Here is a 60,758-nt window from a genome sequence, read left to right as displayed (position 1 = left end):
CATTTCCCGGCCCACCGAGGGCACCTGTCGGAGCATGAGACGCACGTGGCAGACGTGAACTGGCTGATGCTGCTCATGACCCTGGGCCCAGCCACTGACATCCCCTCCGCGCCGCTGGAGCCCAGCCCCAAGCACAGGCTGGTGGGATCCCATCAGCATGCAGACCCGGGACGGCCAGCAGTGGGTGAAGTTTAGCATGAAGAAAGTGACGTTTCTGGAGCTCTGTGAGCTGCTTGCCCTGACCTGCCAGCATCAGGGTGGCTCCAGGGGTCCAGAAGCAGGTTGCTAGAACCATCTGGAAGCTGGCTACAGCTCTGAATCATGTCCCTGCAGCACTTGCCAGTTTCGAGAGAATGGGGTTTCCAGACTGCGCTGGGACCACTGATGGGATTCACGGGCCCATAGTTTGCCCTCAAGAAGTATGTAAATCACCAAGGCTACTACTCCATCATTACACAGGCCCTTGTGGGCCAAAGAGGCCGGTTTATGGATGCCCCCATGGTCTGCACAGGAAAGGTTCATGCTGCCAGGGTTTTCCACCCATCGAGCGTCTACCTTCATGGACAGGCCGGGGCACTATTCCCACCAAGTGACATTGTCATAAATGGAGAAACTCCCACCACGGTTATTCTAGGGGACCCCACGTACCCTCTTTTGCCGTGGCTTATGGAACCGTCTCCCGATCTCCGAGGCCCTGGCAAAGGAAGGTTTGATGACATACTCAGCAGGTGCAGAATGGTGGAGAACGTGCGCTTGGCTGACTGAAATCCTGCTGGTGCTGTCTATAGACCCATTTGGACTCCAGGGTCACCAAGCTGCGTGAATCTCAAGGTGAGCCCCTGGCCCCTGAGCGGACCTAGGATAGTGATGCACTCTGGAGCTGGTACACTCAGCCAGACAGTGCGCAGCTGAAGCAGGATGAAAATGTGCCACAGAAATCAGGGGTGCTGTGTGAACCCCCATTATAGCCTTGCCCAGGTCCCTGGAAGAGGGAGAACAGTAAGTTTATGAATGTATTTGCACAGCAATGCTAGCAGGAGAGGAAGCATTATCCCTGGATGCTATGAATGCAGGGGGGATTGATGGTCATGAATTTTTAATTATGGCTGAAATGACAGCTCGGCAACTGGGCAGGGCTGTGGATTGTGGGACAGGAACTGTGGATTTCCAGTATTCATGAATTGCGCTGAAAGATGTAGTGAGAAATTGAGCCAGGACAGTTTCCCAGCTGTGCCCTCTCATAGCTTTATCTTTAACCCTTGAAAAGTACACATATCATATGATGTGATGGCAAGACACTTGCAACGAAATTAAAGCCTCTCTCTGTTAACATGCCTGTGTGACAACAAACCAATGTCAAAGGACTGACTGGTGGCCAGCTGCCACAAAAACACCAAAACCAGTAATAAAATAAACCATGTAACAAACATTGAACGATGCAAAAATCGTGCAAACCCAATACACCCCCTACGTCTGCGTGTCCCCTGGGCCCCGTTCTCCTTTCCTTTCCCACCACGAGTAGCATGCACTTGGGAGTGGAGGGCTGCAGGGGGCATGTTTGCTCTGTCCCACTAGCATTGCATAGGCCACCCACCTAGATTATTGTCCAATGCGTTCCTGGCCTGCAGGACGCAGTCAGGGTGAAGCAGTTGCCCGAACTATCATGGCTATTCACACAGGCAGCCTCTCCAACAAATCTTTCTTCTGCACTCTTATCTGCCTCGAGCGCCAGTCCTCCTCCAGGAAACGCGCTGCACGGCTCTCCTCCTGCGCTGCAGCCTGCACGTACCTTTCCACTTCCCACGTCAGACAGATCTGTGTGTGGACAGAAGAGAGGTTTGGCTCGAGCCTGGGTCTGAGCCCGGGCTTACACTTCACTGTAGACATACCCTGGGTGTATCCTAGTCACTGCCAACCCTGTGCGAATGCTGAGAGGTGAAACACATCACATCTTGTATGGATCCCACAGCAGCTGTGGGTGTATGGATTATCTGATAGGATAGCTCCATTTATGCCTTAAGACAGAGTATATGCTACCTGGTTGAGATTCAATGGCTGTGAAGCATGGTTTACATTCTGCCTGTGTAAATCTGGAGTGACTCCGCTGACTTCAAGGAAGACATTTCTGATTTAAGCGATTGCAACTGAGAGCAGGGTGTCCCCCCCTCCGTTGGAAAATCTGGATTGTTGCAAAACCTCAACCTGACCATTGCACTAACAACGGGTTTTGTAAGTTGTTGCTTTGGGCTTTTCCCCCTTCAACGTGCTCTTTAAACAGATAGTTGAAGGGGCTGTGTGTTGAAATAAACACATTTGAGAGGTGCTCACAAATGCACTCAATAGCCTGCCATGTCTGTAGGCATTTCCCACAGTAATAAATGCACTTGTGTTCATTTCAGGCTTCAGACGTACACAGCTAGCAGAAACTCTGTGTGGCTCAGATCCCGGAAATGGATCCCTACCCCTGCCTGGAGCCCCACGAAGTTACTCTCGGGGATATAATTGCTCAGGTGCACAAGTATTTGCAGGATCGGGACCCAAGCTATCAACTGCTTTGCCTTCATTCAGGGTGTCTGTCACTTTAATTGCTGGGCAATTTTGCTGGCTTGTATCTGAGGGATAATTTTACAAGCGGGGATCTGGTTTTGGACAGACCAGAGAGACAGATTTATCTGCCCACGGAAAACAAAAAGCATCCCCTGGACAGTTAAGAGAATCGGGGAAATTAGTCATGGAAAAGGACCATCAGGCTCTCTCCAATCCTCATGCTGGGCCCTATGGTATATTTCCTAGAGCATGTCCAGTCCGGTTTTAGATACCCTATCCCTTCCTCGGGCAAGCTGCTCCCACAACCCAGTGGATCGCACCATCAGAAGCTTCCCCTGATGTCCAGCTTAGGTTTCCCAACTTCATTTCATCCCATTTCTCTTACTTAGATCCCCAAGAGCTGCCCTAACTAACTCCTCTTTCTCCAGCATCCATCCTTCCAGCAGCTCTCTGCTCACTGTGTTCTCCAGCTTTTAACCACACTGGACAGGTCTTTCTCTTTTAACCATTTCTTGTGAGGCACTGTTCTCCCAGCTCCCCTCTGTATTTTTTGAGGTCAAAATTGTTTTTCAACAGGAAATTGGGGATTTGACTGCTCTTTTTTTTTTGGTAAAAGTGTCTGCTTTCAGTGGGAAATTGTATTTCTTGGTTAAAAAAAAAAACTGAACAAAACATTGCAGCTGAAAACCTCCGTGTTTTGACTTGAAAATGCTGCCACCTGCCTCATGGGAGTTGTAGTTCAGTTATGTCATCTCCCCTTTCTGTTCTATAGGCCAAACTCCCTGGCCAAACTACATTTCCCATGATGCACCATGACACTAGGCTTCCATGATGCACTCCCCTCTCCAAGAGGTGCGATCGAGAGATGGTGCACCATGGGAGATGTAGTCCAATCAAGGAGCCCAGCCCATGGAGGAGAATGGAAGCATGAGGCATGCAAACTACAGCTCCCATGAGGTACCATGGCAGCATTTCCAAATAGCAATATTTTCTTCTTTGGCAAAAATATTTTGGGTTTTGAATTTATGCTGAAAAATTAAAAAAAGTTTCCATGGAAAACTTTTAAAGAACAATTCCACTGAAATGTCCCCCGAGCCCTCCCCGCCCTTGCGTTTTTCAACCAGCTCTCCTCATTTTATTTTCCTCCTGCATTATTTCCTCCTGCATTTCAAATCTTTGTCACACCCTTTCGCTGCCCTCAGGGATATTTGCAATGCCTCCCAAGCACTGGTCCCTCTCAGCTGTGCGTGATCCTAAACCCTGCACACACAGCGAAACACCGCGCGCACAAACATTTGCACAGAAGCAATTTTTTGCGCACACGGCCTATCAAAAATTAAAGGGAACATTGTTCCCAAGCTAGTATCCTCTTTAGTTCTTGATATTATTTGTATTACTACTTACTGTAGGGCCTAGGCCCCAGTCATGGACACAGAATCTACTGCCCCAGGTGCAGTACAAACACAGAGCAAAAAGACAGCTACTGCCCCAAACCATTTAGGATTTGTAATGAGATTTTAAATCCACCAGTCCCAGCAATCAATTTCTTTTTAAGTAAATAGCTAACAATTTTGGTGGGCCCCACAATAAATCATGTTTATTGACCCTGCAAGCAACGCTGGTTAAATTTAAATTTCCCAGAGAAGATATTGTCAACATGCCAGTGCAAGCATGATTAATAAAGAATTAAAGGAGAGTAATGTAATTAATGCAAATCAGCGTGGGTGTACGGAAAATAGATCCTGTCAGGCGATTTTTGTGTGTGTGTGTGTGTGTGATGAGATTATAAGTCCGGTTGATACAGGTAATAGTGTTGATATAATAGACTTAGACTTCTGTAAGGCATTTGACTTGGTACTGCACGACATTTTGATTAAAATACTAGAATGATATAAAATGTAGACACTTTAAATGGATTAAAAACTGGCTAACTGAGAGGTCTCAAAATGTAACTGTAAACAGGGAATCATCATTGAGTGGGTGTGTTTCTAAGGGGGGTCCTGCAGGGATCGGTTCTTGGCCCTGTGCGATTTAACATTTTTATTAGTGACCTGGAAGAAAACATAAAATCATCCCTGATAAAGTTTGCAGAGGACACAAAAATGGGGGACGGGTAAATAAGGAAGAGGACAGGTCACTGACCCAAATCTGGATCGCTTGGTAAACTGGGCACAAGCCAACTATATACTGTAAATGTAAATATGAACATCTAGGAACACAGAGTGCAGGTCGTACTTACAGGATGGGGGAAGCAGTGATTTAGAAATAGATTTGGGAGTCATGGTGCATAATCAGCTGAACACAAGCTCCCAGCGTGACCCTGTGGCCAAAAGGGCTAATGTGATCCTGGGATGCACAAACAGGGGAATCTCAAGGAGGAGCAGGGAGGTTACTTTACTTCTGTATTTGGCCCTGGTGCAACCACTGCTGGAATCCTGTGTCCAGCTCTGGTGCCCACAGTTCAAGAAGGAGGTTGATAAATTGGAGAAGGGGCAGAGAAGAGCCACGAGAATGATGAAAGGGTTAGAAAACCTTCCCTAGACTCAAGGAGCTCCACCTGCTTAGCTTAACAAAGAGGAGGTTAAGAGGTGATTTGACCGCAGTCTATAAGTGTCTATATGGGAAACAAATATTTAGTAAAGGGCTCTTCAGCCTAGCAGAGAAAACTCTAGCACGACCCGATGGCTGGAAGTTGAAGCTAGACAAATTCAGACTGGAAATAAGGCGCACATTCTGAATGGTGAGAGTAATTCACCACTGGAACAATTTACCAAGGGTTGTGGTGGATTCTCCATCACTGACAATTTTTAACTCAGGACTGGCTGTTTCTCTAAAAGATCTGCTCTGGGAAGTCTTTGTGGGGGAAGTTCTCTGGCCTGTGTACAGCAGAGCACACCAGCTGATGATCAGAATGGCCCCTTGTGGCCTGGGAATCTCTGAAAAGCAAGGACAAGCCTTTTAAAATTAAATTTAAAATTACTTTAAAAACGTTAAGTATGCTGAACATAGGTCGGGTAGTTTCATACTGAGTTGGGAGCCTTGCAGTAAATAATAATAATGTATGACCAGAGCATGAGTCAGTTAATGATAAATACCTAATTCTTATTTCATATCTTTTATCAGCAGATCTCAAAACACTTTACAAAGGAAGTCAGTATTTAAGCATAGGGAATGGTCCAGTGAATTGGGCACTAGCCTAGGGCTCAAGAGATCTGGACAATACCCCCATCTCTGCCACTGACCTACTGGATGACTTGGACCTGTCACGTCTCTGCTCTCTGCCTCAGTTTCCCCTCCTCAGGCCTCTGTGTGTTTAGATTCTGAGCAACTGCAATGGGATGAGAGCTTTTTTATTGTCGTCCCTCTGCTGAGGCCTTGCTGGCTGGCTTCTCATGGGAAAGGGAATCAGTGAAACCAAGATGTGGGGTTTTTTTGTTTTAAACACTATCTGAACCAGTCCTGGAACAGAGGTGGTCACAAAGGATACACAGCCAAATTCTCTTGAAGGGATTTCAGCCCCTCCACCGGTGCCCAGTTTCCAGGGAGCAGCTTCAGGCAAAGGGGCAACTGCCTTGCTGCTTGCCACTGGTGCCTCCAAAAGGAGTTGAAATCACAAACTCACACCAATGCAGCGTTCCTTCCAAGATGGCTCACGGGCTGAGAAAGCGAAGGTGTGAGATGACATGTAATGGTGCCACCTGGTGACTCCCACCACAACATTGCTCTCATCAGACTGTTTAAACCTGCTTCATCCGGAAGCCCAATGAACGCGTGGGAGAAAGGGCATCTTTGTTACAGTTACCCCTCCTACCCGTGTATTTAAGGCGTGCTACCTCACAACCCCTACCCCTGCAAACCTCCATCTAGCGCAAAGCAGGGAGAGTCCATGTGAGATTCCTACACATAAAAAAAAAAAAAAAAACACAAGCAGGAGGGTAAATTATATATAATAATAACGAACTCCCACCACCACCTTTGGGGAATAAACCATGACAGTGTTTTACAATCCTTCACAGGCTCCATTTAACCCCCTAGTCCACCCTTCCCTCTTGTCTCATGAGGTCTGTCTGCAAATCAGCACTCTGCTTGTATGTTACATCCCCTTTTCACCGTCTCTGTATTGTCCATTGAGTCTGGACGTTCGCTGGTGTGAGGCCTGGATGTGAGGGCACGTCTACCTAGCGACACAGCTGCCGTGCTTTAACGGAGACGCCAGGAGAGAGCTCTCCCATCGGGGCAGTTAACCACCTACCCAGGAGGTGGTAGCTATGTTGGTAGGAGAAGTTCTCCCGCCCACACAGCACTGTCTGCACGGGGAGGGAGGGGGTTAGGTCGGTGTAACTACCTCAGTCTGGGGTGTGGGTTTTTCACACCCCTGAGTGATGTAGTTACAGCGATATAGGTCTGTAGTGTAGATGAGACCTACTTCCGTGTTTGCACAGTGCCTAGCTCAGTGGAGGGTTGATCTTCGCTGGCCCTAAGTGCTCCCTTAATAAACGTAATTACTAACGAGTGCTCGCGTAGGAAAAGTTACCTGGAAGTTGAAATGAAGCAGGACCATACTCAATAAATCGAGAAAACAGCAATGATTGTTTCCTCCAGAGCCCCCTGCTGAGCGTCGGTGGCAAATTAGCCGACCTGCCGGGCCTGATCCTGTGGCTACATTCACGCAAATACGACTCTAACCTGATAGAACACGAATCACGAATTCGGCTGTAACGCGGTTAAGCAGCGCTCCCCGGGGCGGACTGCACGCTCTGGTGGATCAAAACAAGTTTGATATAATGCGGCAAGGTTTTTTTGGCTCCCGAGGACAACGTTATATCGGGGTAGAGGTGTATCTTCTTGGCTTCAGTGGTAAAGCCGAAGGGCCTGCTCCAAAACTGCCTGAAATCAACGGGAGTCTTTCTAAGGCCTTTGGGTTAAATCCCGAGTGTGCAGGGCCGGCAGGATGGGGCCCCTTAATCAAACACAATGAAATCAAACACAATGTCTGCCACTGAGTCACCAGGGTGACAGGAGCCCTAGCACCGGGTCAGACAGACAGACAGACATCACCGCCTTCCAGTGCAAACCGAACAGAACGAATCAAAGAGATTGTTTGCAGGACCAAGCAGGGGGCAAAGCAACAGTCCGAGGCCAGTGGCGAGGATATTATAAACATCATGGGACATGGAGAAGCTGAGGAGGGACAGACTGACAGATTTCAGGGGAGTGGTTTCAGGCAGCTGGGTTCAGTGCCGTAAGTGAATGCAAGAGTCTAAGACAGAGAGTGAAAAAGCTCATCAGAATTATGGCTGGAGAAGCTTGCCAATAAAGAAATCTTTCTTCTTTAAGCTGGGAACAAGCAAACATTATGCACTTTAATATGGCAAAATGTAAGGGTATGCATCTAGGAAGAACGAACGCCAGCCATATGCCCATTGGTGGACTCCCTCCTGCAAAGCATTGACACTGAAAAAGATTTGGGGGCCCTGGGGGCTGATCAGTGGAACAGGAGCTTCCAGTGTGATGCTGTGGCCAAAAGGGCTCATGCGATCCTGGAGTAAAGAGGGGAATCCCGAGGAGGAGCAGGGAGGTTATTTGACCTCTGGATTTGGCCCTGGTGCAACCACTGCTGGAATCCTGAGTCCAGTGCTGGTGCCCACAGTTCAAGAAGGAGGCTGATAAACTGGAGAGGGGTCAGAGAAGAGCCATGAGAATGATCAAAGGATTGGAAAACCTGCCTTAGAGTGAGAGACCCAAGGAGCTCCATCTATTTAGCTTAACAAGGAGAAGCTTAAAGGGTGACTCGATTGCAGTCTATAAGTACCAACCAGGGGAACAAATATTTAGAAATGGGTTCCTCAGTCTAGCAGAGTCATGGATAACACAACCCAGTGGCTGGAAGCTGAAGCTAGACAAATTCAGCCTGAAAAGAAGGTGTAGATTGGTTACACTGAGGGTAATTAACCATTGGAACAATTGACCGAGAGTTGTGGCAGGTTCTCCATCGCTGACAATCTTTAGATCAAGTATCGCTAGTTTTCTAAGGGATCTGCTCTAGGAGCGATTGGGGGGCAGGTCTCTGGCTGGGATTATCCAGGAGGTCAGACTAGATGATCACCATGGACCCTGCTGTCCTGGGAATCTACTGTTCACTTCTCCTCCCCTCTGCTTGAAACCTAGGCCAGGTGGCATCCTGGCACGTACAGACGCATGGGGGATTCCAGACAGCCGTTGCCCTCTGTGCGGGGTTTGACCATCAATAGGCTGGTGCTCTTTTCAGCAGGGATTGGGGGCAGGGAGGGGAAATGAAACAGGTCAATGGTCCAACCCTTTATACATCAGTGTAGCTCCACTGGGATCAACAGAGTTACAGCAGTGCACACCAGCCGAGGATCTGCCCCGAGGAGTTGAGGGGGGTCTAGGCTGTGCGGGGAGACTACGGGGGGCCCACTGCACCTGCATTGCCCCCCGTGGATGAATAGACAGTGGATGGACCAGGCCCACTCTGCCCCCCAAACCCATCCTGTGCAGCAGTTCAGCCAGCCCCCCAGCCACTGTTCCAGTCCCACTGGCGTGAAATGGGGAGACGGCCTGGCAGCCTCCCTTGTCAATTACCTGGAGTTGTGACTGGCAGGGACCACTGCTCCCAGCATGCATTGCAGCTCTCAGGGGCATCAAAGGGGAGCATTGCATGCTGGGGCTTGTAGTGTCTGCAAGTCACACCTCAGCAGTAAAGCACCAAGAGGCGTCATCCAGGGGGAAAATGCAGCAGGCCGCGGTTTGGCCATTCCTGGGCCTTCGGGTGCTTGGTCAAAATCTGCCCAAGGGCCCCAGAGCAGGATCTGGCGTTAATCACCAGCTCTGGGACCCCGTGAGCCCCTTAAGATGATCAGGGACAATGCTCAGAAACCTCCACCGGCTGCTGCAGGCCCCCACCCCCTTCTGGGAGCCACCGACATGCCTCCCCCCTCCCCACCCTATCTCCCCTCCATGGGGCAGCACCACGATTTGCCAGAGAGCAGCTTTCCTGCAAACCACATGGGCTGACCGAGGCTGCAGCGCAAAGGCCCCTGCCCCGAGGAGCTAGCAGTCAGACCCGAGCTAGGAGGGTGCCCCGAGGAGCAGAGCCCACAAAGAGGGCGGCACTGGAGAAGCGGGAGGCGGCTGCAGGGCCCTGGGGCTCGAGAGGTTTACAATCAGCCTGGAGAACAGGCTGCAGGTGACGGTGCCATGGTGGCCCATGCAGCACAGTGGGAATGTGGGAGAAGGAGCGAAGCCGGATGCTGTATCAGGAGGGTCAGGGATTCACTACTAGAGAGCAACCCAGGGAATCGTTATTGCTCATCATTAACGGGCCCACAGCGCTGAAGCCAAGAGACAATGCAGGGGTTGGCTGGACAGGGGCCGTCTGTCTGTCCTCCTCCTGCTGGCATCGAACGTGTCCATCCATCCCTCCTCCAAGGGGCAGCCAGGTGAATGGAGACGCCCTGCAATGGTGCAGGCATTTCTTCTCACACCAACCCCAGTGGGGTCCTCCACCCCCAGAGTCCCCCCCCAGGGCTCAGCGCTCCCCCCCTCTCGTCTAGGATCTCTATGGAGCCAGGGGGAAGCAGCAGGGGGCTTGGGGCCAACAGGACACAGGCGGCCCCCAGCTCTGTGAGCGCATCACATGGAAACAGCCCCGTCTCCTGAGCTCAGCCCCTGGGCAGAGCCGTGGGGAACCCGGACAGGACAGGAGAAATGGTTTGAAGAGCTTGTCTCTTCTCTACTCACCTGCTGGCTGTCCAGCCCCCTTCCTCCCCCCCTCCCCATTGCTACATCAGCCATGGGGGCATGGGGGGGAGGTTCGCCTCCTCTATCCTGATTCCTACTGATGTCCAAGTAGCCATGGCGGCCAAGCATCCCTCCCATCTGTACCTGGCCTGATGCCTGCGCCCTGCCCTGCCTGACCCAGACCAAGCCACGCTGCCCTCCCTACATGGGACCTCCCAGCACGGTCAGTGCAGGCCATTCTCACCCTGGACAGAGCCATCTGCCCAGAGAAAGCTCCAGCAGGTCCAGACGCCGCAGCCTGCCCACCCAGCAACACCAGGTGCCACGAGCCCATCGCCCCAGCACCGGCTTCTCAGTGATGGAGCCCAGTGCAAGATCTCTGTCCCAACACTCCCATCTGCCCTCCCCCAGCCATGGGATTGGCCCGAGAGACGCCCCCTTCCACAACCTTCTGCCACAGTCCGGGCCCCACAGACAGTGACACCGTCACCCAGTAGGGGGCGCTAGTGAGCGCAGGAGACAGAACCATCCTGGGAGCCGGCCCCAGACGGTGGAACTCACTGCCACTAGAAAGAAAGGACCATGGACCACACCATACAGGGAACGGAATGCCAAACTCCCCTTGGTGACTTGGTTTCCCCTCAATTAGTTCTTCTCACAAAGACACACTGAATACCCCCATCTTCGCCATCTTTCTCCTCCTCGCTGGGAAGGGAAGAAAGACTGACTGTTATATCAATACGTAAGTGCACAAGAAGCCCGCAGCACTGTGGGGCTGGGTTGTGGGTACGGCCCTGGAGAGATGGAGAAGTCCTTCCCTTGGGGTCAGGATTCCCAAACCTCGCACCATCCCAAAGCCGCTACTGCCCAACGTTTGGGTTTCTTAACTCCTCCCACAAACCCCCGCATGCCTAGCCACACACCCTCCCCCCTGGGCCCAGCTTTACCCTCCAGCTATTCACCAGCTGCCCCCAGGGCCCCTCTCCCTTAGCCAAATTCAAACTCTCTTAACCTTGCCTCCTGGCTCTTCTCTGAACCCCGCTCCATCGCTCTCTGGCAGGTTCTGAGCACAATACGCCAGATGGGGTCTCCGAGAGGGGCCCACAGCTGCAGCCAGGATCTGACAGCCCTCCCCCCCGCCCAAGCTGTGCAAAGGGGGGGGACCATGCCTGCAGGGCCATGGGTTTATTTTCCTAATACTGCCCCAGCCCATTGCAATCTCAGGTGCCCCTGGCCGGGTGCTCTCCCCTTGGGGGGTACAAAAGGGGTGGAGCCGACGTGTGTGCATCCCCCTACAAGGCCCACGGTGGTAGGAGGTGTCACCGTCCCCACTCCTCCCCAGCCATCGCCCTTTTAAGGGCGCAGAAATTCTTCACATAAACAAGAGCTTGATCCTGGGAGCTGAGGCTCAGCAGCGGGGATTCCAGGGGGCCCCTCACCCCAGGGTGCTGGGGGGGCTCGCACTGGATACCTCCGACCCGCCTGCAGGGAGGGACAGGGGCTCAGGGGTGGGACCCAAGGGCGGCAGCTGGGGAGCCGCTAAAAGTTGCCCCGGTTGTTCAGCGAGGAGTTTGGGGTCTGGGGCAAGGGGGAGGGGAAGGGCGGAGCGGGGGGAGCCTTGAAACAGCTCAGGGAGCGTCTAGCAAGAGCAGCTCCGGGCCCGGGGCGAAGAGGCGACACCAGAGACCGCGAGGGAAGCGCACGGAGCGGGCCGGGGAGCTGCCAGGGCCCGGCCCGGGGAGGCGGCAGGGCGAGAGCAGCCGCCCCCACGAAGGCCCCGCAAACTGCGCCCTGCGTCGCTTTTTGCGCGGGGCAGGAATCGGCGCAGCGACCACCGACCCCGGCTTTTGCAAACCGCGCCCCCCCCGTGCAGGGCCCCCGGGGAGCGGCGGCGCCCGCAGCCCGGTCCCTGGAGACGTCCCGCGTTTGCAAACCCCGGCGCAGCCCGGGGCTCTGCGCGGCCTCTTCCGGCGGGGGGTGGGGGGTGCAATGGAGGCCGCTCCCTGGCGGGTCGGGCCCGAGGCAAGGGGCCGGGTGCAAATTTCCTTTCCCTTCCCAAGCGCGCAAGGCGCAGGACAAGCCGCCTGCTGCAGAGCGAGCCCCTTGGCTCAAGCGAGCTCAGGGCAGCGCGGGGAGGCGAGCCCCTCGCCCTGCCTTTAGGAGCCCAGGCTCTAGGGACTCGGTAGCGGGAGGGCGGGGGTTTCCCCCTCCCCTGCCAGGCTGGGGGGCAGATTTGCCACGTGCTCATCTTGCCAAACGGCCCTTCTCTGGGGGAGCCCCCTGGGAGCTGCCCCTGGCCCTAGGGCACCGCAGGGCCATGCTGGGGCAGGGTCACACCCTCCCCCCAGCGGTTACAGCAGCCTCGTAACTGACTCTGGCCTGTAACATCGCAGCCACCGTTCTCAATGAAACACACCCCCGAGCCCTATTTGTCGCTCACTGAACCACTAGGCAACAGCATCTTGTGGCAGGGAGTTCCCTGGGCTAATGACACCCTGTGCCATTTCCTGGTCTCTCTTCTGAACCGCCTGGCTTGTTAGCGTGACCTCGTGTAACCACTGGGCTCTACGGTCACGGTAGCGAGCCCCAGCAGCCGGGCCTTTCCTCTTCTCCGTTCTGCAGATGGATCTGCAGGAGCAGACCAGACCCACTTTCTTCCATGGCCAAACTGTTCTCCGACTTAGCAATTTTCTCACAGACTCCAGCTGGAGGGGACCTCGAGAAGTCACCAAGTCCAGCCCCCAGCGCTGAGGCAGGACCAAGTAACCCTAGACCAGCCCTGACAGGTGTTTGTCCAGCCTGGTCTGAAAACCCTCCAGCGTCGGGGCTTCCACCACTTCCCTGGGAAGCCGATTCTGCAGCCTGCTGCCCTGTGCGTTTGTCCTAATATCCAACCTAAATTGCCCTGGTTAGATTAAGCCCATTACTGCTTCTCCTGTCCTCAGGGGATGTGGAGAACAACTGATCGCTCACTGGCCTCTTTAGAACAGCCCTTCACAGATTTGAAGGCTTATTAGGCCCCCCTTCAGTCTACTTTCCTTAACTCTGAGTTTAACCTTCCCCCGCCGGGCACATCAAGAAAGAAACGGACAAATTAAAAGATCGCCTTAAAAAAACCACTATTTTTTGTACCTTGCAGAACGAAAGGATTAATTGTGATGATTGAATGTTTGTGTTAAGAACATAGGAACGGCCAGACTGGGTCAGACCCAAGGTCCATCCAGCCCAGTGTCCTGTCTGCTGACAGTGGCCAGGGCCAGGTTGCCCCAGAGGGAATGAACAGGACAGGGAATCATCAGTGATCCATCCCCTGTCGCCCCTGGCGCTTCCAGCCCTGTGGTTCTAGCCACTACAATGATGCACCCAGGGTTCAAAAGTATTTCCGTTTGCATAATCCAGCTCTGTTATTTCTGAGGCCACAGCACCGAGAGGCAGCTGCCGAGCTCCGGGCCCCACGGTGCACGAGGTGCGGTGCAGACGCATCACAAGAGACAGACCCTGCCCTGCAGAAGTCTGCCTGGCGATTTACTTTTTGCATTGCGCTCTGGGGAGCTGGTTAGGAAATGTGGGTGGAAAAATCTTGAGCCAAAATATTTCAGCCGGGAAGTGAAATGTTTAGACAGCCAAATGTTGGTGCAGTGCCTCATGGGAGTTGTAGTTTGGGCTGGGCTCCTTGGTTGGACTGCATCTCCCCTGCTGGGAATGCTGCAGGGTGGCCGAGAGGGCTCCCCACGGAGAGGACCAGAGCCCTACGACTGGAGGCAGCTACAGCAGATCTCCTTTAGCTAGCTGAAGGACCAGGCGTATGTGGAATTGCCTCGCGGCTTTGTCCGCAGCACCTGGAGTCCCTCTCTCTTCAGCTAGGCGAGGTGCAGGCTACCATGGCTCTGCTAGGAAGCAGCATCTGAGGCCAGACGCTGGTGACTGGGAACCAGGACTCCTGGGTTCTAGTCCCTGCTCTGCCACCCATCTGCCTACTCCGTGTCTTGCGGCGGGGGCCTTCCCTTAGTCTACGGTGTTGTCAGTTTCACCAGCCACATATTCTCACACACACAGACACAAAGCCATTAGGATATTTGAGGGCTCACCGGTGGGGCCTGCCAGTTCTCTTCTTCTACCGCAGCTCCTTTTAGGGGCTCCTCTCTTCACCAGCACAGCCCGTCCTGCCTTGATCTTGCGCTCTGGGCTGGAATGATTTTCTTAGGTGTAGCTGTTGCCTACCTTATACTCAAGCTAGCAAAGAAAACGCAACACTGCCAAGGCAGGACAAACGCAAGGCATGGCGCATTACACAAAGGGTTTACATGAAGTAATAATAAGTAATTGCCTGGAGCTGGCAGATCCCAGGTGATCTGAAACTGGGCAAAGGCCCAGAGAATAGGCTGTGGGAAATACACTGGGCAGGGCTGGAGGGCACCTGCTTGGGCTTTTCCCTGCAGCTGAGTGCAGCCGGGTTATTAGCACTCCAGGACCCCAGGGGAGGTCTCTGTTCTCAGCACTAATTGGAAGAGGAGCATCTCTGGGGGCTGCTAATTCACTTAGGCCTGAGTGCCAAGCGGCTGTACTGGGGATTGAGGAGATTTTGCCAGCTCCCAGATGCAGCTGTTAGCAATTAACCGTGCGGGGGGGGGCTGCCTGCTCCGGAAAGCTGCGTACAGCTACGGACGCCAGGATGCTGTAGCCCGGATCGTGGGGGGCTGTGGGCCTTGGGGAGTGCTGAGCAGAGAAGGGAAATGCCAAGCCCTGTTTAACTCTGTCCCTGCTGCTTGCAGGTAGCCCCTTCTCCAGCCTCCTGCCACAGGTTCCTTGCCAAGCCCAGGGAGCCGGTTTAGCCATTGCACCTGATCCCATCACTCACCACTGGACAGCTGGTGCCCCCTGGTGTCTGCACTGCGCTTCCAAGCAGGGGGTGCAGTAATTCTAAGGGAACAGGAGCCCCTGGGCATCTGCTCAGGATCCCTGCCCTGCCTCTAGCTCCACCCTGGGTGGGACCTCCCAGCCCACCCCGCTGCCCTTCCACAGCCAGCCTGGAGAGCTGCTGCTTGCCGGGGTACCCTCAGGGAGACAAATCCACAGGTCTGGGCTCCCCAGCCAGAGCCCACCCCTCCACAGGACACACCTGGCTGCAATGCATGCTGGGACCTGTAGTCCCCTTAGTCCTCACCTCTTGATCTGCTCCAAAGGAGGCCGGACCCTAGGGTTCCCCCCCTGTTGCCCAGGGAGCACCCTGATCAGGCGGAGCCACTGGCCGCACCTTTGGGGCCGCAGGTTTGGTTAACCCCTCTGTTGCTGCACTGGAAGGCCCTGGGACCCTCAGAGTTGCACTGGTTTAATTCCACTGGGCGAGACCCCGGCCTGCTCCCGGGACGGGCGCAGCTGTATGAGGATAGCAGTGCTCCCACGTGCCAGGCTCACTCCCCTCGCTGGAAAGTCTCTGGTTGATTTCGCGCTGGACTCAGGCCGTCTGCGTCACAGAGCTCCACGAACTCCACGAGACCCGAAGAGACGGGGGCCGAAGGCGGGTCGGGGCTGGGCCCTTGTTTGGGTCTATGAAGGGCTGGCAGGTTTGGGACTGGATCCAGCCCTGCGTCAGCCAATGGTTTTTAACAGTAGATGCTCAAGTGTCGTCCGCCCTGTGGCTGAGCAGGGAACGGGCGACTTTATGACATCCCGAGAGCGGGAGAGTGGAGCCATCGAAAGGGGATCTTTTTGCCAGACTGTTTCCAACGGGTGGGGTTTGCTTGCGACGGTGAACCCTAGTTAACTCCAATGCCTGACACGCACTTGGGACACAGGTGATCTTTGGTAAAGATTCCACACCCCGCTGTCCGGCACGTCACGCCGCTCCAAGCTGCCCTGCAAAATCAGACATGATGCTCCTGGCGTTTCTGAGGGGAAAACCGAGCCGATCCCCTTGCCCCTGCTCTTTTCTTTAACCCTTTCAGGGCCCCTTCACGCGGCATGAAGCAGCAAAATCAGGAGCAAACACAATTTAACCAGTGCACTCCCTAGCAGGCGACTGTAACCATTGACTACGGCAGCAGCTCAGCGAGAAGAGGGCTGGGTCCCTTTGGGCCTGGGAGTCCAGGGCTGGAGGGGGCGGCCCCATGCTCCAAACATCCGGGATGAAATTCCTAGCGTCACAGCCCTGCAGCCCCAACCCAGCCTTCCTCCATTGCAAGCAGATACGCTGAGCTCCGTGCACTCTCCGGGGAGGGGACCTGTCAGGGGCGAGACCCTGACGCCCTTGTCTGTTCTGCCTGGCCACAGTCAACCCAGGGCATTTGCCAAAGTCCCCCCTGCTGTTGATTAGCATTGCTGCACTATGCCCGTTGTCCTCCACCCCAGAGGTGGCTGCATCCCAGGGTGCCCTGGGACGCGCTTTGGGATAGGAGGCAATGGGCACACGGAAAATCTTCCTATTCTGGGCTATGACCTGTGGCTGACCCTGAAGGGTGACAACGGACTCTTGCAGGGAGGCTCAGACCGAGGACCAGGCTGGCCAGTGGGGCTGGCTCGGTTCCAGGGGTGGCTCATTTCTGCTCCCTCTGCGGGGCCTGCACCAGCCAATGACCAGACCCTCCTGTAGGAAACCCTTGAAATCAAGTTTATTCACAGAGCGGCACTTTCCCGGGACTTGAACTCCTTCTCCGTGAGTCTCCTTCTGGGATACTGCAGCTTTTACTCCAGTCACAGCTCCGGCCCCTCCCAGCCCATTCCCCGGACCCCAGCCAGCAAGGGCTACTCACAGTGGGATCCCCGGGGGGCTGAGTTACCTCCATGATCAGTGTGAACTTAGGGTCATTATTTCACGGGCAGGTCGGGATTGAGGGGCACCGGCAGCACTGGACGGGAGGAGGGGACCAGAGCTAGGATAGCAGGGGGTGCGGATCAGGATTGGGGAGCACCAGCGGGGCTGTGGCAGTGGGGGGTGATCACAGGTGCCCGCGAAGGTGCTGATTGGTCAGTGCTGCCCCCCACGCCCTGAGCTTGCTGAGAAGGGGAGATGCCCTGGGATGCTGCATGTCCGTCAGTCCGGGGGGGTAGCAGGGAGCCCAGCCCTGAACCCCGGCCCTGCCGGTGACGGTGACTGTGTGGCGATGGGTTCGTTCCCGCCTGGGACGGCGACAAATCCAGAGGCAGCCCAGGCCTGTGGCGCGAGTGCCCGGCGGGTAGGGGCATGGCGCGTCACCGGGGCCCTGCCCAGCCCGGCGGGTTGGTGGAGGGGAGCCCGTAGGAGAACTGGCTGTGGTGTCCCCAGGCCAGGAAGTCAGCTCCATGTGCAATGCAGCAAGTCCAGATCTACGGGGGGCGAGAGAGAAAGCGACTGAGCTGCTGATTGGGACAGAGCGCTGGGTTGGGGGGGACAGAGCAGCCTGGGGGTGTTGAAGCAAGGGGGGGAGAGGACCTCGTGACCCCCACTCGCTCTCTGCCCCAGATTCCAGCCTGCGCGGTGGGATCAGAGCCCCTGACCTGAGACACGCTCCAGAGAGAGACCAGGGCCTGGTACCAAGCCCACCACCGACTGGGGCCTGGGGGTCGGATAACGCGGCAGCTGGTTCTGATCCGCCCCAGGCTAGGGTCTGCCCGTCTCTGACCAGCCCCTATCCCGCCTCTGCAGGCAGCAGGTGCTGCTGAAAACCCAGTGGGTGCGGGCAGGGGCTGCCCAATCTCGCTCTGATCACTGGGGCTGCGCTGTGAGGGGTCCCCCTCATTGTTCCCCTATCTGACCAGTAGTGGGGTCCCCTTTGGAGTCAGTCACTGGGGAGGGACACGAGGTGCAGGACTTGGCAGAGAACTCCCAGGGCCTGATCCCCCCAAGAGCTCACGATCATCCCCCGCCCAAGTACTCCCTCCCAGCCCAGGACGGGGTCCCCCAGCCCCAGAGCACAGGCCCCGCCCCCTGCTGCCCAGGGGCAGGCAAAGCGCTCCCAGCCGCCCTACCAGGTAGGCGGTGAAGGCCACGTAGCCGGCCAGCACGAAGGCCAGGGGGATGTAGTAGGCCATGCTGCCCAGCGTAGGGATGTAGATCACCACGAAGTAGAGGTTAATGGCGCAGATCAGCCCGGCGATGAGGATCATCAGCGCCTTCCCGACGCTGCGGAGACCAGAGCCCCGGTGAGCCCGGCCCGGCCCCCTCCCGACAGCTGCCTGGGTGGGGGTCCAACCTCTCTGACTCTGCACGGGCCGGCCCCGCTCCGCCCTGCCTCCGGCCCCGTGCAGGGGGGCGCAATGGCGCGGGAGGGTCTGACACGCGGCTGAGCCTGCCCGTGCGGGGCCGTGCGCCAGGGCACAGCTCCCACGCCCTGTGCTGCCAGCCCGGCCCTTGCAGGCCCAGGCCCAGGGGGCCGCGGCGAGCCCTTGGCAAGCACGGCCTGCCCACCTGCACCCACCTGCGACCCTCCCCCGCAACCCAGCCACGCAACTGGCTGAAGGATGCCCCTCCCCCAGGGCCCGAGGAACCCCGAACGCCTCCAAAGTTCTGGGGTCCTGCTGCTTGTTCATTTCAGCATTTGGGGGGATCTGGACGCTGGGCGCCCCGGGGAGGCTGCCTGCGCCCCAGCCATCAGCCCGGCGGGGAGGTGGGACCCCAGATACTCACACGCCGTTGGTGAACTCCTGCATGAGCGGCCGCATGCTGGTGAAGGTGAGAACCGGGAGAACGGCGAAGGGCAGCTGCAAGGCAGCGGGTCAGGGTGAGAGGGGAGGGGACTCTGCTCCCAGGTACCTGCCCCCGCCCCACCCCCCACTACCACGTCTGGCCCCCCCTTGCCTCCCCACCCGCCGAATCCGCTGTGCCCAAGGTCCAGGCCCGGCTCTCACCAGGATGCTCTGCAGCACATTGAGCAGGTCGTTCATCCCCGTCAGGTGGCTGACGTCCTTGAAGGCCGCGACGAAGACGGTGGGGAGGATGGCGAAGGAGCGGGTGAAGAGCACGCGGGCGAAGCGGGACCAGCGCAGCTGCAGGAACCCCTGGGGAGGGGACAAACGGGGACGCCCCGTCAGTGAGCGAGAACGACACCGGGCGCCTGACGCCGCAGGGTCACTGGCGGGGAGGAGGGCCCCGGAGCCTGATCTGCCCCTGCAATGGCCGGACTAGCAACGTCCAGAGATCAAAAACCAGGAGATTGGCTCCAAAACTCATGAGATTTTTCAAAGCAATTCTACTGCGTTTTTCCGAGCAGGGTCTTGACGTTTGGGCTCCCCCGAGCCCTCCCCGGGGCGTGGGCGTGGGACAACCTCCTGCCTGCTCTGGAGACCGTGATTTCTGGCCCTGGCTGCTGGAGCTCTGACTTCCCACCTCTGCCTGTCTCCTGCCCAGCCAATCATCCTGTCCCCTACCAGTTCTCTCCCCCCTCAACCCCGCTCAGTTCAGGCCCCCCTCACTTCAGCCCCCATCACCCCCACCACCTCAGTTCACCCTCCCAGCACTCACTCCTGTGCTAAGAACCCACCATCAATACAGCCCCCCGCCCCCCCTTGTCCCCCAGAGGACACTCCAGAGCCGGACGGCCCGATCCTGCAGGGCGGGGCGTGTCCTCCACTTCCGTTGCAGACTCTAATTCCCGAGAATCTGCAACGGAAGTGGAGGACACACCCCGCCCTGCAGGATCGGGCCGTCCGGCTCTGGAGTGTCCTCTGCTGAGTAGACACCCCCTGCCTTTGGCCCCCCCAGCCCCAGGAGCTCAGCACAAAATAAAGAGCTTCCCTTCCCAAAGCTCCTGCCCCCTGGTGGGGAGGGACGGCGCTGCACAAGGAGCAAAGCTGGGGTTCAAACACACGTTAACTAGGCTCCTCACCACCCGCAGGAGTCACCCCGCCCAGGGAAGGTGGGTTAAAGCACCCGCTCGCCGCCCGCGTCCACACTGGGTTAGTGACCGGGTGAGCCAACCCGTGTTTCAAAGCACGCTCCATAGCCTGGGGATGGGTGGAGAACTTTGAAATTTTCGGTGTTTGTTCCTAATTGGAATGAAATCAAGTTTTGAAATCTCAAAATCTGCCACAAAATGGAATTCCTGTTCTCTACCCAGCTCTAATTAATGTCAGAGGGGAGTGAGTTCCATAAATTAACCTCAGTAATCCTCTGCCCAGGTTAATATCATTAATAGCATGTGGCCATGAGTTCCATGGGTTGTCTATGCTGTCTCCCCATATCCAGTTGTTGTTACTCTCCCCCAGCAGCTGTCACTGCAGATTCTGTTCCTCTTCCTGTAACTCAGGATTAAAAAGAAGAGGGTGTCTAACCCTGCTGAACCCCGCGCTGTCATATTTTTATGCTACTCAGCAGAAAGAGGCTGTTAAAAGTTTCCTCCTCCACTCCCTTCCGTGAGACCTGCTGAGCTAAGCAAAGCTGTAGAATCGGGGCTTGCAAGGGCTCCGCAGAGGGCGCTTCAGTCTCGTGGTAGGACAGCAACGCCCGGGAGAAGGGAACATGCTGCCTCTGGGGTGGGGCGCCGCAGCAGCGAGCAACAACGCAGCCCACCAGGTGTGAAGAGGGAGGGTGACGGGCTGATGTCTCGAAGTGAAAGCGCAGCGGGAGTTTTAGGGAGGCAACCTGAGTTCTGCAGACTGCAATTTGCAGAAAGTTCCTGGGAATGGCAAGAGATCAGGGTCTTCCTTGCGCCCCACCTTTGCACCTTAGCGTTCCCGCCAGTCCACAGACACTTACAGCTGCTTGTCCTGGGGAAGGGGCTGAGGGGAAATGGAGCAAACTCCCAATAACCCCGCAGTGGTTTTTCCCCAGTGGAGCTGTGCCAGGCACCCGGCACCAAGCTGAGGAGTCTGGTATAAATGCCTGGATTAGGGGGAGAGAGAGACAGACCCCACTTCCAGCAAGTGCTTCCAATCTGCTTCCTTTCGGGGACAGTGAGCCGGCAGGCATGGGGGCATTTACTCTAGCTCCACCCAAGCTCCCAGAGCAGCCAGATGTTTCTGGTAAGAGGCTCAGCAGTGAAATAGTTAAACGGTGCGGTTGTTGGTGTCATTAGACTCCAGAGTCAACACCCCACTGGGGAGAAGGGGGCAGTTCACACCTGGCTCGGTGCCGTGATTGGACGCAGGCTCTCTGCAGACTCAGGCAGGCAGCAGGGTCACAGCTGCACGTTTCTCTTTGCAGCAATAAGGGCTGGAAACACCATTACACAAACCGAAGCGTAAATTGTGCAGAAGCCAATGGGCCTCTGGGGAAGCGCTGTTTCCTCCCCAGCCAGTATCAACTCCCGTCTCTCACCTCCATGACAAACTGCCCGGCGTAGGTCCCGGTCATGGTGGAACTCTGCCCCGCTGCCAGAATCCCGATGGCCCAGATATAGAGAGCAACGGCGCCGAAGTAACAGCCCAGAATGACGCCCTGAAGGGGGACAGAGCGGAGCCCGTGTTAGCACGGTCCAAAGAGGAACCCCAAGCCCTCCCCTGTGGGGTTGGGGGGGCGGCACCTGCTCCCAGCCTCTCCCACCCCAGGCTGGCAGGTCAGAGGAGCGGGAGGCTGCTCAGCTGTAACCCCTCGGTCCGGCTCTCAGCTGGAGGGGAGGTGGCAGGCCCTGGGCGTGATGGGCGGGGTGGGGTCTGAGTGTGTGGGTGTGTAAGGGGTGGGGGAAACAGAAGGGACCCTGATGACTCCAGCAGGGACCCGGGAGAGGATTGTGGGCACCTGAAGGCTGAGGCCGGTCCAGGGGGTGCTGCCAGACAAAGAGCCTGCCCTGGGAGACCAGAATGGGCAAACCCTGCCCCTCGCCCATGGGGCTAAGGCTTTTCCTGTGCCACTGAGCCCCACGTGCCCCCTCCCCAGCAGCCCAGCCCCAGCTCCCGGGGCAGGGGGGTGTCTGTGCCCCCGACTCACCCCTTGGTAGATGTCCACGGAGACCGTCTCGTTGTTCCTGGGGAAGATAGGGGCGTACTGGCTGACGCTGCTGTTGGCACAAACGTTGTACTGAAACACACGGGGCACGGGGCCACCGGTCAGGAGGCTGCCTGGCAAATGACCTCGCTGGGGTGGGGGCAAGGGGGAGGCACTGGCAGGGGGGCAGGAGCAGGCCGGCCCTACAGCGAGCTGAGCAATCAGCTGACCACGCCCCCCCGCATCCCTGCCCTTAAGGCTGCCCGGGGCCAAGCGTGTGACAGCCATGCCCCCACGGCGGGACCAGCCCCGCCTGCAAGAGTGCCTGTCAGATCCCGGGGGCGGGTGGCCCCCATCGCTGCAGGGTGGGTGTGCTCCCTGCTGCCCTCTAGTGCACGCCATGAGTCCGACAGGTATCAGCTCCCCCTAGTGGCTGGAAAATGGGGCAGGGGGAGTTGCCCTGTTGGCTCCTGGGGTAGCGGCCTGGCTTTTTAGCGCGGAAGGTCGAGAGTTCTAGTCCCCAAGGGAGCTGGTGCTTGTAGTCGCTAGGGGCTCTCGTGGGGCAATAAGCTTTAAACTCAGCCGAGGATGATCACACAGCCTCTCGCAGGGCAGGGCACTGAGACAGAACCCCAGGGTTGGCGGCGGCTCAGCAGAGATGGTGGTGGGACCGGGGGCCTTGTGTAGGGAGAAGGCCCCCCCCGCCCTCTGGTGACGGGTACTCACCACGTCCTGGTTGGTGCGGTGGTAGAAGGCCTGGCCGAAGACGGCCATGACGAAGAGGTTGATGAGGAAGGAGACGAAGAGGGCGATGCAGGACTCGATCAGGAAGTACTTGTTGGCCTCACTCACCGCCTGCCGCTCGGAGCGCGTCACTTCGCGGGTCTGGGCAGGGGCACACAGCAGGGGGCACCGTCATGCAGCTGGCTAGGCCGGGGCAGGGGGAAGCCAGGCTCAGCAGCCTGGGACAGGGCTATGGGCCCCCTGGGGAGCTCTGAGCCCATGGCGGGGAGGGCATGCTCAGATGGCTCATGGGACTATCATGGGACATGGTGTGGGGCGCAGCCTGGGGCTTGATGCCCCCACCCAACGGGGCAGAGGAGCCAAGCATCTGTCTCCTGTTCCCAGGGCACTGCCCCCAGTCCCACCCACTCTCCCACCTCCTGAGTATCCACCCTGTGGCCTCCCAGTCCCACGCTTCGCTCTCCTGCCCCGCTGCATCCCCACCCCAGCTGTAGCAGGGGCAGGGAGTGCAACAGCGCCCCCCTCTGGCAGGTCAAGGTATTGCACCCATGGCCTCCTAATGCCGCTGATGGCTGTGACTCCATGGTGCGCACACCAGACCCCCTGAGGGCTACAGAAGCACCCCCCAGGATGAAGGGGGAGGACCGTTGATTGGCATCCATGGCAGGGACAGGCGCCCACCCCTGAGCCCTGACCTTGACCAGGGAGGAGTGGAGATAGATGTTGTGTGGCATGATGATCGCGCCCACGATGCCCACGGCCTGCAGCAGCTCCTCCCGTCCACAGCCGCGGCAGTAGGGGAAGAATATGCCCTTCAGCACCTCCGTCTGGACAGGCCGTACCACCACGTACTGGGGACAGAGGAGGGGAGAGCGGGCTGCAGCCGGGTCCTGCACGGACACCAGGGACCCGCTGTGCTCGGTGGCACCTCACGGGCAGGCTGAGGTGAGGTTCCCACGGGGGCACTGCTGATGCTGCCCGTGCCAGGTCTCCCACAGAACAGCTCCAGTGAGCCTAACTCCGGCTCCACGACCCACTCTGCCCTTGCCGGCAATGCTAACGCTGGCCTGCCAGGCAAAGAGCCAGTGAGCGAGCAATCCCCTGAACAGCTCCCGTTGGGGCAGTCCCCCTCCCCAGCTCCATGACACAGGAGTCCCCGCCGGGCCCGACGAGGTCACAGCACACGACCACAAGAATCCCCACCCCACGCCGTGGGGGGCAAAGCACTATGACACGCCCTAGCCAGGGCGGGGCCGACGCCCCAAAGTCCACGGTCTCTAATGATCGCAAGCAGCCGAAAGGCAGCACCTCCCAGCACCCTCCCAAGGAAAAGCACCGGCTGCCAGTTCGTTCTCCCTGGAGGGGATGTTTCCCATCCAAATAGTGATCAGGCATCCCCCTGCTTAGCTTGTGAGACAAGCAAGGACCCTGGTCCAAGGAAGGGATTGCAGCTGATGCACCCCTATAAAAATATCTAAGTCCTGCACTGAGGGGCTGGTAGCTGCTATGTTTGGGAGCAGGCCTGTGGAGGTAGTACAAGGGCGGCCAACGCAAACTCCAGCCCGGGCGAGAGGAAAGACGCGCCCGTCTGCTCCCCCCACCCCAGCGCTTCCCAGAGCAGGCTCCAGCCGTGCCCAGTGCACTGAGATTTCTCTTTGGCCAGACGGGTCTGTGAGACCAGATAAGGGCTGCCCAAGTGGCCCCTCCGTAACACGGGCAGCTTGGATCCCCACCGCGGCACGCTCGCTGAGCACAAGGGCAAGTAGCCTAACCAGGTTTAAGAGGGAGCGTGAGAAACCTGTGAGCGGGATTAGCTGATGGGGTTGCCTGTGATAGCAGGGGACTGGACTCAGGAGGCACCTTCCAGTCGGATCTTCCTGTTCCCCCTCGGCCACAGGTGGCCTCTGTGGATTCTCAGCCTGTGGTCGTGGCCCGAGGCAGTTCTGTGGTGAGAACTCAGTGCCGTTCCTCCTCTGCCCGTACGCAAGGGCTGGGTAAGGCAGCGCTAAGCACAAAGGAGCGGGGAAATGCCTCTTTACCTCGTAGCCAAAGGTCACTGCCATGATAGTGATCAGGAGACCGAAAAAGGCTTCCAGCTTCCGGAGACCTGGAGGGGAAATGGAGAACAGGGGAGCTCCACGCTGCAGCCGGGCTCAGACAGGCAGCTCAAACCCAGCCCCTGGGACCAGGCCGCACGTTTGGCTTGGGGACAATCTCACAAACTCGGAGAGTCTGAGGCTGGAAGGGACCATCGTGAGCATCTCGTCTGACCTGCACCTCGCAGGCCGCAGAACCTTGCCCACCCACCCCTGTAACAGACCCCGGAGCTCTGGCTGAGTTACTGAGTCCTTAGAGCATGGCCCAAAGACTTCGAGTGACAGAGAATCCACCCTTTGCTCTAGTTCACACCAGCGAGTGACCCTGGCCCCATGCTGCAGGGGAAGGCGAACCCCCCCCCCCAGGGTCTCTGCCAATCTGACCTGGGGGGAATTTCCTTCCCAACCCCAAATCTGGCGATCAGTCAGACCCTGAGCTTGTGGGAAAGACCCAGCAGCCAGACCCCTGGGAAAGAATTCTCTGTAGTGACTCAGGGCCCTCCCCATCCGGTGTCCTATCCCCGGCTGTTGGGGATACTTGCTGGTAGCAGTCGAAGATCGGCTACCTGCCATTGTAGGCAGTGTCATCATCCCAGCCCCTCCGTACACTTATCACGCTCAGTCTTGAAGCCAATTAGTATTTTTGCCCCCACTGCTCCCCTTGGGAGGCTGTTCCAGAACCTGGAACAAACCGTGGTTACAAACCTTCCTCCAATTTCAAGCCAAAGCTTATTGATGGCCAGTTTATATCCAGGTGTTCTTGTGTCCACATTCGCACTTAAGTTAAATAACTCCTCTCCCTCCCTGTTATTTATCCCTCTGACTTATTTATAGAGCTAGATCATCTCTCCCCTCAGCCTTCGCTTGGTCAGGCTAAACAAGCTGAGTTCTTTTAGTCTCCTCTCAAAAAGCAGATTTTCCATTCCTCCGATCACCCTAAAAGCCCTGCTCTGTACCTGTTCCCGTTTGAAGTCATCTTTCTTAAACACGGGAGCCCAGAACTGCACACAGTATTCCAGATGAGTCTCACCAGTGCCTTGTATAATGGTACTAACCCTTCCCTGTGTCTACTGGAAATACCTCGCCTAGGATGGCATTAGCCTTTTCACAGCCTCATCACATTGGCAGCTCACAGTCATGCTGTGACTGACCAATACACCCAGGTCTTTCTGTGCCTCGGTCACGTCCAACTGATACCTCCCCCGCTTATAGCACAAATTACTGTTGTTAGTTCCTAAGTGCACAGCCTGGCACTTTGCACTGTTAAATTTAATCTCATTTCTATTACTCCAGTTTTCAAGCTGGTTCAGATCTTCCTGTATGATATTCTGGTCCCCTTCATACTGACAATACCACCCGACTTTGTGTCATCTGCAAACGTTATTAGCCCACTCCCACTTTTTGGGCCAAGGTCATTAATTAAAATCAGATTGGTCCCTAGACTGTCCTCTAGTAACCTCCCTCCAGCCCGTCAGTTCCCCTTGCAGCATGATCCATCATAGCCTGTGTGATGCAGGCCCGTGGTTCCCAACATGGCCCACACTGTGTCAGACCCACCTCTCTCCGCCCCCTGGCTCCCTCACTGCCGGCAGCCCCCACGGTGCAGATCTCACCGGGCCACCTGTGTCTCCCTTCCATCCTGCCGAGAAGTTGCCGCCCTCTGACTTGGGTCCTGGCTGGGTTGACGCCACGGAGGAGATGAAGCCACCCCCCCGGCAGGGAGCGCGGCAGGGAACTGAGTATTTTGTTAAGTGTTGAGTTGATTTTTAAGAAGTCCCAGGAGAGGCCAGAGCTACAGAGAGCAGCAAGCTGGGCAGATTGGTAGCCAAGAGAGGAGGCAGCTTCGCACTGGGAAAGGGAGCATGGAATGGACCAGCCTGGGAAAAGCCTCCTTGTTCTGCAGCTTCCTAACCAAACACCCTCCATCTAAACTGGGCAGGTGGCACCCGCAGCCCCCGGCCCCCAGCCCGGGGTACCAAGAACTTACCGTATTTATCCAGGAAGAGGAAGACGAGGGTGTCGATGATGGTGATGAGGACTCCGCCCCACAGGGGGATGCTGCGGGGGGGGAAATCAGAGGTTACTGCTATGACGAAGGCAGGGGAGGGTCATTCCTGATGCCGTCTCGTGCTGGACAAGCAGCCCCGTTGCTAGAGGAAGGTGCGGGGAGGGTTCGTCTCTGCTTGGGAAAGGCTGAGCTGCGCTTTCGCTTGCTGAGTGACTCTGTCTCCGGTGCACCAGCATTCAGGGAGCGCGACGCGCTGGGCTAAATCCAAGCCCCGGAGCTCCGGCGTTAAGAGCAGGTTGCAGAGGGACGCTGGCTTCGTAGAGCCTCAGGCCAGAAGGGGCCGTTGTGACCATCTAGTCTGACGTCCTGTAGGCCACAGGAGTTTCCTGAATTCACTCCCGTTGGCGCTAGGGTGGATCTTTAGAAGCACACCCCATCCTGATTCACACCTGGCCAGCGATGGAGCCCAGGGGGCTCAGGACTTTGGGTAACAGGGCTACGCAGCTTTGGAGGGATCTGGCTGGAAGGCAGCCTGGTTTGACAGCAACTAAAATCTGTCTCTGGGTCCTGCTTCTAAACCCAGTCTAAAAACCACAGGCAGTCTCAGGAGAAGGCCCAGGACTGCCTGAGCCTAGAGCTGGAGTCTCCGAGTGCAAGCATGCGGGTGAGGAAAGCAGGCAAAGCCCAGCTCTGAGATATCTAGCTAATCCTGCCTCTCTTAGAACCAGCTGGTCCTGCATTTGGTCCCTGGGGTTAGGAATCAGCGCTGCTAACATGAGGATCCGGCATGCTACAGGGATCGTGTAACACGCTGGCTTGGTTTGTACCTGTGATGTCACCCACAGAGAGGATAAGGGACTCACTACTGCTGAAAGCTCAGGGAGTGCTCTTTTAGTTCAGGTCCCTGGGGTTCTAGGCCCGGCTTCCCTAGCACCCAGGAGTAATTGTGGGTGTTACCGTCCAGCCGAGAGGAGGCTGAAAGCAATGGCCGTCCCGATCACCTCCTGCATGTCGGAACCAATGATGGCGATCTCGATCATGATCCAGAGCAGCACGCGCGGTACCTGCAGCAAACAGGGCCAATGGCACAGTCAGGAACCCCGGCTGGCCGGCTCGGACTCCAGGCTGGGGCTTCACATGGCCAGGGACCTCAGAGCACTTTATCAAACCTTGCAACCCCCATGTGACCCATGTTACTACCCCCATGTTACAGATTGGGAAACTGAGGCACAGAGACATGCCCCGTGCCATGCATAGAGCTGGGAATAGAACCCAGGAGTCCTGGCTCCCAGTTCTAACAACACACCTGCCCCCTCCGAGCTGACAATAGACCCAGAAGTCCCCAGTCCCAGTCTCCCCTACTAGACCCCTGCCCAGAGCTGTGAACAGAACCCAGGAGTCCTGATTGCAAGTCTGCTGCTCTAACCACAAGCCCACAGTTCTCCTTGCAGCTGGCTGCTCTTTTGCTACAAGTAGTGATAGTAGGAGGGGTGGGTCAGGTCTGATTTTCTGGGGGTTTGGGGATCATTAAAAAGTCACTGGTGAGACCTCATGATAACCCCCCTCTCCTCTGGGGTATAATATACGGTTGGATTCCTCACCCCTGATTGCAGAGAGCTCTGATGGGGGAACAGCCTCCCGCTTCCTAAAGGGCTTGTCTGCTCCTGCCGTTCATTTGAGCTACCCGGGAGCTTAGCGAGGTAACCATATACTCCACTTGACGCTAACCCCACACTCTGGTCAGCCCTCCCCTCGGGAAGAACCTGGCGTGGGCTCGCTCTGCGTCTCAGAGCCCCAGGGCTGTTTGCCCGGGGTTAATTAGGATTCTCTCTAGCCACATGTCTTATGGGCTCAGTGTGACCTTAAAGTTTGTAGAATTCTCTAGGGAATGATCCCCACGTTCATTGAACGGGCTGGGCTAGCAGGGGGCTGTGGGTCGGGACTGAGGGGCATCACCAGAGCCCACACAGAGTGTGTGTGTGTTTGTAAAGCACTGTCCTGCACTGTAGCTGGTTGTGTCCAATCCCACCAGCCCCACCCTTTCCAGTGACCCCAAATCCACCCAAGGGTTGAAAAACCCAACGCAGCCATTTGATGCTGCAAAGCCGGGCACGAATCTGAGCTGCGGGGCTGGCGACCGAGGCCAGAAGAACCCAGACAAATGGCTGCAGCCTCCTCCTGGGCTCGCTGAACTCCTGTCTCGCCGGCCAGCATGCCCGGGCCAATGTCAGCAGCCTGGGGGCTCTCCCTGCAGCCCAGCCCGGGCTCGCTGCTCTCCGGACCTCGATGGCCAAAGCTCCCCGCCATCTGCCCCTGCGGGGTGAGGCTTCCGGCTGCGACCCGCGGCGCCCGCCCGGGGCCTCGGCACTCACCTTTGGGTAGTACTGATAGCAGACCTCGCCCAGGTCCATTCCCGTGACGACACCCAGCCTGATAGCCAGCCGCTGGCACAGCAGCCCCAGGATGGTGGCCCACAGCAGCACCCACAGCAGCTAGAGCAACGGAGGGGCAGGCTGTTGGAGGGCAGAGCGGGCACGCGCAGAGCCTCTCAGCAGGGGCTCCAGGAGCCAGCCCAGCCCAGGAGAGATCAGGAGACAGAAGCTACAGACCCAGCAAAGCCCCGGCGGCTTCACCTAAACACACCAGCCCTGGTCCTGTCCCCAGGGGAGTCGGTGGTAAAACTCCCATTGACTTCACTGGGGCAGGCCCACTGCCTGCAGGCTGAATGACTCTGGGTCAGCGAGGGACAGCCTGGCCCAGTGCTTCTCAACCAGGGGTCCGGGCCCCCTAGGGGCCTCGAGCAGGTTTCAGGGGGGCTGCCAAGCAGGGCCAGCGTTAGACTCGCTGGGGCCCAGGGCAGAAAGCCGCAGCCCCACTGCCTGGGGCTGAAGCCGAAGCCTGAGCAATGTGGCTTTGTGGGGACCCCTGTAGCGTGGGACCCCAGGCAACTGCCCTGCTTGCTACACTCTAACACCGGCCCCGGCTTGTGTATGCAGAAAACTAGTTATTGGGGCACAGGGGGGCCGTGGAGATTTTATAGCATGCCGGGGGGGGGGGCGGGGGGGTTAAGAAAGAAAAATGTTGAGAACCTCTGGCCTAGGGGTCCGGGAAGGTCCCCTCCATACCCCAGACAGGACTTTGAACCCACCGCAGTAGAGCCAGACCCCAGGGAACCCGCACCAGAGCCAGCGTGAGCGGAGAGGGGGGAGCTGGGGCTGTGGCCTCAGTTGTGTGGGGCGGCTGGGTGTGCGGCATACACCTGCTACCTCGTTACCTTAATGATCGGTGCTTGCTGGGGGGCTATTGTGGTAGAGCCTGCAAAGCCCAGACCTGGGATCATGGCCCCGTAGTGCAAGGCGCGGTACAGACCTGTCCCAAGGCGCTGGGAGCCCCAGGGTGGCACTGACGGACGCGCACCCGGGCGGAGCCGCGCCGGCCGGCTGCCAGGAGGCTGACGCGTGCTTCGGCCGCCAGACACGTGGTGCCTACGGTATGGCAAGCTTGGCCCATCCGCCAGCCTGGCACAGCCCCTACCCCGTGAGCCGTGCTGGGAGCCCGGTGCCTGCAGGCAGCCAATGGAGGATGCTCTCCCGGTCGCCCGCCATGACCCGGCCTGGTGCTGTTAGTGGCCGGGAGCCATCTCGGAGGAGCATTACACAAGGCTGCTCTTCCTGGCTGAGGCCGGCACGGGTGTCACTGGGGAACGCCCCCCCCGCTCACCTTGAACCCAGCGACGGCCCCACACTGCAGGTCTGACTCGATGTTCCCCGGGTCCAGAAAGGCAATGCTCATGAGGAACCCAGGGCCGGTGAAAGCCCACAGCTTCCGGAAGCTGAAGCCGGGCTGTGAAGGGAAAGTTGCATCGGGGGTTAGGGCAGAGGGGAAGCAGCCATCATGAGCCCCCTGTCCTGGCTTCCCCACTGCTCAGCATAGGGGAGGCACGGCTCCGAAGGGCCAATCCCTCTATGCGCCCCGACGGCAGGGTTGGAATGCGCCGGCATGTGCCACGCTGGGCGACGGGCACTTTGCAAAGCCGCACGCGCCCAGATCTCCGCAGCTCGAAGTGCAGAGGAAGAGACCAGGCTGGGGTGGCGGGGCTGGGGAGGGGCAGGCGTGGAATGATGGGATACGCACGCTGTTGAGTGACACCTGAGGGCAGCCTCCTGCCACATCCCCCACCCCAGCCACTGGTCCCACAACCCTCCCCCGGGGTGCCAGCCGCTGATTAAAGGAAGCTGGCTCTAATGCCAGAGGCTAGAGAGGGCAGCACTGCACCTGGGGCTTTGGCCAAGGGAATTGGCCTCAGAGCCGTCCCTGAATAGCCCGCTGCCGGAGCTGGCCTGTGGGGGTTGCCGTGACCAGTGTGAGCCCCACGCCCGGCATCAGACAGGTTCTGTTCCCAATGCACCATCATACGCCCAGCCGTGTAGCCGCTCCTCTAACTCAGCTGGCAGGGCCTTTTGCTTTGGGGACTGGCGACCGGGGGTTCGATCCCCACTGCCGCTCGGTGGTGTCTGTGGGGCGGTCCGTGTTACAGCAGCTTGGCTGACGGATTAATTCTTCCATTGCCCAAGCTGTGCCCGCAAGGGGGGTTAGGGCGAACTAAGGACGTCACACAGGGCGTGACATTTTTCACAGCCTGAGCAGGGTGGAGGCCAGGCCTGTGTGTGGCCCCCATGTGTCACATCAACCCCTGCTTCCTTTTCCCCGACCCTTGAGTTCCTTCCGTCCCTTCTAGCGCAGGAAGGGCCTGCCCCCTCACCTCCTGGCTCCCAGTTCCTCTTTCTTAACCCTGGCAGCGCTGTCCTTGGCTGAGGTCAGCATCTCTCTGGTCTCGTGTCTCTCACTTTCTCTGATTTACGAAATGGTGCGGGCCGGAGGGTCTCTATCCCCGACCAGAGGGTGGGGATTGGACCAGCCTGGCCGTGTCCAGGCCATCAGCACTACGGTCTCTAGGCAAAGGCAGCCCCAACTCTTGGCACCAAGGGGAGATCGGCCCCTGGACACATGCCCCAACCCCCGTGAGAGGGCAGGAGAGGCAGCTGCCCTGAGTCAACTGCCACGGCAAAGCTCTCCCCAGCGACCCCCTGGTACCTGCCTCTGGTGCCCACTGGGCACTCAAGCGGAGCTGAGCGATGGCCATGGGGGCTGGCTCTCCCATAAAGACACAGGAGCCCACCCTACTGCCATGCTCAGTGGGCTGTGGGGCGCAGGGAGTGGGACAAGACTAAGGGGTCTGATGGGAAAACCCCAGGTCCCCCCCACAGAGAGTTACTCCCCATCCCAGCCTCAGCCCCCACTGGGCTGATAGGATACGTCAGTGCCGTCTAGCATGGCAATGGGGCAGGCTCCCCTCCACCTTGCGGGGGCAAACTCAGTCTAGCGGGAGACAGGAGATCACTGCCCAGGGCCCATTTGGTCCTGGTCCTCTCTGCTGGGCCTGCCAGCCAGGAGGCTCAAAGGTGCTGACTCCATGGGTGCTCCGGGGCTGGAGCACCCATGGGAAAGAATAGTGGGTGCTCAGCACCCACCAGGCATCCGCAGATCAGCTGTTCAGCGGCAGGCAGCAGGCACTGGGGGGAGGGGGCGGAGCGGGAGTGGGAAGAGGTGGAGTCAGGGTGGAGCCTGTGGGGGGGGGAGCAGGGACAGGAACAGGTGGAGTGAGGGTGGGGCCTGGGGGGGCGGAGCGGGGGCAGGAAGAGGTGGAGTGGGGGTGAGGTCTGGGGGGGCGGAGTTCGGGGCAGAAAGAGGTGGAGTGAGGGTAGGGCAGTGGGGGAGGGGGCGGAGTGGGGGCAGGAAGAAGTGGAGTGAGGGTGGGGCCTGGGGTGGGGCGGACTGGGGGCAGAAAGAGGTGGAGGGGGGGTGGGGCCGTGGGGGTGGTGCAGAACGGGGGCAGGAAGAGGTGGAGTGGGGGTGGGGTCTGGGGGGGCGGAGTGGGGGGCAGGAAGAGGTGAGTGAGGGTAGGGCAGTGGGGGAGGGGGCGGAGTGGGGCAGAAAGAGGTGGAGTGGGGGTGGGGCCGTGGGGGTGGTGCGGAGTGGGGCAGAAAGAGGTGGAGTGAGGGTGGGGCCTGGGGCGGGGCGGACTGGAGGCAGAAAGAGGTGGAGTGGGGGTAGGGCCGTGGGGGTGGTGCGGAGCGGGGGCAGGAAGAGGTGGAGTGAAGGTGGGGCCTGGGGTGGGGTGGGGCGGAGCCGGGGGGCAGGAAGAGGTGGAGTGGGGGTGAGGTCTGGGGGGGCGGAGCGGGGGCGGGAAGAGGTGGAGTGGGGGTGAGGTCTGGGGGGGCGGAGCGGGGGCAGGAAGAGGTGGAGTGGGGGTGGGGCCGTGGGGGTGGTGCGGAGTGGGGGCAGGAAGAGGTGGAGTGTGGGTGGGGCCTGGGGTGGGGCAGGGCGGGGGACAGGAAGAGGTGGAGTGAGGGTGGGGCCATGGGGTTGGTGCGGAGCGGGGACAAGGCCTCGGGGCAAAGCGGAGGAGTGAAAGCACCCCCCCGGAGGAAAGAAGAAAGTCGGCACCCATTAGGAGGCTGGTTAATTCCCCCTGAGATTTGGAAACTTAGCCACTAGGAACTGGTGTGAACCCCCCTCGCCCCTCAGCTCATGTCACCCCGGACAGCAGCACCTGGTGATGGGTGCCGTGCCAGGACTCGGGGAGAACTCTCCCTGACCACCACCCTGGCCGGGATTGGAGCCCCTGCCTGAGAGGTCAGCCCACCTCCAGGCCCTGAGCCATAAGCTCCCCCAGAGATGGGCCAAGCCAGCAAACCCAGGATTCAACCCCCACTTTGCTTTGCAGAGGTTGAAACCAGGATCTTAGTCCCCATTCACATTCTGCATGTTGAGCCCAGCCCCAGTCCCTGGCTGGGGTTTGTAACTGTGATCGGCAAAGGGAGAATATTGGGACAGGCCCACTGATGATGGATGACAAAAGCTTGAAAGAGATTTTTTTAAATGTTTTTTTCTGCTTATTTTTTTAACCACAGAAAATACCAGGCATGTCAGCTCCTGTCTTCCCTGCATTTTGACGGCAAATTCTTTGGAAACCCAGAGACATGCAGCGGGAGGCCTTACCTGAAAGAGGCCAGGCTGTTAAGCCTTTCACACAGACAGCCTTTCTCCTAACCATCCTCAAGGCATTTGAGTTCAAAGAAAACAGAGCACTAAACAGTCTGAACAAGACTCACTTCCCCTCCCAGCTAAGCGGGTTTCACTTCTGCACGGTGTGCGCTGTCCCAATCCCGCTGGTGCGCCGGACTCCCCGGAAATACAGTGAAGCCACAAAGCCTGAATTTGTAATGCCAAGAGCTCCCTTCCTTTTAAAAACCCAGAACAAGAGCCACCCTTGCCCCAGTTCTCAGTACTGCAGGTCACCATCCCAGTGCAGCCTCTCATGGGTACGTAGCGAAAACACTGCGTGGGTCTGTTCTCACTACCATCCCGCTTGGAAGAACCAGAATGAAACTTCTTCTATTTCGCCTTTCTGGTGTTGGAGAAAAGCCCTGGTGGCTCGGCTCAGACGGGAATCACAGGCCAATAGGCTGCCCTGGTATCCCCTGTGCCCAGAAACCCCCACTCACCCAGCGCAGAGGGGCTTTGGGGTCCGTGGATGTCAGTGGGGACACAGCGGAGGGACCATGGGAAAGCCAGCGAGGGGAGGCGGTGTGTTCTAGTGGCAATGCAGGCAGCAGGAGGCCTAGGGGCTAGTCCTGCTTTTGACTTGCTGGGTGACCTTGGGCCGGTCGCCGCAGAGCGCGGTGCCTCAGTTTCCCCATCTGTAAAGTGAGGATAATGCCACTCGCCATGCAGTGTTGAGAGGTAAAAAACGCTATTGAAGAAGTGCAGATGATTATTATTAGTGACCAGGCCAGCTCTACCTCACTGTTACAGAGCTCAGCACTTCCACGAGGAGCTGTCCATCCAGAGATCTCAGAGCACTGCAGCAAAGAAAGCCAACAGCATGAGCCCCTGTGTACAGTAGGGGAAACTGAGGCCTGGAGCCGGGCTGTGACTGGCCCACAATAAAATAGAACCCAGGCATCCTGATGACCAGCCTGATGCCCTATGGACTGGCCCAGTCTGCCTCCCCACTTCAAATGCCTGCTATGCTTGTGGCAGTGGGGAGATCAGTCCTCCGTGCCGAGACATTGGTGGGACCTACCCCTCCCACATCCGGGATGGCGATCTTCTCATCCAGGTACGTCTGATCCCGGCGTGGCTGCGATTCTGGGGGTCCCATTGTGCTGTAGTTCTGGCCCCTCTGATTCCCCTGCTGGGACCTCCTGCTGCCTGGGGAAGCCAAAGCAAAGGAAAATCAACAAACATGTCCATTTCGCTCCAGCATCCTCCCGGGAAGGCATAACTTGCCCCCCCCATCCCCACCCTGAAATATTGGAGGGTGCCCCCAGAAATCCTCTCACCTGATATGAACAACTGCACTCACCCCGCAGCTGTGGCTCGGCTCTTCCGCTGTGGGGCTGGGCCCAGCTCCCCGTGCTGGGCGTCGTGACCTGGTGCGTGGGGTCACAGCGCCCTCAGGTTTGGCCTGGCAGGGGAGCACAATGTGACCCCGCATGCTGGATCACATCGGTTTGGGGTCCTTCTCAAATAGGCAGCCCGGGGCAAACTGCTCCTTTCGCCCCCCACTCTGAGCAGCCCTGCCCCCTCCATGGCACCCCCGCCAATGGGATGCAAACGCATTGGGGGTAACGTGCATATGACTGCAGGCACCTCTGGGTCCCCCTACCTGTATCTTGTGCCTCAACTTCCAGCAGCTTCCCAGGGGTGCCAGGGCAAGGAGAAATCAGTACATTGCTATTCCGTCACCTTGGTAACCAATAACCGGCTCCTGATGTCCAGCCGCAGAAGGCTGGTCCAGGCAGGCAGAGCTACTGTGGCTGACTCACTCTGGTGTCGGCTCATGTGGGGCCCACTAGCATCAACCCGGGGGTACAGCAGGGGTTGGGGACTCTCTCTGCGCCAGAGGGAACTAGGGGCTTGCACCAGGGGGCTCCTTCAGGGAACTCCCTAGGAACAAGCCATAAGGCTTAAAAAAATGTTTTTTAAGTACATCAGAAGCAGGAAGCCTGCTAAACAACCAGTGGGGCCCCTGGACGATCGCGATACAAAAGGAGCACTTAAAGACGATAAAGGCAACGCCGAGAAACTAAATGAATTCTTTGCTTCAGTCTTCACGGCTGAGGATGTGAGGGAGTTTCCCAAACCTGAGCCGTCTTTTGTAGGTGACAAATCTGAGGAATTGTCACAGACTGAAGTGTCACTAGAGGAGGTTTTGGAATTAATTGAGAAACTGAACAGTACCAAGTCACCGGGACCCGATGGCATTCGCCCACGAGTTCCGAAAGAACTCCAATGTGAGATTGCGGAACTGTTAACTATAGTTTGTAACCTGTCCTTTAAATCAGCTACTGTACCCAGTGACTGGAAGATAGCTAATGTTACGCCAATATTTAAGAAGGGCTCTAGAGGTGATCCTGGCAATTACAGACCGGTAAGTCTAACGTCAGTATCGGGCAAATTAGTTGAAACAATAGTAAAGAATAAAATTGTCAGACACATAGAAGAGCATAAATTGTTGCACAAAAGTCAACATGGTTTCTGCAAAGGGAGATCATGTCTTACTAATTGATTAGAGTTCTTTGAGGGGGTCAACAAACATGTGGACAAGGGGGATCCAGTGGACATAGTGTTCTTAGATTTCCAGAAAGCCTTTGACAAGGCCCCACACCAAAGGCTCTTATGTAAATTAAGTTGTCATGGGATAAGAGGGAAGGTCCTTTCATGGACTGAGAACTGGTTAAAAGACAGGGAACAAAGGGTAGGAATAAATGGTAAATTTTCAGAATGCAGAGGGGTAACTAGTGGTGTTCCCCAAGGGTCAGTCCTATTCAACCTATTCATAAATGAGCTGGAGAAAGGGGTAAACAGCAAGGTGGCAAAGTTTGCAGCCGATACTAAACTGCTCAAGATAGTTAAGACCAAAGCAGACCGTGAAGAACTTCAAAAAGATCTCACAAAACTAAGTGATTGGGCAACAAAATGGCAAATTAAATTTAATGTGGATAAATGTCAAGTAATGCACATTGGAAAAAATAACCCCAACTACACATACAATATGATGGGGGCTAATTTAGCTACAACTAATCAGGAAAGAGATCTTGGAGTCATCGTGGATAGTTCTCTGAAGAAATCCAAGCAGTGTGCAGCAGCAGTCAAAAAAGCAAATGGGATGTTAGGAATCATTAAAAAAGGGATAGAGAATAAGACGGAGAATATCTTATTGCCCTTAGAATCATAGGATATCACGGTTGGAAGGGACCTCAGGAGGTCATCTAGTCCCACCCCCTGCTCAAAGCAGGACCAATCCCCAACTAAATTATCCCAGCCAGGGCTTTGTCAAGCCAGGCCTTAAAAACTTTGAAGGAAGGACATCCCACCACCTCCCCAGATAAGCCATTCCAGTGCTTCACCACCCTCCTAGTGAAATAGTTTTTCTTAATATCCAACCTAGACCTCCCCCACTGCAACTTGAGACCATTGCTCCTTGTTCTGCCATCTGCTATCACTGAGAACAGTTGAGCTCCATCCTCTTTGGAACCCCCTTTCAGGTAGTTGAAAGCAGCTATCAAATCCTCCCTCATTCTGATCTTCTGAAGACTAAACATCCCCAGTTCCCTCAGCCTCTCCTCATAAGTCATGTGCTCCAGCCCCCTAATCATTTTTGTTGCCCTCCGCTGGACTCTTTCCATTTTTTCCACATCCTTCTTGTAGTGTGGGGCCCAAAACTGGACACAGTACTCCAGATGAGGCCTCACCAATGCTGAATAGAGGGGAACGATCACGTCCCTCGATCTGCTGGCAATGCCCCTACTTATACAGCCCAAAATGCCGTTAGCCTCCTTGGCAACAAGGGCACACTGTTGACTCATATCCAGCTTCTCGTCCACTGTCACCCCTAAGTCCTTTTCTGCAGAACTGCTGCCGAGCCATTCGGTCCCTAGTCTGTAGCGGTGCATGGGATTCTTCCGTCCTAAGTGCAGGACTCTGCACTTGTCCTTGTTGAATCTCAACAGATTTCTTTTGGCCCAGTCCTCCAATTTGTCTAGGGCCCTCTGTATCCTATCCCTACCCTCCAGCGTATCTACCTCTCCTCCCAGTTTAGTGTCATCTGCAAACTTGCTGAGGGTGCAATCCAAACCATCCTCCAGATCATTAATGAAGATATTGAACATTAATGAAGATATTGCCCCAGGACCGACCCTTGGGGCACTCCGCTTGATACCGGCTGCCAACTAGACATGGAGCCATTGATCACTACCCATTGAGCCCGATGATCTAGCCAGCTTTCTATCCACCTTATAGTCCATTCATCCAGCCCATACTTCTTTAACTAGCTGGCAAGAATACTGTGTGAGACCGTATCAAAAGCTTTGCTAAAGGCAAGGAATAACACATCCACTGCTTTCCCTTCATCCACAGAGCCAGTTATCTCATCAGAGAAGGCAATCAGGTTGGTCAGGCATGACTTGCCCTTGGTGAATCCATGCTGACTGTTCCTGATCACTTTCCTCTCCTCTAAGTGCTTCAGAACTGATTCCTTGAGGACCTGCTCCATGATTTTTCCAGGGACTGAGGTGAGGCTGACTGGCCTGTAGTTCCCCCGATCCTCCTTCTTCCCTTTTTTAAAGATGGGCACTACATAAGCCTTTTTCCAGTCATCCAGGACCTCCCCCTTATATAAATCCATGGTACGCCCATATCTTGAATAGTGCATACAGATGTGGTCCCCTCATCTCAAAGAAGATATGCTGGCATTAGAAAAGGTTCTGAAAAGGGCAACTAAAATGATTAGGGGTTTGGAACGGGTCCCATAGGAGGAGAGATTAAAGAGGCTAGGACTTTTCAGCTTGGAAAAGAGGAGACTAAGGGGGGATGTGATAGAGGTCTATAAACTCATGAGTGGTGTGGAGAAAGGGAATAAGGAAAAGTTATTTACTTGTTCCCATAATATAAGAACTAGGGGCCACCAAGTGAAATTAACGGGCAGCAGGCTTAAAACAAATAAAAAGAAGTTCTTCTTCACTCAGCGCACAGTCAACCTGTGGAACTCCTTGCCTGAGGAGGTTGTGAAGGCTAGGGCTATAACAGGGTTTAAAAGAGAACTGGATAAATTCATGGAGGTTAAGTCCATTAATGGCTATTAGCCAGGATGGGTAAGGAATGGTGTCCCTAGCCTCTGTTTGTCAGAGGGTGGAGATGGATGGCAGGAGAGAGATCACTTGATCATTACTAGTTAGGTTCACTCCCTCTGGGGCACCTGGTCTTGGCCACTGTTGGCAGACAGGACACTGGGCTGGACGGACCTTTGGTCTGACCCAGTCTGGCCGTTCTGATGTTCTTATGCCTTTTACAGTTAGTCCCCGTACGTGCACCGGGTATGTGCACCTGGTTTGGAGCAGGGTTACTCCCCGCCACCTCTCCAGACCAGGGACACCTATCCCCGGGGCTGGCAGGGAACGAATAGAGCTGAGAACCCACCCCCGGCTCCTCTTGTGTATTCCTCCCTTTCACCCCCCTCCCCACCCAGCTAGCCCTTCTCCCACCCCTCCTCTGACTGGCAGCCCTATGGGGACCCCGATAGTGCAGAAGGGGGAGGAGCTGCCTGGCTCTGGGTTTCTCTTTAATGGAGCAGAGAGATTCTCGGGGCTACACGGAGTTTGTTAAAATCGGCTTTAAAAGGACCGAATCCATTAATCCCAGAGGAAGGGCCCAGCCGGCCCGCATAGGACTTGGGGAATTGTTATAGTTTATATTCCCATAGCATTAAGAGGTCCCAGCCAGGGTCACAGCCCACCATGCTCGGCGCTGTACAGGCACATGGCAAGAGACAGTCCCAGCTGAGGAGCTCACGGTAAGAGATAAGACAAAGGAAGGACCATTACTCCCATTTCACAGATGGGGAACGGGGGCTCACACTGTTAAGTGATTTGGCTGCCATTACACATATACAGATGGGCTGAGTAGAATTTTCTTTACAAGGATCTGCAAAGTTCTGGCTTTTCCCCTGCTGCATTCCCATGGGAGCAGGATCCCCTTCTCCCCACCATCGGACTGGGCCTGTTGCCAGGAAGTGGTGGTTATCTGGCAGCCCCCACCAAGATTGAAAGTGCCACTCAGCGCTTTGGGGATACCAGGACAGCGTCTGGTATTTCAAAAGGTGTCAAGTTCAAAACTATTTTATTTGAGCATAAGCTTTCGTGAGCTACAGCTCACTTCATCAGATGTAGCTCACGAAAGCTTATGCTCAAATAAATTGGTTAGTCTCTAAGGTGCCACCAGTACTCCTTTTCTTTTTGCGAATACAGACTAACACGGCTGTTACTCTGAAAAAAGTTCAAAACTGGTCAGAGGAAACAACTCTGTCCAACAAAGGGAATTAGACTGCGGAACTCATTGCCACAAGAAGCAATTGAGGTCAAGAACTTAGCAAGATTTTGTAAAGGGGCTGGATATATGTGTGGCTAACAAGAAGATCCAGAGTGATCATGCTAAGAAAAGCTCTGCGAGGGTTATTAAACTGCCCTCTCCAGGTCCTGACCTGGTCTCTTCCTATTATCCAACATCGGCTATTGCAGGCTTCTAACGCTTTCCTCTGGAGCAGCCAGGGCCAGCCGCTGCCCGAGACAGGAGACCGGGCTAGTGGGACGTGGGACAGTCTGGCAACAGTCTGGCAACGCTTGCAATCCTGTGTCTGAGAATTCATCTGTGCATGTTTTAATCAGCCCATTAATCCTTTAAGGCACTCGATGAGTACCCAGATCAGGGCCCTGTGGCATTGGGTGCTGCACAGATGCAGCGTGACAGCCAGTCTCTGCCCGAAAGAGCTAACAGTCTAAATAGACAGTCTGTCCCTGGGGGTAGGAGCGGGGAAGGGACTGATCAGAGCGGTGGGCAGCAAATGACATATTAGAGCAGCCAGCAGTTGGGCTTGTCTGATTTCCTTCGGGTTTTGTACTAGTTTTGGGTGGGGTGTTGCTGGCGGGGGATCAGGCCTGGATCCTGGAAAGTCTCGTAGAGACTCCAGCGGGGTTTGGTCCAGGCCCACAGTTAACAGAGGGTCAAAGGAAGGAGGAGGGGGCAAAGGAGGCGAGGGGGTGGGAAGCAGGGCCTGGAGGGCAGCTGGAGAGAGGCTGAGGTGAAGATCTAGGGAGGGGATGGGTGCGAACAGCTGCTCAGCAGAGGGGAAGGAAGTTCACTGGTGTTTCCCTTGGAAGGGGAACTGAAGAGAGAGGTTGGTGGCATGCCCTGCCCACACTGTCTGCATCCCTGTCCCTGCAGCTGGCACCGAATGGGGAGGAGGGATCGAAGGGGAACCGAGAGCAGTGCGCCGGGGCCCCCAGGCCGGTTGGCAGCCAGCGGGTCATGCCAGCAAAGGGAGCCCTTGGCAGGGCTTCCCGTCACCCCCACGTCCGATCCCATTTGCCCCATGGCTGGTCCCTGAGCCCCATCCCCCTGGACACCAGGTTTCCTGGCTGCCAGGGGCTCCTAGCGGGGGTTGGGGGGTGATGCTCCGGCCAGGGGAGGCGGAGAGCCTCTTCCCAGACAGGGCCCATGGGTGGGAGTCCGGCCCCCAAACCCCGGGGCCCAGACTGCAGGGAAGGCCCCTGCCCTGGCCCCGAGGGGATGGGCTGCAGGGGATTTCCCCTCCGGCTCTGAAGCCCCGGAGTCCCGGCTGTGCTGGCTCTGGTCTGCCGGGGGCTGTGGGGAGACGGGGAAGCAGCCGAGGAGCGCAGCGCCCAGCCTGGAGCGGGGAGAGCTGGGGGGAAAGGGACCCCAGCGGGCCGGGGGGCAGATGGGGCCCGGGGAATGGGGTGGGGGGGGAGCCCGGAGCTGTCCGGCAGGAAGAACCGACGGGAGGGGGCGCTCACCTGGCTCCGGGGGCGCCATGTGGGCTGGGGTCCGACGGTCCCGATCCGGGGAAAGCAGCCCCCCGCCGCCCGCCCGGCAGCTCGGCGCCCCTGGCCGGCCGGAGGAGCCGAGAAGGAAGTGCCCCAGGCTGGGAGGGAGACGAGCTTTGTACCTCTCCCCCCGCCCCGCCGCCAGCGCTGAGCTCAGGGACGCATCAGCATCGGGAAGTCCGCAAGTGCCTCCCTTTCCCTGGGGGCGGGTTTGGGATCACCCCCCCCCCCGGCTCAAACGCGGCGGGGACTGGCCCTTGCTACCGACGAGTGGCCCCCGGGCAGTGAGTCGGGGGGGGGGGGGGTCCTCAGCCGCCCCAGCCGGTCAGGTGCCGGGATGGGTCCCCAGGCTCGGGGTTGAGCCGGGGGGAGGGGGCGGCAGGAGGGCAGCTCAGCCGGCTGGTGGAGAAAGAGGGTGGGAGACGTCAGGACTTGAACCCAGGGCCCTTCATCAGCATTAGATACACACACAGGCGCTGTGCATGGGGTGGGACACACACCTAAGAGCCGCCAGACTGGGTCTGACCCAACGTCCGTCCAGCCCAGTGTCCTGTCTGCCGACAGTGGCCAGGGCCAGGTGCCCCAGAGGGAATGAACCGAACAGGGAATCATCCAGTGATCCATCCCCTGTCACCATTCCCAGCTTCTGGCAAACAGAGGCTCAGGACACCATCCCTGCCCATCCTGGCTAATAGCCACTGATGGACCTATCTTCCATGAACTTATCTCGTTCTTTTTTGAACCCTGTTATGGTCCTAAAGACAAACTGATTTATCTGAGCATAAGCCTTCATGGGTAAAAACCCCACTTCTTCAGATGCCCCTGAAGAAGTGGGGTTTTTACCCACAAAAGCTTATGCTCAAATCAATCCGTTAGTCTTTAAGGTGCCACCGGACTCCTTGTTGTTTTTGTGGATACAGATTAACACGGGTACCCCCTGATACTTGTTATGGTCTTGGCCTTCACAATGTCCTCTGGCAAGGAGTTCCACAGGTTGATTGTGCGCTGTGTGAAGAAATACTTCCTTTTGTTCCTTTGAAACCTGCTGCCTATTAATTTCATCTGGTGGCCCCTAGTTCTTGTGTTATGAGAAGGATTAAGTGACACTTCCTTATTTACTTTCTCCATATCAGTCATGATTGTATAGACCGCTCTCATATCCCCTCTTAGTCGTCTCTTTTCCAAGCTGAATGTCCCAGACTTTAATTGCTCCTCATACAGAAGCTGTTCCATCCCCCTAATCATTTTGTTTGCCCTTCTCTGCACCTTTCCCAGTTTGGATGTATATCTTTTTTGAGATGGGGTGACCAGAACTGCATGCAGCATTCAGTATTCAAGGTGTGGGCGTACCAGGGATTTAGAGAGTGGCATTATGATATTTTCTATTTTATTCTCTATCCCTTTGCTAATGATTCCCAACATCCTGTTCGCTGTTTTGACTGCACATTGAGCAGATGTGTTCACAGATCTAGCCACGATGACTCCAAGATCCCTGTCTTGAGTGGGAACAGCTAATTTAGACCCCATCATTTTATATGCAGAGTTGGGATTATGCTTTCCAATGTGCATTACTTTGCATTTATCAACAGAGAATTTCATCTGCCGTTTTCTTGCCCAGTCACCTAGTTTTCCCTTTGTAACTTGTCTCAGTCAGCTTTGAACTTGTCTTGAGTAATTTTGTATCATCTGCAAACTTTGTCACTGCGACCTTGCACTCCATATGATTTCATGAAAATATGCTAATGAGTGGTTTCAGAGTAACAGCCGTGTTAGTCTGTATTCGCAAAAAGAAAAGGAGTACTTGTGGCACCTTAGAGACTAACCAGTTTATTTGAGCATGAGCTTTCGTGAGCTACAGCTCACTTCATCAAGTGAGCTGTAGCTCACGAAAGCTCATGCTCAAATAAACTGGTTAGTCTCTAAGGTGCCACAAGTACTCCTTTTCTTTATGCTAATGAGTGTGAATCTAGTGTAACTGGAATATGCTTCATGCAAAAGGTCTCTTGTGAGGTATCATTACAAAGCTTGTCATCTACTGAGTGTGGTCATCCTATCTATATGAATGTATCATTCTTGTATCTGAAACTAGGCATATAAAATATAACTCTGAGGTCCTACTGTAGTTATGCAAAGTGTGGGTCATTAATGGTGGTTTAGAATCTTGATGGCTCCCATCAACTAGGACGATTGGCTGTAAATGGCTCTGTTTACCTGCAAGCCTTCCTGTGAGTCAGGCCAGGAAGAATGAAGGCTGGGGATCCCACAGGACATGTGACCATGTCACCTGGTACTGGAATCCATCTTAAACCTGGTGCTTTTCCATTTAAAAGGAGGGGTGGGGACCCAGAGAGACAAAAGATTCCTGCCTTGTGCCAAAGCCATATAAGTGGGTGGAACAGAACAAAGGGGGAGGCCATCATGAGAAATCCCCTAGCTACCACCTGAGCTGGAACAAGGACTGTACCAGGGGAAAGAATTGGGCCCAGACTAGAAAGGAGTCTAGTCTGTGAAAAAAGCTTATTGGAACATCACTGAGGGTGAGATTTACCTGCATTTAGTTTCCTACTATATTAGGCTTAGACTTGTGTGTTGCTTGGTAATTTACTTTGTTTTGTCTGTTATTACTTGAAACCACTTAAATCCTACTTTTTACATTTAATAAAATCACTTTTGCTTATTAATTAACCGAGAGTGAGTAATTAATTCCTGGGGGATCAAACAGCTGTGTATATCTCTCTATCAGTGTTACACAGGGTGAGCAATTTATGAGTTTACCCTGTATAAGCTTTATACAGAGTAAAACAGATTTATTTGGGGTTTGGATCCCATTAGGAACTGGGTATCTGGGTGCTAGTGACAGGAGCACTTCTTAAACTGTTTTCAGTTAAGTCTGCAGCCCCCAGACGTGGTTCAGACCTGAGTCTGTGTTTGCAGCAGGCTGGCATGTCTGGCTCACCAAGGCAGAGTTCTGAAGTCCCAAACTGCCAGGGAAAACAGGCTCAGAGGTAATCTCAGCGCATCAGGTGGCAGTCCCAAGGGGGTCTCTGTGATCCAACCCGTCAGTCACCTGTTAACCCCCTTTTCCAGATCATACAGGAATATGTTCGTATGCTACTTACCAATTTCCATTGTGAAAAAGACACACACTGAACAGGGCTCATCCGGGGCAGCAGGGAGACAGAAACACACACACGACCATTTTCATCTGTTTCAATTACAGCTCTAAATGTGCCAGAAATCACGAGATGAGACAGCAAAGGTTGAAGACATCACCTGAACTCTTCTCCCCTTGTGCATACACATCACCAAATAGTCCTTAATCACACGATCACAGGTTTCTGCCCTAGAGTTATTAGGGGAAAGGAAGAATTATATTATCTGAGAAATAGCGTGTGATTTCCTTAGCAAGGACTGTACAGTATTGTAAAGCAGATGTGACTGGGGGCAGAGTTAAGGTTATGTGTCCTTTATGTGTCTTTAATGTCCTGATTTGTGTCTGGTTTAATGCATAACAGTAATGTTACATGAACATGTTTGTAGCTTACTTTCGCCCTCCCCCACATACACACAAAATAAATATATAAAAGGGGAAGAAACCCCCAGGGCTTTTAGACTTGACCAGTTCGCAAACTGCTTGAATGTGAGCTTCAGAAACATCAAGATTTCTGCTTTGAAATGAGGCCACGTCTACACTACACTGGCACAGCTACAGTGCCGTGGCTAGGCCGGCATAACCCCATAGTGTAGACACAGCCTGCACCTCCCTGAGCGACAGCAGCGAGGTTGACAGGCGCATTCTGCCATCGACCCAGCTGTCTGCATGCCTGGGGTTAGGTCAGCAGAGCTGCGTCATGCAGTGGGGGTGGATTTTGAACACCCCTGGGTCTTGTCAACCTACATTTGAACAGGAAACAGATCAACAGAGCCAGACGTGTACCCAGAAACCTCCTGCTGTGAGACAAGCCCAAGAAAGAAACCAACAGAACTCCACTGGCCCTCACGTACAGACCTCAGCTAAAACCTCTCCAACGCATCATCATCAGTGATCTACAACCCATCCTGGACAATGATCCCTCACCTTCACAGGCCTTCGGAGGCAGGCCAGTCCTCGCCTACGACAACCCGCCAACCTGAAGCATATTCTCACCAGCAACAACACACCGCACCATAGTAACTCTAACCCAGGAACCAATCCATGCAACAAACCTCGATGCCAACTCTGCCCACATATCTACACCTGCGACACCATCCCAGGACCTAACCAGATTAGCCACACCGTCACCGGCTCATTCACCTGCGCGTCCACCAATGTGATCTACGCCATCATGTGCCAGCAATGGGCCAGCCCCTCTGCCGTGTACATCGGCCAAACTGGACAGTCCCTACCTAAGAGGATAAATGGACACAGATCAGATATTAGGAGTGGCAATATCGCAGTAACTTCGTTATCCCGAGCCTGATTCTTGCCTGCATATTTATACCTGCCTCTGGGAATTTCCACTCCATGCATCCAGCGACGTGTGTAGTCACCCGCGAAAGCTCATGCTCCACTACGTCTGTTAGTCTAGAAGCGTCTTTGCCGCTTTTACATTTGAACCATAGACCAGGCCTGAGTTTACGGAGAAAGATTTCTGCCCTGAAAACGCCCAGCCCAGTGGGGTGCTGCCCCATGGTGGGCGATTGTAGATGCTGCTGACAAACAAACAAAGCACAAGGGGCCTCTCAGTGTCACCTGTGACAGCAGGCAGGGAGCAGGGCTTCTGCTAATTTTTTCATTCTGAAATACAAGCACGATATAGACACATCAGGGCAAGCGCTTCGATCCAACAGCACGGACGAGGCCCCAGTCCTGCACAGGGATACCCCTGGGCAGCCCTGTCCAGGAGGGCAAAGGTCTGGCCCGGCGTCAAATTTCCCACCTGACCCTGCTCACTTCCCCGTTGATTGCAGTGTTAAAGATCTCCCCACATTTGGGGTAAGTGCTCGGGACCACAGCCTGCCCCTGCATGTTGGACCATAGGCTTGTACCGACTCGATCGCAATTTTTGCCAAGTCTCTCACTCCAGCTCCTATTCTCAGAGCTGCGTCGGGGCCTTTCTGCGGTCACTGCCTTTGATGCAAAGGGAGGTGCGGTGCCGGTCACTCTATTTGTGACGTGAAGACGCAGAATTATTGCAGTGGAACGGAAGGTGAGGCGCTGGCCCCGGCGGAGTCCCCTGCTTTGTGGGGCCCACCGGGGTGTCTGGTGAAGGAACTCGCACGCTTCGCGAGACACGGCACCTGGGCTGGGTGCACAAGGCTTTGCCGACTAACCCAAACCGGCAAGGACCAGCTCCAAAGGACGGAAGGGAGGGGCTGCACCGGTGCAGGGCAGGGTGGGGACTGGCGGTGACGGGGGCGAGGCAGCGTTGGGGGTTTGGCCAGTCAGGATTGCTCGAGCAGAAGAAATGTGAAGGTGCTGAAAGACCGCCAAGCAAAGGAGCCGCCGAGGGCTGAGCCGCAGGTGCGAGCAGCCGGTGCAGAGCCTTGGAGCGGTGACAGACTGCAGCTGTGATGACTGGAAAGGGGAGCCTTTCCCGGAGCGGCTGGGTTCAGCCCGACCCTGTGATGCCCTCAGGCGCTCTACTTCCCCGGCCTGCACTGCCCACTTCACCGGTAAAGCCTTGAATTGAGTCAACTTAAGTCGACGTACAGCCAATGTTGTCATTAAAGCAGGGGTTCGCATGCACACTCTGCTTTCTGCTGGCGGGGCGTGTCCTCACCAGGAGCGTGTCCACCCACTGAAGTGGGGCATTGCGATTATCCCTGATCTACAGGTGGGGAAACTGAGGCACGTGGCAGGGTCATCAGCTGTGAGCCCTGCACCAGGCTGACAGCTCAGGCTGTCAGGGGGTGGGGGTGCCCCAGCTGTGAGCCCCACACTGGGCTGACAACCAACAGGCGATGTAAGTCACGGTGTCTACCGACACCACATCGCCCAAACCACATTGACCTAAGCACGGCGCCTCTCACGGGGGTGGAGTTTTGAAGTCGATGTTGCGGGTGACTTACGCTGGCAGGCGCGACGTTGCAGTGTAGACACTGACAGGGTGAGGCTGACGTCGGCTGCCTTACGTCGACCTAACTTCGTAGTGCAGACCAGGCCGAAGTGTCTCCCTGTATCCTGGCCTGGGTGAGCAGTCAGGAAAGGCGCTGCAGAGTCCGTCAGCGGCTATGGGGCCTCACCCGGGGCCTGGCCCTGGCCCTGAGACGTGCGGACACCGGCGGGCACTTGGCACCCTTCCGGATCAGGTCTTTACAGCCGCTGTTGCTATTGCTCACTGGATCTAGCCGCCTGGGCCCCCCATCTGTTCCCCCGCTCCTGCCCCCAGCAGTGAAAGAGGCAGCATGACATGGGGGCGAGGGCCAGTTTCCTGCCTAACTGTGTCCCCCTTGTCAGGACTCTGAGCTGCTAATCACTGGCTCTGTGCCCCCCTCCCCCCCGCCCTTCCCTGGATTGCACCGTCGTCAGAACAAGGCAGGATTTCAGCCCCGGTGACCTGCTGCCTCTGGCTGACTCGCGGGACGTGGGGGCTTATGGAGGGTATGAAACACACACCGACTCACCTCACCCATCGCCCTGTGCCGGGGCTGGGGCAGGGAATCCCGGCGCCAGGCCTCAGCCAAAAACACCCCCCTCCCACCCAGCCTTGAACGGCTTGAGAGCTTGGGGGCTGCAGAGATGGGAGGGGAACGGGAGGTGGGGGGAGGAGAAATGTGCTGAATTTCTCCCCCCCCTCCACTACACAGCCTGCAGGAGGGATCATTCAGGATCTGCTGGGGGGGTGGGGCTGCCTCCATGCAGGGTCACAACTGTGGGGAGGGGGGGAGGACGGACCTTCCTGCTGAGTGCAGTGCTACACCCCTCCAAAGGGGCGCCCCCCAGGCTGGCTGCCCAGTGCCAGCGTGGAGAGGCAGAGCTGCTCCTGAGCATGCTTGTCCCCCTGCAGCCGCCAGCTCCAGCAGCTGCTTCTGGTGCAGCGCCCCTCCACGCACCCCACCCGGCAGCATCTCCCACAGCCCCAGGGTTTGCAGGGATCAGGGACACCAGGGCTGCGTTAATCCTGCTGGGGTGTTGTAAAGGCGCCCTGAGCAAGCTTGTACAGGGCAGGGGGGGTGTCTTCTGCTGGGAATCACCAGCCCAGCCTCCCCCCAGCTGCGTGAGCTCTGTGGGGAAGTCTGTGATTGCAACATTTTGCAGTAACCAGGAGCTGCTCGCCCCGGGGAAGCTGGGTTCCTGTCCGGCACTGGTGAATCACCCTCCAGGCATGGAAAGCCAAGGCCAAACAGGGACAGTGGGCTAGACCCAGCCCATTGCTCTGTCCTCCCTGTACACAGATAGGAGGTCTGTCCTCTGCTCCAGCCCATGAGAGCCCCACTGGCATTGCAACAGCAGCACGGTCTAGAGGTTAGAGCAGAGGAGGCGGGACTCTCAGCTCCAGGGGTCTGTTTCTAGCTCTGTGGGGGAGGGATGTGATTCAGGGTCTGGGCTGGGAGTCAGGAGGCCTGGCTTCTATTGCACCCTCTGCCACAGACTTGCAGGGTGACGCAGGACAGGTCAGAATCGCTCTGTGCCTTAGTTTCCCCCCATCCCATGGGGAGAATACAACTTACCTTTGTTCCAGTGGCTTGAGAGCTGGGCTGGAAGGGACGGGTTTTATGAGACGGGCTCTTGGCCTTCCTCAGGCGGTGGTGACGGTGCGGGCAGGGGAAGGGGGGACACTTACAGGCTCGCAGCCCCCTTATCCTCACCCTGTCTCAGACCCTGGGAAGGGGGAGGGGGATTGAGGACCAAAAGGGGCCAGGCCTGGGTAGACTTCTGCACCTGCAATTCTGTGTCCTGCAAAACCCTGCAGGGGCAGAAGTTTGGGCAGCCCAAGCTCGTGTCAAAGGCAGCAGCCGTCCCTGCATTACAAGAGGAAAGGTCAATTTCCTGATCTTTCTGGGCTGAGTCAACACCAGGCTCCTAACCCGCCCACGCAGCTGGAGTCAGAGACCTCTGGCTCCCATCTCCACCTGACTCCTGCAGGCTGGTGGCCAGTCAAGAGAAAGGACCCAGCTGCCCCTGCCTAAAATTGCACAGCACTGCTGACCTGTGGTTTCCCGCCCAGCCTGGCCGTGTGTCATAAAGCCAGGGGCGAGGGGACAGGCCAGCCTGCCGATCTCAGGGCCTGTCTCGTTCCAATGGATGAATACTGGGCGTTTAATTTCATCTGTTCTTTTACATGTTACCAAACTCCCCTCATGTATCCAGCTCACCTCTGTAACCAGCCTGGGGCGCGGCCCCGCTGGGGAGCACTGCACCCACCAACCCCTGCTTTGGGGGCCTGGCGGACTGCTACCCCCGTGCACCGGTGCTGCAATGACCAGAGGCAGTGCTGGGTGTGGATACGCCCAACGGGCTCCCGTTAGCCAAGGGGCCGGGGCATAGCAGCGCTGTTGCAAGTTCTCCCCATCACGGCAGCTTAGTCCGAACGTGGCAGACCGTGTGTCACGTTATTGACTTGAACTGGGACCGTATAGATCATTGTTGCAACCAAGGTTCTGTAGTGGCACCAAATCTTGTATAAAGGGGGTCAAATGAGGTGTCTAAGAGGAGGTGATGGTTTGCTGGTTAGGATGATGCTGTCTGTGTGTGTGTATCATTTTTGTAGTTGAAGTTATGAATATTGGCTCTGCACTGTCTGTATTTCAAACCTATGCTCTGCTTCTGGGGGACACCCCAGACAAGCTGGTGTCAGCTCTGCCTAGCCGGCTGGGTGGCCCATTAAGGACCATCAGCGACACAACTGACCCACTGAGAGAAGGCAGACACGCCTGGGGACTCAGCCAGGTGTGCAGGGACCTGCCTAGGGACAGGACTCTGAGGTGTTTCCAGGCCATGGGATGGGCAGCTTGTCCTTGGGACACAGAAAGAGACCACACGGCAAGAGACTATACAAAGCTGCTGCAGCTCCTCCATCTTGTCTTCAGTCCTGCTTCTGACCTCTGGAGGGGCTTGGCTACACTGACGCTTTGAACCAAGGAGTGAAGGACCCATCCCAGCTGGGGATGTTCTCCAGAGACTGGATTTGAACCTGCCGTTTATTCCATCCCTGCTGCAAGCCTGAACCAAGGACTTGGCCATCACTGGATGTCACTGATTCCATTTCACCAATTCTAGCTCCCGTCTGTATCTTTTCCTTTTATGAATAAACCTTTAGATTTTAGATGCTAAAGGATGGGCAACAGCGTGATTTGTGGGTAAGATCTGACTTGTACATTGACCTGGGTCTGGGGCTTGGACCTTTGGGATCGAGGGAACCTTTGTTCTTTTACTGGGGTATTGGTTTTCATAACCATCTGTCCCCATAATGAATGGCACTGGTGGGGATACTGGGAAACTGGGGTGTCTGAGGGAATTGCTGGTGTGACTTGTGGTTAGCCAGGGGGGTAAAACCGAAGTCTTCTCTGTCTGGCTGGTTTGGTTTGCCTTGGTGGGCACAGAAACCCCAGCCCTGGGCTATAACTGCCCTGCTTGAAGCAATTTGTCCTGACTTGGCACTCTCCGTTGGGTCCCGCCAGAACCAGCCTCGTGACACCGTGGTCCAAGGCCAGAGGGTCTGGGGGTTACGCCCCTCCCATGTAATCGACCGGAGGACTCCCCAGCCCCATTGGCAGTGACTCCCCCAGCCCCACCCTGACTCCTTTTCCGCCCCGGGTTTAATGAACAGAGCTCAATGCTTGGAAGCTGCTACCCGCCGGTTTAATGCCCAGAGGCAGCCGGCCCTTCACACGCGGCCGCGGAAGGGGCTGGGCTTGTCAGAGGCCTGGAAGGCGCTGCCCGGCGGGCGCTGGGTGGCGAACGGGGCGAAGAACTCGGCGGCGAAGGTGAGGACGTCGTCGGGCTTGCGCAGCAGCAGGACCTGCAGGAAGTCGGCCAGCAGGGCCCGCAGCTCCGGGTGGCGCCGGGCGTAGGAGGCGTGGCCGGCCTGCAGCTCCTCCTGCAAGGGGAAAGAGGCCCCGCCTCCATCAGCCTCGCGCCGGCGGCTTCGGGGTAACGCGTGGGGGGCGGGGGGGCAGGGAGGGAAGCCACAATCTCCAGGCAGACCGGCGATCAGGCAGGCCTGGCGTCCTGCGCCCGGCTCCAGAACTGGCAGGCAGCCGCCCACACAGTGAGCCGACGGTAGGGCCGGGAGACGAGACGTGCAATCCAGCCTCCGGCCGCCCCTCCAAAGCTCCCGGTGCTGGGGCAAACCCTCCGCGGCGCCCTCACCCAGCCTGGTTCTGCTTTGACCCCTGCTTCCCCCCACTGTCCCCCGCTCTTCCCTCTCCCATGCTGCAGCACTCTCAGGTCCCGCCGTTCAAGCATCTCCATTGCAGGCTGGACCAGTGACATCCCCTCGGCCTCCCCCCACATGCCGGGAGCTGCAGCCTGGGGGCGGCTGGTCCGACCTCAGAACAGCCCCGCGCTCCCCCAACTCACCTTCCTGTCCAGGAACTGGGAATAAAGCTGCACGTCTTCCTCCCAGTCCAGGGACTTCTTCTCGAAGACAGGCCGGGGCTCCGCTTCATCTGGGAGAGTGGGGAGAGCGAGCAGGTCTCACAACACGGGATTCAGAAAACGGGTTTAGGGCGGGAGCCCAGCGTGTCTCTTGTGCCCAGCAGCACCCGGAGGGGCTAACCCGGCTCTGTCCGTTGTACCAATCCCATGGGCCACCCCAGCTTCACCGTTATTCCGCACATCCTGCGCCATCTCACGGTAGCAGCAGGAAAAGAGCTCAGGCCCAGATCTCCATTGAAATCAGTGGGCGTAAGCAGCCTATCTACCTTTGAGGGTCTGGGCCTCAGAGCCTCCTGCTCCAAGACGTGAGCTCAAGGAGTCCCCATTAGCTGTCAGCAGTATGGGGCCTCTGACACACAGCAGGGTGGTTCCAATTCAACGCCACAGAGGGCAGCGGGGACGCATGCTGGCCAGCTCTCTTAGTGCTGCCACTAGGCCGTTCCACTGGTGCCTGGGTCAGCGGCAGCAGAAGAGGGTGACGGTCTGCAATTCCCAACACCGTGGGGACACGCGTGTGTCCAACCCTCCGTGACCCCCCGCACGCCCACTCTGACAGCGCGTCCGCAGCCTGGGGAGGGACTAGCCGCTCCTGGAACCAGATCAGAAGGAGTCTCGTTTCAGAGAGCTCCGGCACAGACCCGGGTACCCTTTGTACCATCGGACCCCCTTCCCCAGCCCATGACGCTACCCCCACCTCCGGACCCCCTCTAGGCTCCTTACCTACATCGATGAGAACGGGCAGCTGCTGGAGCAGCATGGTGGCCGGGGACCCAACCTGGACACGACGGGCCAAATGTCTGGGTGATGGAGAGGAGCGGGTGAAGGACCTGGCCCTACACTGTTACCTTCCACCTCCCCAGGCCTGGCTGTGGGCCCACCTGCCGCGGGGACCTGGGAGCCCCCGTGCCTGGCGCAGAGACGGGTGCCGTGGATTCGTTATTCCCTCGTACGTGCCTGGACGCGGACGGGCACCACCGCTCCGGGGGTAGCTGGGGTTGGGCGGCTAGACGTTTCTCTGCCGGGGGGTCGCCTCCCCGGCCAAGGGGCCGAGTGTGGCTGGCTCCCCGCTGTGCCGCTGTCAGCCCTCCGTGCCGATGGACGGGGAGGAAGCGCCAGGACGCCTTGCACAGCACGGGGTGCCCTCCGGCTCGGCAGCATGGCAGGGGCGCTCTCCTGGCGTGACCCTTCCTGGGCCATCAGAGCAGGCAAGGGAGGGATGGGCTCGCGCTGCCCTCTACTGGGCAGGCTCCCACGGCCGATGGCAGCCCCATAGCGAACGGAGCTTCCCCTCCTGCTGCGGGGCGAGAAGGCCCCGGCTTTGAATCCCCGCTGTCATCTGCACAGGCCCGGAAAGGCTGCAGGGGAGCTGGCAGCGGGAGTGGGGCGAGAGGCCCAGGGAACTGCACTGCCCCTAGTGTGGATCCAGGGATGTTTAATAACAAATGTCCTTTTAGAAACAAAGCGGGTGACTGGCTCAGGAGCTGCAGGACAGGATCTGGAGCCCCCCACCCGCCCCCATAGACTAAATCTGACCCCGTTGCCCTGGGAGATAAGTGGCAGGAAGCAATCCCAACCTCTGGAAACCCCTGGAGCAAGGCTCCCCCCGCTGAGCCCCTGGGAAGGAGGTGCCAGGGTGGCCGAGCATTCGAGGGACACAGGCAGGCTGTTCCCAGGCCCCAGGGAGGGCAGAGGCGGACGGGCCAGGTACTGCCCGCACAGAGCGAGAGCTAAGGAGCGGCCCCGGGAGCGCGAGAGCCGAGCAGGGCTCGGGCGGGTGACGGGCCGCTGGGTTCTCCTACCCGTCGGAGAGGAAGTAGAACTGCCAGGTCATGGGGATGCCCTCGTCCGGGCACACGGCCCTCTCAATCCCAAACACCTCCACCTCCGTCATGCCCACCAGCTGCTTCTGGAAGCCCATGGCAGTCTGCAGAGGGAGAGATGGGTGAGAGAAGCAGGGAGCAGGACAAGCCCTTTTAGCCTTCAGGCTGGATAGTGGTCCCCCCAGCCGCCCCACCCCTCAGCTGCTATAGGCCAGGAGATATGGGGGAGGGCATGGAGGGAGGTCACAGATTCATAGATTCCAAGACCAGCTCCTCTGGCTGCGGGGGACGCAGAAAGTGCCCCTCCAAAAGCGGACAAATCTTTATTCCTGGGCAGGCCCCTCTTGATTCAGAAATTGTCGGTGACGGATTATCCACCACGATGGCTGGGAAATTGCTCCAGTGTGAATTCCTCTCACCGCTACAAACGGAGGCCTCGTTGCCAGTCTGAACGTATCTGGCGTCAACTTCCTGCCATTGGATCGTCTTGACCTGGCTCTGCCAGCCCAAAGTGCCCATTATTAAATACGGGTTCCCCACGTACATACTTACAGACTGCGCTCATGTCACCCCTTAACCTTCTCTTCCTTAAGCTAAACGGCTGGGGCTCCTTCAGTCCGTCACCACAAGGCAGGTTCTCTAACCCTTTCATCCTTCTTGTGGGTCTTCTCTGCCCCCTCTCCAATTTATCCCCAGCCTGCCTGAACGGTGGCCACCAGAGCTGGACACAGGATTCCAGCAGCGGCCGCACCAGAGCCCAGTCCAGAGGTGAGAGAACATCTCTGCTCCTCCTCAGGACTCCCGTTTCTACGGCCCAGGATCGCGTTAGCCCTTTAGGCCACAGGGTCATACTGGGAGCTTGTCTTCTGCTGATTACCCACCACGACCCCCAATTCTCCTCCCACACCCAGGCCCCCTCCCCAGTGGATCTCCCTAAACCCTCCCATCCACCCTGCACCCCACTGTCTAGGAGCCCCTTCCCCATCAGGGTACAGGATCCCCTAGTCCCTGCCCTCAGGGTGGGGTGACCGCCCGCCTGGGGCAGACGCTTTCGGGTGCAGCCGTGCCCGGGCGGAGGGCAGCTTCAGCAGCACTCACGTAGGCGGAGGTGCAGACGTGGGCCTCGGTGTCGAAGGCCAGGAAGGTATCCTGGGGCACGGCCCTGCGCTTGGCCAGCACCCGCAGCACCAGCAAGTTGGCAGCTTCCAAGACGAGGCCATGCAGGGAGGCGCAGTTGTAGGAGAAGCTCTGGGTCTGGGCCTCATGCTGCAGAGAGATGGGGGGGAAGGGGACTGATGGGGACCCAGCCTGGCACGTGGGATCCCCAGGACCCAGCATCCCAGGCTGGCTCTGCAACCAGCCTGCACCCCCAGAACAAGAGGGAGGAAGAAATTCACTGGCAACCACGGGCCCCCGGGGCGGGGGGGGAGCTCAGCTCCCGAGACCCCAGGCTGGCCCTGCTCGTGACACACGCTGAGCTGCTGCTGGGAGGTGGGGCCCCCTCCTGCTAAGGAACCCCAGGCAGGGAGCCCTAGGACGATCAGGGCCCTGTGCTTTGGGGTTTGCCCCCTATTTCTCCCCACAGAAACCTGCGCCCCTAGTGAGCCCCTTGCCACCCACACTCCGAGGCTGGGGGCCATGAACCCGCCCCCGACTGCTGACTCAGGGCACCCCCCGCAAGACCCTGAGGCTGCCCTGTTAGCGCAGCCAGACCTGCCCCCCACCTCTGCCCCCCATCTCCGCCAGCACCAGCAGTGGGAGCCAGAGACGGGGGCAGGCGACGGCGCCCCCTGCTGTTTGGCCATGGGACAGCCGCAGCCCGTGGAACAGGCTTAGCAGGGCTGAGAGCATTTTTCAGGACAAACGGGTGTGTGGGATGGGGAGGGAAGCCCTATAAGGAGCTCCCCACCCCAGCGCTCTGCAGGGGGCCAGCCAGGCTTTCAAATCCCTGCAGACACAATCCCCCCCCTCACCTCTCCTTCCTCAATGATTTTCGTGACAACCAGCCTGCCTCCGCGCTTCACTACGTGGGTCTTTCTGTCCAGGGGGTGGGCTCTGAACTGAAAGAGGGAGCAAATACAGCAAATCGAGGCATGCAGGGCAGGGGTGCAGGACCTGGCAGGGTGTAGGCTGCTATGGCCAGAGGTGTTGGGGGCATATCCCCTCTGGGGACAATCCAGCCTCCTGGGGTCTCATCTCATTGTTTCAATAAAGCCTGGATCCAGAGTGGCTCACCTGCTTGTTCCCCACTCAGACACCCAGCGAGAAGGGAACCAACCCTCATGCTTCAGTGCTGCAGGGATCAGGAAGGATGTTTCCATGGGCAGCACTTTATGACTGGCCCGGTGCATCATGGTAGGTTCCACCTTCTGAAGACACAGGTATTGGCCATTGCCCAAGGCATGGTGCCAGGCCATGGAGACCAATGGTTTGATCCAGGAGGGGTGCTGGCAGAGAAGCTGGGGCGATGGCCAAATCCAGGGTGTCTGGGGGCAGGATGGACCGGCGATCTGACCCAGAACAGCAGCGGCCCAGCTGTCTCTCCTGCCAATCATCCGCAGCGCAGGAACCACTGTGAACGCTGCGATTCTGCCCTGAGTCAGGACGCTTGCCGCAGGGCCCAGTGACTCCTGGAGGGGCACGGAGCCACCTACCCCATAAAGAAGAGGGAGAGAGAAACACCCCCCGCCGGTGGTTGGAGCACCGGGGCGAGGAGCAGGAAGGATCCAGGTTCTAATTCCAGCTGAACCCCGACTCGCTGGGTAAGTCCCAAGACAGTGCTTCCAGCCCAGCGAGGACAGCTGAGGGGGCCAGGGACCTCTCCGGAGATCTACCTCGGGGAAGGCAAGGCTGCGAAGGAGCCAGATAACAGCGGGTTTATCTTGCCCTCTGCCGGCGACCGGGCAGTTACCTTCACGTATTCATGCTGATGCTGCTCCAGGGTTTCCAGCCGCTTTGATATATAAGCTGATGGAGAGGAAACAAAAACTACGCTCGGCCCAGATCATCGCCAGAGTTCCCCACCATCCCGCCTGCTGGCCCGGCCTGGTCCCTCCGGCCTTGACTGCAGGCGCCTTGGAAATGTACCGGGAGCCCAGGGCTTGCCCAGTATTTCAGGGAGTCCCGGCGCCCCGTCTGCCTGCCACTGCCCAGCCCCTGCCCATGGGTGCCCCAGGGCGGATCCCAGCGGAGAGCTGTCCCTGCTAGAACAACAGGACCACCAGGGTGGGACTATTTATCCACGTGCTCCAGCTGGCGGTGGACCTGTTTGCGCCGTTGCCTCTCGGCACCTTCAGCAGCACTGGTAGAAGCCAATTACATTCAGGCCCAGAACCGCGTGTCCGGATCTCCATGCCACGGACCGGCCCATTTTCACTCCTGGGAACAGTGGAAAAATCCTTGTTCCTTCTCGGCGGCCAATGGAGGGAGTTTCCTGGGATGTCCTAATGGTTGCATGCGCCATGCTGGAGGGGGCAAGGGCGGGGTCCCCCAGTCCCCTGGCCACAGGCGGGCAGGGGCTGGGAGTGCTGGCAGGTGCAAGACCTCATCTCGCTCGTGAGCGACGCCTGTCGCCTGGTGATCTGCGGGGCACCGGCTGCGGGTGCAGGGCCCCAGGCCGCAGCGCTGGAAGGAGGCGTGGGCCAGCTGGCAAGGGTCAGGCCTGGAGGTGTTGAGGCTGACAGCGATCCCCAGGAGCGACCCCCCCTCTCCTGCCCCCCATGGGCGCTTACGGCCACTCCTGCCTTTTGCCGGAGCCAGATCGCAGGTACTAATGGGCCAAGGCTGGGCAGCACTTGCATCTCGTCTCGGCACGTGGGGCTGAGAGGATTGGGATGGGGGACCTCACCAGAGCAAGGGGGGCTGGGGAGGAAGGGAAAGAAATCGGGGCCCATCTGGCATCTCATTAGCGGGTGTCTCCCTGCCCCAGCCCGCTCCCTCTTGCGGACACCGGCTCAGCGGCACCTCCTAGGCCTACCCATGATGGAGGAGCCGCAGGGCACTTCGTTGACGGTGCTCTGGCTGGCGGCGCGGACCAGAAAGCAGTCCTCTTCCTGCCCGCCCTGCTCCTTGTAGCAGGCCAGCTGCACCGAAACTGAGAACTGCCCAAGCGGCTGGCCGCTCTCCGAGACCATGACCAGCGACTCCGCGAAGAGACAGGGGCTCAACTCCTCCGCGCCTGGGAGACAGGACACGACGACAGCCCAGGTCACTGCCACACCCAGACCTCCAGGGGCTCCATCCATTCCTCCCAAAGCCCCCAGTATGGCTAGATGCCCCCCCCCGCCAAAAAGTCAACCCTACTCCTCCCTCCTTCTGCCTGACCAAGGGTCTCAAACATCCATTAGTAAAGCCTCAGAGACCCACAAGGCAGGGTCGGTGTTACGGTGCTATGTAACACATGGGGAAACTGAGGCACAGCAGGAGGCAGGGACTTGCCCTAAAGTCACACAGGAAGGCTGCGGTAGAGCAGAGGGTCTGAATCCCAGTGCCTGCTCTGACCACTAGACCCTGCTCCTCGCAAGAGCCAGGAAGAGAACCCAGGAGTCCTGATTCTCAGTCCTGTCTGTTAGTCACAAGACCACCCATCTCCTAAGCACGCCATGGAGACGGAAGTCTTTCCCGTGCACCCACATTGACAACAGTGTGTTTGTTGTGGGTTCCTCAGTAAACACATGAAAGGGAGTTCAGAAAAGAGTGAGAGGGGCTGATCAGCGGGCTGGAGGGATCAAGCCAGGGGGAGAGATTTAACAAGCTCTGTCTCACTTGGCCAAGGGGTTATGGGGAAGGGATGGCAAATATCTCAAGGATGTAAATGCCAGGGGGTGAGATGGATTCTCTGACATACTCCAAGGGGAAGGCAGTACCGCAGTCAGAATGATCACAGAATCATAGAAATGTAGGACTGGACTGGACGGGACCTCAAGAGGTCTAGTCCAGTCCACGGCACTCATGGCAGGACTATCCCTGACAGGTGTGTATCTAACCTGTTCTTAAAATCCTCCAACGACAGAGATTCCACAACCTCCCTGGGCAATTTGTTCCAGTGCTGCACTCCCCTGAGAGTTGGGAAGTTTTTCCTTCAACCGAAACCGCCCTGGCTGCAATTTAAGCCCATTGCTTCTTGTCCTGTCCTCAGAGGTTAAGGAGAACAAGTTTTCTCTCTCATTCTAACAACCTTTTATGTACTTGAAAACTCTTCTGTCCCCTCTCAGTCTTCTCTTCTCCAGACTAAACAAACCCAATGTTTTCAATCTTCCTTCATAGCTCATGTTTTCTAGACCCGTGGTCTCCAAACTTTTTGGCTCACGCATCCTCGGGGTGAAGAATGGAGATTTACCGCAGGCGGGCCGCCGGAGGGGAACCCCAGCCATGGACGTGCAGAGCTGCCGCCGAAGGGAGAAAAACGGCGGAGTGCCATCCGCCGGTGCTCCTGCTGCCACGCACCCCCCGGGATCATCTCGTGCACCCCAGTTTGGAGCCCACTGTTCTAGATCTTTAATCATTTTGTCCTTCTTCTCTGGACTTTCTCCAGTTTGTCCACATCTTTCCTGAATGTGGCGCCCAGAACTGGACACAAGGCTCCAGTTGAGGCCTGATCAGCGCGGAGGAGAGCGGAAGAATTAGTGCTCGTGTCTTGCTTACAACACTCCTGCTAATAGAGCCCAGAAGGATGTTGGCCTTTTTTGCAGCAGTTTGACACTGTTGACTCATGTTTAGCTTGTGATCCACCAGGACCCCCAGATCCCTAGGCAGTCATTTCCCATTTTGTATGCGTGCAACTCCTTGTCCCTTCCTGAGTGGAGGACTTTGCATTTTTCCTTATTGAGTATCATCCTATTGACTTCAGACCATTTCTCTAGTTTGTCCAGATCATTTTGAATTTTAATCCTATCCTCCAAAGCACTTGCAACCCCTCCCAGCTTGGTATGGTCCTCAAACTATCCAAGTGTACTCTCTGTGCCATTAGCTAAATCATTTATGAAGATGTTGAACAGAATTGGACCCAGAACTGATCCCTGCGGGACCCCACTCGTTATGCCCTTCCAGCTTGACTGTGAACCTCTGATAACTACTCTCTGGGAACGGTTTTCCAACCAGTTATGCACCTACCTTAAAGTAGCTCCATCTAGGTTGTATTTCCCTAGTTTGTTTATGAGAAGGTCAGCCTTACTAAAGTCGAGATATACCATGTGTACCGCTTCCCCCCCATCCACAAGGCTTGTTACCCTGTCAACGAAAGCTCTCAGGTTGGTTTGATGCAATTTGTTCTTGACAAATCCATGCTATTACTTATCACCTTATTATCTTCACGGTGATTGTAAATCGATTGGGATGGGGCAGAGCAAAGGGACAGGTAGGCTAGCAAGAAACATTTGCTAACACAGATTTCTGTGAAG

At 57.0% G+C, this 60,758-nt stretch overlaps 2 protein-coding genes across 2 annotated transcripts; both read right to left on the bottom strand.

Moving 5' to 3' along the window:
- Nucleotides 1–16,978: 16,978 nt before the first annotated feature.
- Nucleotides 16,979–42,001, bottom strand: SLC11A1 (solute carrier family 11 member 1). The gene is made up of 15 exons (XM_077829917.1): nt 41,929–42,001; nt 35,142–35,269; nt 30,713–30,835; nt 29,365–29,484; nt 27,950–28,056; nt 26,972–27,042; nt 24,928–24,995; nt 23,584–23,739; nt 22,871–23,029; nt 22,148–22,237; nt 21,539–21,658; nt 19,132–19,281; nt 18,911–18,984; nt 18,253–18,406; nt 16,979–17,610 (listed from the first exon to the last, which is right to left on the bottom strand). Exons 1-15 carry the CDS (start codon nt 41,945–41,947, stop codon nt 17,497–17,499), a joined length of 1,653 nt encoding a protein of 550 aa, XP_077686043.1. The 5' UTR covers nt 41,948–42,001; the 3' UTR covers nt 16,979–17,496.
- A 9,766-nt stretch (nt 42,002–51,767) lies between these two features.
- Nucleotides 51,768–59,818, bottom strand: CATIP (ciliogenesis associated TTC17 interacting protein). Its single transcript, XM_077830594.1, is given in 10 exon segments — nt 51,768–51,980; nt 52,463–52,551; nt 53,261–53,337; nt 54,340–54,464; nt 55,459–55,626; nt 56,334–56,420; nt 57,272–57,327; nt 58,337–58,537; nt 59,699–59,767; nt 59,770–59,818. Coding segments are annotated over 10 exon segments (1,134 nt in total).
- Nucleotides 59,819–60,758: the final 940 nt, after the last annotated feature.

The sequence above is a fragment of the Eretmochelys imbricata genome, chromosome 11 (assembly GCF_965152235.1).
Source record: "Eretmochelys imbricata isolate rEreImb1 chromosome 11, rEreImb1.hap1, whole genome shotgun sequence".
Taxonomy (NCBI): Eukaryota; Metazoa; Chordata; order Testudines; family Cheloniidae; genus Eretmochelys; species Eretmochelys imbricata.
This window is presented reverse-complemented; position numbering and strand designations above follow the sequence as displayed.

Bases quoted from the DNA above. Each gene is read 5' to 3' on its own strand.
- SLC11A1 (XM_077829917.1), bottom strand. The intron at 30,836-35,141 runs GTAGGTCCCACC...TTCCCTTCACAG, and splicing joins CCATCCCGGATGTGGGAGGG to CCCGGCTTCAGCTTCCGGAA. The intron at 17,611-18,252 runs GTAGGGCGGCTG...CGCCCCCCGTAG, and splicing joins TGGCCTTCACCGCCTACCTG to ATCTGGACTTGCTGCATTGC.